The sequence below is a fragment of the Lucilia sericata genome, unplaced genomic scaffold (assembly GCF_015586225.1).
Source record: "Lucilia sericata isolate MDLA Ls3-8-SP2 unplaced genomic scaffold, ASM1558622v1 Contig001913F_arrow, whole genome shotgun sequence".
In the NCBI taxonomy this organism is placed as follows: Eukaryota; Metazoa; Arthropoda; class Insecta; order Diptera; family Calliphoridae; genus Lucilia; species Lucilia sericata.
The window spans coordinates 1-65,000 of NW_023995793.1; the positions used below are offsets into that span (position 1 = coordinate 1).

The 65,000-nt window shown below is 29.0% G+C and overlaps 1 protein-coding gene across 1 annotated transcript; it reads left to right on the plus strand.

Moving 5' to 3' along the window:
- Positions 1-7,449: 7,449 nt before the first annotated feature.
- Positions 7,450-54,244, plus strand: LOC119613005. Its single transcript, XM_037968928.1, has 3 exons — positions 7,450-7,760; positions 8,110-8,271; positions 54,200-54,244. The coding sequence occupies exons 1-3, from the start codon at positions 7,497-7,499 to the stop codon at positions 54,227-54,229; spliced, it is 456 nt and encodes a 151-aa protein (XP_037824856.1). The 5' UTR covers positions 7,450-7,496; the 3' UTR covers positions 54,230-54,244.
- Positions 54,245-65,000: the final 10,756 nt, after the last annotated feature.

Here is a 65,000-nt window from a genome sequence, read left to right on the forward strand (position 1 = left end):
TCTAGTCTATAGTCTAGTCTATAGTCTAGTCTATAGTCTAGTCTATAGTCTAGTCTATAGTCTAGTCTATAGTCTAGTCTATAGTCTAGTCTATAGTCTAGTCTATAGTCTATAGTCTAGTCTATAGTCTAGTCTATAGTCTAGTCTATAGTCTAGTCTATAGTCTAGTCTATAGTCTAGTCTATAGTCTAGTCTATAGTCTAGTCTATAGTCTAGTCTATAGTCTAGTCTATAGTCTAGTCTATAGTCTAGTCTATAGTCTAGTCTATAGTCTAGTCTATAGTCTAGTCTATAGTCTAGTCTATAGTCTAGTCTATAGTCTAGTCTATAGTCTAGTCTATAGTCTAGTCTATAGTCTAGTCTATAGTCTAGTCTATAGTCTAGTCTATAGTCTAGTCTATAGTCTAGTCTATAGTCTAGTCTATAGTCTAGTCTATAGTCTAGTCTATAGTCTAGTCAATAGTCTCGTCAATAGTCTAGTCTATAGTCTATTCTAGTCTATAGTCTATTCTAGTCTATAATCTAGTCTAGTAGTCTAGTCTAGTCTATAGTCTAGTCTATAGTCTAGTCTATAGTCTAGTCTATAGTCTAGTCTATAGTCTAGTCTATAGTCTAGTCTATAGTCTAGTCTATAGTCTAGTCTATAGTCTAGTCTATAGTCTAGTCTATAGTCTAGTCTATAGTCTAGTCTATAGTCTAGTCTATAGTCTAGTCTATAGTCTAGTCTATAGTCTAGTCTATAGTCTAGTCTATAGTCTAGTCTATAGTCTAGTCTATAGTCTAGTCTATAGTCTAGTCTATAGTCTAGTCTATAGTCTAGTCTATAGTCTAGTCTATAGTCTAGTCTAGTCTATAGTCTAGTCTATAGTCTATAGTCTAGTCTATAGTCTAGTCTATAGTCTAGTCTATAGTCTAGTCTATAGTCTAGTCTATAGTCTAGTCTAGTCTATAGTCTAGTCTATAGTCTAGTCTATAGTCTAGTCTATAGTCTAGTCTATAGTCTAGTCTATAGTCTAGTCTATAGTTTAGTCTATAGTCTAGTCTATAGTCTAGTCTATAGTCTAGTCTATATTCTAGTCTATAGTCTAGTCTATAGTCTAGTCTATAGTCTAGTCTATAGTCTAGTCTATAGTCTAGTCTATAGTCTAGTCTATAGTCTAGTCTATAGTCTAGTCTACAGACTAGTCTATAATCTAGTCTATAGTCTAGTCTATAGTCTAGTCAATAGTCTAGTCAGTAGTCTAGTCTATAGTCTAGTCAGTAGTCTAGTCTTTAGTCTGGTCTTTATTCTTGCCTATAGTATAGTTTATAGTCTTGTCTAAAATCTAGTCTATAGTCTAGTGTGTAGGCTAGTCTATAGTATAGTCAGTCTATAGATTTTTATTTAAATAGCTTTTACTTACACAAAGCTCATCTAAATTTTAATTTAAAATTCTTTAATTAAACAACATTAGATCGATCCTCCAACAGGGATCATAAAAACATGGCCATTAAAATTCCAACAAATAGCGGTAAAACCAAACACATTAGCGAAAACAGCAACAAAATCTTAACAAAAACAGTATCGATTACAAATTGTATACAAAAAAACAAAATTAAATTAAAAAACATTGTTGGCACTCTGTACCTGATCTACACTTGATCTTCACTTTTTCTGTTGATCTTCTTACCACCCTCTTGTCTACTCCCGTTCTCGATAATTTTGTTTGTCATACATGTTAAAATAACATGAACGAACATTCTCTTTGGTTCTTGTTTAATATAAAAATTCTTTAGCCCAGCATGACGATGCGGCTGTCCAAGTTTATTTGGCGCAATGAAAAACACAAAAAAAAAAACTACAAAATCAAGCATGTGTAAAAAATCGAATAGATAAGATTTTAGTTATTGACAAGTTGTTTTATTTTTTCTGCTGTTGTTTACGCTGTTAGTGTTGCATGCGGAAAAGGGTGTAACAGAAAGTTGTGAGAGATCAAATTTTCAAGAGCAAATGCAGCATCAATTCTGAGCGATTATGGATTCATTGGCAATTCTGAGTGTGTTTCTTTACTTTGAGGGTGTTTGAATAGTTTTGAAGTGATAAGTATTTCGATCAATAGTAACGATTATAAACTTACATTCTTATCAGTTTCTCCTTGGTCTTTTTTGAAATATTGTTGGGGATATTTGGGAGAGTTTGGATCTGTAGCTACTTTCGGTACTTTTGTTGGATTTGGTACGCTTTTAGGATCTCCAGAATAGTTCTGAAGACCTTGTATATGATTTCAATGAGGACTTCAATATCTTTGTTATGATCTATAGAAGTAGATCAATCGAATGATTTCGAAACTTCGTTGATCTAATTGAAACTACTCGAATCTGGTACCTGAAGCTAAGATAGCTTTTATGATCTCATCAAGTATTATTGAAGTATTTTTCGAGAATTTAAAATACCACATATTTTCCAAACTCCCTGTCTTAACTGCCATCTTTTTAAAAGAGCGCCTACCACCAACACCATCTCGCCTAACTACACAACGTTATTTAAATGACCGATTCTATCTACTAGTTTTTTGTTGTTGTTGTTGCTTTATTTCCAATTCCACGAACAGTTGTTTGTTGTTATATAGCAAATGGTCCTTCAAAATTACGATTTAATGTTGTCATTGTAGCTCTGATCGACAACGACAACAAATTTCAAAACAGTAGTTTTTCTCTATGCATCATAGTATTCACTTTAGTTAAACGCAAATGTAGTGGTAAATTCTGTAATTTTTCAAACAACTAGTTTGGAATTTGATTCTCAATTTAGTTTCTAATTTAACTTTACACAACCAACAGCGCCGAAGTCAACGTCGTTATGTTAAGTGTTTTTTAGCAAAAATATTTTTATTACAAAAACAAGTGCAATTATTACAATTTATGATGCGCATGCGCAATTGAGGTGCATTCAGATGATGATGCGCTTGGGCTCACTGTACCACACATGCCTCCAAAGACGTTGAAGAAGAGGAAGAAGAAGAGTCAGTTGATAAACATGATGATTACTATATACCATAAACTGGTGTTTGTATCTCTATGATTGTGTGAGCTTGTAATATGAGGCGTTAAATGGAAAGAAAAACGTGTTTTTGTTGCAGTTCATTTGGACGCTTAATAAACAAATAATTGTGTTCGCTTAACAAGCGTTTTTTTAATTGTTCTCTCATAAAAATTGACCGTTAAAATATTGTACGTGTATTTGATTTTGAATTCTATTGGTTACAACAATTTTAAGTTGTTTTGTTGTTGTTATCTTTATTTATTCTTGTTATAGAAAAATTAATTTTTTTTTGTTATTATCAAATTTCTAATTTTCTATACTTTTGGCTAATTTTTTCTATCGAAGTTAATAAAATGTTTATATGAGGTTTGTTTGATTTTTTGTAAGAAAACTTTGACTCTGACATTTTATAGAAAATCTTGCTTAGACAAATTTTCTTCTCGAAATTTTATCAGAATCTGATATCTATTCTATAGCAAAACTCGACCATATCTGACTATATGATCAGGAGAATTTTTCCATAAGTTATCTTTGCCGATTCTGATAACTTTTCTATGGGAAACTTGATCATATTCCGAAAGGAAAACCTGATCACATATTGACAACTTTTCTGCAGAAAAACTTGATCAGATCACTACTTTGTTAAAGAAAAATTCGATCAGATACTGATCAGTTTTCTTTGGAAAACTCGATCAGATACTGATCACTTTTCCCTAGAAAACTCGATCAGATCAGTTTGCTGTAAGAAAACTTGATCAGATACTGATCAGTTTTCTATATAAAAACTCGATCAGCTACCAATCAGTTTTCTATAGGAAAACTTGATCAGTAACTGATCAATTTTCTATAGTAAAACTTGATCAGTAACTGATCAATTTTCTATAGGAAAACTTGATCAGTAACTGATCAATTTTCTATAGGAAAACTTGATCAGTAACTGATCAATTTTCTATAGGAAAACTTGATCAGTAACTGATCAATTTTCTATAGGAAAACTTGATCAGTAACTGATCAATTTTCTATAGGAAAACTTGATCAGTAACTGATCAATTTTCTATAGGAAAACTTGATCAGTAACTGATCAATTTTCTATAGGAAAACTTGATCAGTAACTGATCAATTTTCTATAGGAAAACTTGATCAGTAACTGATCAATTTTCTATAGGAAAACTTGATCAGTAACTGATCAATTTTCTATAGGAAAACTTGATCAGTAACTGATTAATTTTCTATAGGAAAACTTGATCAGTAACTGATCAATTTTCTATAGGAAAACTTGATCAGTAACTGATCAATTTTCTATAGGAAAACTTGATCAGTAACTGATCAATTTTCTATAGGAAAACTTGATCAGTAACTGATCAATTTTCTATAGGAAAACTTGATCAGTAACTGATCACTTTTCTATAGAAAAACTTGATCAGTAACTGATCAATTTTCTATAGAAAAACTTGATTAGTAACTGATCAATTTTCCATAGGAAAACTTGATCAGTAATTGATCAATTTTCTTTAGGAAAACTTGATCAGTAATTGATCAATTTTCTATAGGAAAACTTGATCAGTAATTGATCAATTTTCTATAGGAAAACTTGATCAGTAACTGATCAATTTTCTATAGGGAAACTTGATCAGTAATTGATCAGTTTTCTATAGGGAAACTTGATCAGTAATTGATCAGTTTTCTATAGGAAAACTTGATCAGTAACTGATCAATTTTCTATAGGAAAACTTGATCAGTAACTGATCAATTTTCTATAGGAAAACTTGATCAGTAACTGATCAATTTTCTATAGGAAAACTTGATCAGTAACTGATCAAATTTTCTATAGGAAAACTTGATCAGTAACTGATCAATTTTCTATAGGAAAACTTGATCAGTAACTGATCAATTTTCTATAGGAAAACTTGATCAGTAACTGATCAATTTTCTATAGGAAAACTTGATCAGTAACTGATCAATTTTCTATAGGAAAACTTGATCAGTAACTGATCAATTTTCTATAGGAAAACTTGATCAGTAACTGATCAATTTTCTATAGGAAAACTTGATCAGTAACTGATCAATTTTCTATAGGAAAACTTGATCAGTAACTGATCAATTTTCTATAGGAAAACTTGATCAGTAACTGATCAATTTTCTATAGGAAAACTTGATCAGTAACTGATCAATTTTCTATAGGAAAACTTGATCAGTAACTGATCAATTTTCTATAGGAAAACTTGATCAGTAACTGATCAATTTTCTATAAGAAAACTTGATCAGTAACTGATCAATTTTCTATAGGAAAACTTGATCAGTAACTGATTAATTTTCTATAGGAAAACTTGATCAGTAACTGATCAATTTTCTATAGGAAAACTTGATCAGTAACTGATCAATTTTCTATAGGAAAACTTGATCAGTAACTGATCAATTTTCTATAGGAAAACTTGATCAGTAACTGATCACTTTTCTATAGAAAAACTTGATCAGTAACTGATCAATTTTCTATAGAAAAACTTGATTAGTAACTGATCAATTTTCCATAGGAAAACTTGATCAGTAATTGATCAATTTTCTTTAGGAAAACTTGATCAGTAATTGATCAATTTTCTATAGGAAAACTTGATCAGTAATTGATCAATTTTCTATAGGAAAACTTGATCAGTAACTGATCAATTTTCTATAGGGAAACTTGATCAGTAATTGATCAGTTTTCTATAGGGAAACTTGATCAGTAATTGATCAGTTTTCTATAGGAAAACTTGATCAGTAACTGATCAATTTTCTATAGGAAAACTTGATCAGTAACTGATCAATTTTCTATAGGAAAACTTGATCAGTAACTGATCAATTTTCTATAGGAAAACTTGATCAGTAACTGATCAATTTTCTATAGGAAAACTTGATCAGTAACTGATCAATTTTCTATAGGAAAACTTGATCAGTAACTGATCAATTTTCTATAGGAAAACTTGATCAGTAACTGATCAATTTTCTATAGGAAAACTTGATCAGTAACTGATCAATTTTCTATAGGAAAACTTGATCAGTAACTGATCAATTTTCTATAGGAAAACTTGATCAGTAACTGATCAATTTTCTTTAGGAAAACTTGATCAGTAATTGATCAATTTTCTATAGGAAAACTTGATCAGTAATTGATCAATTTTCTATAGGAAAACTTGATCAGTAACTGATTAATTTTCTATAGGAAAACTTGATCAGTAACTGATCAATTTTCTATAGGAAAACTTGATCAGTAACTGATCAATTTTCTATAGGAAAACTTGATCAGTAACTGATCAATTTTCTATAGGAAAACTTGATCAGTAACTGATCAATTTTCTATAGGAAAACTTGATCAGTAACTGATCAATTTTCTATAGGAAAACTTGATCAGTAACTGATCAATTTTCTATAGAAAAACTTGATCAGTAACTGATCAATTTTCTATAGAAAAACTTGATTAGTAACTGATCAATTTTCCATAGGAAAACTTGATCAGTAATTGATCAATTTTCTTTAGGAAAACTTGATCAGTAATTGATCAATTTTCTATAGGAAAACTTGATCAGTAATTGATCAATTTTCTATAGGAAAACTTGATCAGTAACTGATCAATTTTCTATAGGGAAACTTGATCAGTAATTGATCAGTTTTCTATAGGAAAACTTGATCAGTAACTAATCAATTTTCTATAGGAAAACTTTATTAGTATAGGAAAACTTGATCAGTTTTCTATAGGAAAACTTGATCAGCTTTCTATAGGAAAACTTGATCAGTTTTCAATAGGAAAACTTGATCAGATACTGATAAGTTTTCTATAGGCAATCATGATCAATTACTGATCAGTTTTCTATAGGCAATCTTGATCAAGAACTAAACAGTTTTCTATAGGAAAATTCAATCAGATTGATTACATTCTGGCAACTTTACTATAGAAAATCTTGATAAAATTCTGGCGAAGTTTCAATAGACAATCATGATCTCCTAAAGGTCTTTGAAGTCCCCTAGTCATCGTTCCTATTGCTCTTCCGTTATCTTTATATTAATTTTGCAATTATTTATTTAATGAAAAGATAAATAAAAATGCACTTATAAAACACTCTTATTTTTTGTACTTATTAAAGTTATCATTACACAAACTAAGTTAAATAACTAACATAACTTCAGAAAGTGTATATTAGGGGTAAAACAAAATTTCGAACCAAGTTTTCCTATAGTAAAGTCAAGATCAGATCAAGCTATATTGTAGAAAAGTTGTCAAAGTATAATACAAATTTGTTATGCAAAGTTAATCAGTTATAGAAAGGTTGTCAAGAATTTGATCGAGACATTTGATACAAAAGTCTGATTTGTAAAAAAAAACTTTGATCAAATTATAGAATTTAAAAATAATTTTTAACCAAATTTCTAATAATTTTATTTTTTATCTTTTTTAATTTTTTAGAAAAACACGGATCGCAATTTAACCAATCAATTGGCGCAAATGCACTCATCATCTAAGAATCATGCCTCTAGTAATAACAAATATAACCGCTACTCTTGGGGTAGTGGTCATAGTTCGTCATCCCTGCACAGTAGTGCTGCCACTTTGGGCATTGGTTCGGGTAAAGATGATTTATGGGCTGCCATACAAACGAATTACAATTATATTATGGACACCAACCTCTTGGACACGTGCAAAGAGGCTAGATGTGAGATAGAGGGCGCTGTTAGTGTATTGGAAGATACGATGGATAAAAGTTTTAAGGTGAGTTAAGAAACGGATAAATGTGGGGAATATAATTTTGAGTGGTGGGGTTATAAAGTATTTTGTTAAAAGGTTGATGGCTGGACTCATATAATGTTAGGGTATGTGGCTTACTTAATGATGTTGAATTTTGGCCTGTGGGGAGATTGCTTATGTTTTGTGGTAGTTAGTGTCTGTATTAAATGTGAGGGGAATTTTTGTTTGGTTTGTGTCTTTGCTAATATGGTCTTTACAAAGTGCCTAGTGTAATTATTGTGTTGGGTTTTTTAAGGGGTGTATTTATATAATGGGATTTATTTTGGATTCTAAGTTAATTTTTTTTTCAATTTTTTCCATTGCCTACTTTTAGTTGCTGGACGATAATAATCGTAACGTGGGCTCTTGTGAAGATCCCAAAGAATTACGTAAATGGTTACGTGATATGGAAAACAAATTAGAAAATGCACCCTCCTTATCGGAAGCCACCATGTTGACATGTGCTGAATTAGAATCACATCTTAATGAACATACGGTAAGTACAATGTTTTCCTTTTTAAAATTAAAAAGTAAGGAAATTATAAAAAATGAAAGGGATTTAATAACTCATGATCAAATTTTGACAAGATCAGATTCTGACGACTTTTCTATAGGAAAACTTGATCAGATTCTAACAACTTTTCTATAGGAAAACTTGATCAGATTCTGACAACTTTTCTGTAGCAAAACTTGATCAGATTCAGACAACTATTCTATGGGAAGACATGATCCAATTCTGACAACTTTTCTATAGGAAAACTTTATCATATTCTAACAACTTTTCTATAGGAAAACTTGATGAGATTCTGACAACCTTTCTGTACGAAGACTTTTCCATAGGAAAACTTGATCTGATTCTGAACACTTTTCTATAGGAAAACTTTATCAGATTCTGACAACTTTTCTATAGAAAAACTTGATCAGATTCTGACAACTTTTCTATAGGAAAACTTTATCAGATTCAGATATTTCTATTGGATAAATCGGTCAGATTTTGACAACTTTTCTATAGGAAAACTTGATCAGATTCTGGCAAATTTTTATATAGGACAACTTGATTAGATTCAGAGAACTTTTCTATAGAAAAACTTAATCCGATTCTGATGTTTGTTCTATGAATCAGATTCTGAAAACTTTTCTATACAAAACTTGATCAGATTCTGACAACTTTTCTATGGGAAGACATGATCCAATTCTGACAACTTTTCTATAGGAAAACTTGATCATATTCTAACAACTTTTCTATAGGAAAACTTGATCAGATTACGTCAACTTTTCCTTAGGAAAACTTGGATCCGATTCTGACAACTTTTCTATAGGAAAACTTGTTCACATTCTAACAACTTTTCTACAGAAAAAAATTATCAGATTCTGACAACGTTTCTGTAAAAAAAACTTGATCAGATTATGACAACTTCTTTATAGGAAATCTACATAGACATCATTTCATTTTTATCTCTGTGATTCATTGCAAATTAAATTTAATGTGGAATTTTGAAGGTTAAACCACAATAATTCAAACAGCAAAACATCTAAAAGCTTCTTTTCAATATAAATTTTATTAATTGAATTTAGCTTCTAGTAATGTGAGAAAAATATATTTTTTTTTTACGAAAAGAAACTAAAAGCAAAAATTCTTGTATAGAAAATAAAATTTTTTCTCATTTTTTCATATATTAATAAATGAAAAATAATACTCAGCATTAATCAAATTATTAAGATTATAAATTTTTTTTATAAAGAGTTTCTTTATTTGTGGTATTTAGATTAAAAAAATCCGTTGCTGCTGTTTTCTTTCTTTTTCATTTAGTTTTTATTACAAATTTCTAATCTCGTGCGGCAAAAGGAAAAAAAAAAACAAACACAAAAGAACATAAAAGTTGCATTAACATTTCTGCCGCATATGTGCTGCTAAAGAGTTTTCATAGAAGTTTAGTAGCACAGTTAAGGTGAAAATGAAATTAAATAAAAGGCATTTGTTTGAGAAGAGAAAAAAAAATACCAAATCTAAAAGCTTTAATACAAAATATCTAGTACAATTTTTGCAATTCTTTTCATATTGTGAAAGAAAGAATGAAAATAACAACTGTTGCTCTTTATGGGAGGTAAAAGTTTAAAGTAAAATTTTGCAAAAACAAAAATTAACTTAAACAAAAGCTTTAGAAATTGTTTGCATGACTTTTAATTGGGTCGTATTAAAAATGTTATAAGAGAAAAGCTATATATATGGATATTATTCTTTTTCATAGAAATTTTGTGGGATTCTGAACAAGATCAGAAACTGATCAAGTTTTCCTAAAGAAAACTGATCAGAAACTGATCGAATTTTCCTAAAGAAAATTGATCAGAAACTGATCAAGTTATCTTATAGAACATTTATCAGAAACTGATCAAATTTTCATAAAGAAAAGTGATCAGAAACTGATCAAGTTATCCTATAGAAAAATGCTCAGAAAATGACCAAGTTATCCTATAGAAAACTGCGCATAAACTGATCAAGCTTTCCTATAGAAAACTGATCAGAAACTGATAAAGTTTCCTAAAGAAAAGTGATCAGAAACTGATGAAGTTTTCCTAAAGAAAAGTGATCTAAAACTGATCAAGTTTTCCTAAAGAACAGTAATCAGAAACTGATCAAGATATCCGATAGGAAACACATCAGAAACTGATCAAGTTTTCCTATAGAAAACTGATCAGAAACAAATCAAGTTTTCTTAAAGAAAACTGATTAGAAACAGATGAAGTTTTTCTAAAGAAAAGTGATCAAGTATTCCTATAGAAAACTGATTAAGTTTTCCCATAGAAAACTGATCTAGTTTTCCTATGGAAAACTGATCAAGTTTTCCTATAGAAAACTGATCAAGTTTTCCTATAGAAAACTGATCAAGTTTTCATATAGAGAACTGATCAAGTTTTCCTATAGAAAACTGATCAAGTTTTCCTATAGAAAACTGATTAAGTTTTCTTATTAAAAACTGATCAAGTTTTTTATAGAAAACTGATCAGAAACGGATAAAAATTTCTTATAGAAAAGTTGATTAGAAACTGATCAAGCTTTTTTTATAGAAAAGTTGATCAAGTTTTTCTTAGAGAAAAGTTGATCAGAAACTGATCATGTTTTTATTTTAGAAAAATTTCTTATGGAAATGTTGATCCGCAACTGATCAAGTTTTTCTTATAGGGAAGTGATGAAGTTTTTAATCAGATTTTGATCCGAAACTGATGAAGTTTTTGATCAAATTCTGATCAAGTTTTTCTTGTAGATTTTCTTCTAGAAAGTGATCAATATTCTGATCAATACTTTTCTATAGAAAATTTAATAAGAATCTGATAAGGTTTTCTTTTGAAAGTGATCAGTATCTGATCATGTTATCTTATAGAAATATTTCATCAAGTTTTGTTATAGAATTTGATCAGTATCTTATTCATTACAATCTGTTGAAGTTCTCTTATGGAAAACTAATTGGAATCTGCTTAAGTTTTCCTATAACATAATTGTCCGACTGTGATCATGCCGAACCTGTTGATTCAATTTACGAAAATTTTACGTTTTTTTTTTTTGCAAATTTCCTTAAACAAAATTTTGGTGTTTCGATAAGATCAACATGTAGTTTTTTTTTTGCTGTTTGTCTCCCGATCTTCTAATCCAGATATTGTCAATTTCCACTTGATTTCTTTTTTGTCCACCACCAACCAACCACCATCATCAGTAAGTGAAAGGTCTTTAACACAATAAAACAGGCAGCCTGGATGGCTGCTAAAGAAAAACACATTTTATCAGTACCGTTATAGTTTAATATAATACTTTTTTCCCCCCATTTGTTGACTTTTTTCAAATTGTTTACAGTGTCATATTTAAACATTACAAAATATATTTATCTATTTTTGAGCTGGTGACCATTTTTGGTTAAACAAGGATGTATAATAAAAAGGCTGGAAAAAAAAAGCCAATAGTAGAAGAAAAATACTATCAAAAAACAACAAAGAAGACCAAGTTAGCGTACGATGACAAAAAAAAAAAACTAAAACACAAATACATTTTAGCAAGTGTTTCTGTTTTAGTTTAAGTAGTTGGGGGTATTGTCTTTTTATGAAAATCAAAACAACATAAAATATTCAATATTAGAAATCCATAAAAAACAGAATTTAAAAAGTGAAGGTGGATTTTGTTTTTCAATACACTTTTTGGCAGTTACAATTTAGTGATCATTTCATTTTTCTTCACTCTGCTCTGTTTATTTGTTACCAAGAAAATCTACTAAAATTTAAAGAAACAAAAAACCGTTACTTTAGCAAAGTAAATGACAAAAAAGTTTTGGGGGAAAAAAATCTATAACAATATTACAAGCTTATTGAAACTATTGTAGAGCAATTTTAAAAGCTTTTTTTTATTTGTTTTGTTGGATTACAACGTTTTTACTGTTTTCATTCATTTATTGTTGCATTTGTTGTTTCTATGAACGTTTTTTTTGAGTGTGTTTTTTGTAACCATTGTTGTAAAATTTTGAACTAAAGCACGAGCCAAATTATAATAAAAAATTTAAACTGAACTGCCACTTGACTTTGTTAAGGTTTTTTCTTTTCATTTTAAGTTGGTTTTTGAGTAACCACCACCACCACCACCACCATCAACCAACTAACCACCTCGACCATTAAGCCATTATTACATGATGTTATGTCTTTTACATTGTTGTTGTTATTATTGCTGTTGGTTTTCTTGTTAGATCGTAGACTTCTTTTGTTATGTTGTTCCTCTATAAGCCATAATTTAACTGCTCTGCATAAATACATTAGGGAAGTTTTTAAACTTAAACTGTTTATAGTTTTTCTTTTGCCCAGTAAAAAAAAATATGCAGCTTTTTAGTCTCGTTAATAGAAAATTGTATTTTTAAGTGGGTGGTTTGGTAAGTGATTTAAAGCTCTTACCTTAGCAGCTTCCAATTAAGTTTTCTTAAAGAAAAGTTTTCAAACCTGAATAAATTCGCCACACTCTAGACAAGCTTTCTCATATAAAGCTTTCGCTGTGTGATCATATTTTCTTATAGAAAAGCTCTCCAATTCGATCAAGCTTTCTTACAGAAAATTTTGATCACAATCTGATGAAGTTTTCTCATGTTTTCTTATAGAAAAATTGATTACAATGTGATCAAGTTTTTTATATAGAGAAAGTTGATCAGAATCTGATCAAGTTTTCTTATAGAAAAAAGTTGATGAGAATCTGATCACGGTTTCTTATAGAAAACAGTTGATCAGAATCTAATCAAGTTTTCTTATAGAACACTTTGATCAGAATCTGATCAAGTTTTCTTATAGAACACTTTGATCAAAATCTGAACACGTTTTCTTTGATCAAAATCTGATCACGTTTTCATACTTCATCAAATACTAAACAGTTGATCACAATCTGATTAAGTTTTCTTATAGAAAAAAGTTGATCACAATCTGATCAAGTTTTCTTATAGAACACATTGATCAGAATCTGATCAAGTTTTCTGATAGAACACTTTGATTAGAAACTGATCAAGTTTTCTTATAGAGAAAGTTGATCAGAATCTGCTCAAGTTTTCTTATAGAAAACAGTTGATGAGAATCAGATCACGGTTTCTTATAGAAATCAGAATCTATTCAAGTTTTCGTAAAGATAACAGTTGATCTTTCTTATATAGAAAACAGTTGATGAGAATCTGATCAAGTTTTCTTATAGAAAAAGTTGATCAGAATCTGATCAAGTTTTCTTATTGCAAAAGTTGACCAGCAGCTGATCAAGTTTTCTTATGGAAAAAGTTGACTAGCAGCTGATTAAGTTTTCTTATAGAAAAAGTTGATCAACAGCTGATCAAGTTTTCTTATAGAGCACTTTGATCAGTATCTGACCAAGGTTTCTTATAGAGCTCTTTGATCAGTATCAGATCACGTTTTCTTATAGAACACTTTGATCAGAACCTGATCAAGTTTTCTTATGGTCACTTTGATCAGAACCTGATCAAGTTTTCTTATGGTCACTTTGATCAGAACCTGATCAAGTTTTCTTATGGTCACTTTGATCAGAACCTGATCAAGTTTTCTTATCGAGAAAGTTGATCAGAATCTGATCAATTTCTCTTATAGAGCACTTTGATCAATATCTGATCAAGTTTTCTTATAGAGCTCTTTGATCAGAATCTCATCACGTTTTCTTATAGAACAATTTGATCAGAACCTGATCACGTTTTCTTTTGATCAAGTTTTCTTATAGAACACTTTGATTAGAATCTGATCAATTTTTCATATAGAATTCTTTGATCAGTATCTGATCAAGTTTTCTTATAGAGCACTTTGATCACAATCTAATCAGAATCAGATCAAATTTTCTTATAGAACACTTTGATCAGAATCTGATCAATTTTTCTTATAGAACACTTTGATCAGAATCTGATCAAGTTATATTATAGAACACTGTGATCAGAATCTGTTCAAGTTTTATTATAGAACACTTTGATCAGAATCAGATCACGTTTTCTTATAGAAAACTTTGATCAGAATCTGATCAAGTTTTCTTATAGAAAACAGTTGATAAGAATTTGATCAAATTTTCTTATAGAAAACAGTTGATCAGAATCTGATCAAGTTTTCTTATAGGAAAAGTTGATCACACTCTGATCAAATTTTCTGATCAAGTTTTTCGAAAAATTCGATCAGAATCCGATCAAGTTTTCTTATAGAAAAAGAGGAACAGAATCTGATCAAGTTTTCTTATATGAAAACTCGGAGCAAGTTTGAGAAACTTTTACTTTTACCCTCGTAACTGCATATGCTTTAATATAGCATTCATAGACATATTTAACTCTGCCTTTTTAAAGATCTTTATTTAAACAAAAAAAAAAATAAATTTCTTTATGATTTTTTGGTTTTCTTCAAAAATCTTTCTTTTCTTACGATTATTTTTAAAAAATATATAATAAATATTTTTTTCTTATGGAAAACAATTGTTAAATGCATTCAAGCATAAATAATTAGCTTGTTTTTACTAAACCTCAAAAAAACCACATAATTTCCCTAAAACTAACGAAATATTTTAACAACTGTCGCAAATCGTTTAAAAGGTTGTAAAAATTAAAACGTTTAGAGAAATACAAAAATAATTTGAAATTTATTTATTATTTATATTAAAAAAAACTCACTTAATTTTAAATTCATCAAGTGTGAAATAGAGTTAAAGAAAAGGGAAAGAAAATTTGTTTTACTTTTTGATTTTTAATTTTGAGAAACTTTTTCTTTTTTTGAATTATTTTCTTTAAAACAGCAGAATTATTTCTACTTCCCACTAATTCGTTTGACATGAATTACAATGTTGAATTTCTTTTGTTATTTAGTTTTCAAAAGTTAAATTTTCTTTTGTTAAATTATTAAAACGTGTGACTAGTAGTAGTGACATGAAGATGTAGAATATGACTACTTTATGTACATATAGTTATTATTAATACAGTTTTTGACCTAAAAAATCAGCAAGTAAGAAAGTTAGTTTTCAGCAAAAAAAAAGTGTATGCTAAGTTTTATGAACCATGTAGAAACAAATACTGGGGACTTTTGGTACGTGAGGTCTTGAAAAAGTTCATTTTCAACTTTTAAAATTCCAATACAAATTTTAATTCGTAGATAATATAAAAGAAACTTGGCAGCTTTATTTATAAAAAATGTTATGAAAACTTTTTTAAAAAAGCTTTTTATGAACACTTTTATAAAAAGCTTTTTATGATCTTTATATGAAATCCTTTCTAAAGCTTTTTCTGAAAGCTTTTTATTAAATGTTTTTTTTTTTTTTTTTAATTTTTGTTTAAGAATTCTTTTTGAGAAGAATCTGATCAAGTTTTCTTATAGAAAAAGTTTATCAGAATCTAATAAAGTTTTCTTATGGAAAATGTAGATCACAATCTGATCAAGTTTTCTTAGAGAAAAAGTTGATCAGACTCTGATCAAGAAAACTTGAACTTGAACTTAGAAAAAAGTTTTATCAGAATCTGATCAAGTTTTCTTATAGAAAATGTTGATCAGAATCTGATCAAGTTTTCTTATAGAAAATGTTGATCAGAATCTGATCAAGTTTTCTTGTAGAAAATGTTGATCAGAATCTGATCAAGTTTTCTTGTAGAAAATGTTGATCAGAATCTGATCAAGTTTTCTTTTAGAAAATGTTGATCAGAATCTGATCAAGTTTTCTTTTAGAAAATGTTGATCAGAATCTGATCAAGTTTGCTTTTAGAAAATGTTGATCAGAATCTGATCAAGTTTTCTTTTAGAAAATGTTGATCAGAATCTGATCAAGTGTTCTTTTAGAAAATGTTGATCAGAATCTGATCAAGTTTTCTTTTAGAAAATGTTGATCAGAATCTGATCAAGTTTTCTTTTAGAAAAAAGTTTTATCAGAATCTTATCAAGTTTTCTTTTAGAAAAAAGTTTTATCAGAATCTGATCAAGTTTTCTTATAGAAAATGTAGATCACAATCTGTTCAAGTTTTCCTATAGAAAATGTTGATCTGTTATAGTTCTGTTCTAGTTCAGTTCTAGTTCTGTTCTAGTTCTGTTCTAGTTCTGTTCTAGTCCTGTTCTAGTTCTGTTCTAGTTCTGTTCTAGTTCTGTTCTAGTTCTGTTCTAGTTCTGTTCTAGTTCTGTTCTAGTTCTGTTCTAGTTCTTTTCTAGTTCTGTTCTAGTTCTGTTCCAGTTCTGTTCTAGTTCTGTTCTAGTTCTGTTCTAGTTCTGTTCTAGTTCTGTTCTAGTTCTGTTCTAGTTCTGTTCTGTTCTGTTCTAGTTCTGTTCTGTTCTGTTCTGTTCTGTTCTGTTCTGTTCTGTTCTGTTCTGTTCTAGTTCTGTTCTAGTTCTGTTCTAGTTCTGTTCTAGTTCTGTTCTAGTTCTGTTCTAGTTCTGTTCTAGTTCTGTTCTAGTTCTGTTCTAGTTCTGTTCTAGTTCTGTTCTAGTTCTGTTCTAGTTCTGTTCTAGTTCTGTTCTAGTTCTGTTCTAGTTCTGTTCTAGTTCTGTTCTGTTCTGCTCTGTTCTAGTTCTGTTCTTTTTCAGATCAAGTTTTCTTATAGAAAATGTTGATCACATTCTGATCAAGTTTTCTTTTAGAAAACTTGTCTCTTAGAAAATCTTACATCCTCTGAAAAAGCTTTCTTATAAAAAAAGCTTTTAATTCCTTTTGTAATATCAATTCCATAGTGGGTGCACAAAGTGAACTTTATTAACTAAATGTAAATAATAAAAATCTTCACGTTTACTATATAAATTATCGCTTTAATAGCAGCCAATGATTAAGAACCCATCATCGCATAAAAAAAGCCTTAAGGAATAATTTATTCCAAATAAAACCTACTTTTTTATAGCGCTTTCCTCACAAACAAAATTTATAATAAAAATAAAGGAGAAATTCTATACTAAAGTAAAGAAATCTCTATAAAAACGTTAAAAAGTCATAAACACCTTTTTGTAATAAGTTGAAAGAAAATTCACATTTAGCCTAAACATAAACCACATGACAACAAAATTAAGGTTGATATTTTTTTTTTTGGGATTTTTATATTTTTTATATTAACATGTGTTTATATGTTTAAATTATTCCTTAAAGAAAACTTTTACTTGATGCCTTTGCGGGATTATGATGATGATGATGAGGAGGTTTGTTATGTTGTGCTTGCCAAAGAATAAATGTTTATCACCATCTATCTCTAATAAGGAATATGTGAATGTGAGAATGAGCCTCTGTGTGGAGGAGGACACTTTTCATAATGTATGATAGTTTAAATGCTTACTAAACTTTTATAATTGTTCTTTTGATAAAAAGCACGTATGGAAAAAAGTACTGAACAAAAAAAAAAAAAAAATAGAAATTGAAGTGCAGTCTAAGAAACTGTTTTTATGCTATCTTTTTTTCTACATATTCATTCATATAAGTTGCAACAAAAGCCCGCCACATTTGCCACAAACAATAACCATATTATGTAGAGAGTAACTACTCAACCACACAGCGATTTATTAACCAAATTGTGTGGGTGGTTCTTCTTTTTTTTCTTCTTCTTCTGTTGTTCATTCATTCTTTTGTACAGTGTTAATGCCTTCTGATTTTCATATAATAAATTTACAGATTTTTATTCATGAATTTAGCACAATTTAGAAAAGATAGAGAAAAAAAGTATCCGTAAAGAAAAGTAAAGACTTAAAGAAAACAGAAAACCTTATGAATTAAGTTTTAAATTTATACAATAAAGTATTTTAAAGGCTTTTTTCTTTAAAAGCACTAAAAGAAAAACATTTTTTTTTTTTTTGCGAAAAATATATTTTTATAGCAAAATCGAATTTTTTATGAAAAATCGGTTTTATTAGTGAAAAATCGTAATTTTAAGTGAAAAATTAGATTTTTAGTGAAAAATCGGATTTTTAATAAAAATTCGTATTTTTAGTAAAAATTCGTATTTTTAGTGAAAAATCGGATTTTTAATAAAAATTCGTATTTTTAGTAAAAATTCGTATTTTTAGTAAAAATTCATATTTTTTTAAAAATTCGTATTTTTAGTAAAAATTCATATTTTTAGTAAAAATTCGTATTCTAATCAACTTTTTCTAAAAGAAAACTTGATCAGATTCTGATCAATTTTTTCTATAAGAAAACTTGACCAAGATTCTGATCAACTTTTTATATAAGAAACTTGATCAGTTCTGATCAACTTTTTTTCTATAACAATACTTGATCAGATTATGATCAACTTTTTCTGTAAGAAAACTTAATCAGATTCTGATCAAACTTTTCTATAAGAAAACATGATCAGATTATTATAAAATTTTTCTATAAGAAAACTTGATCAGATTTGGATTAACTTTTCTATTAGAAAACTTGATCAGCTTTTTATCAACTTTTTTCTATAAGAAAACTATATCAGATTTCGATAATCTCTTTTCTATAAGGAAACATGATTAGATCCTGATAAACTCTTTTCTGTAAGAAAACACGATCAGATCCTGATTAACATTTTCTATCAGAAAACTTGATCAGATTCTGATCAGCTTATCTACAAGAAACCTTGATTATGTTCTGAACAGCTTTTCTTCTTCTATAAGAAAACATAATTAGATTCTCATCAACTTTTTCTATAAGAAAACATGATTAGATTCTGATCAACTCTTTTCTATAAGAAAACATGATCAGATTTGGATCAACTTTTTGTATAAACTTGATCAGATCTGATCAACTATTTTCTATAAGAAAACTTGATCAGATTCTGATCTACTGTTTTCTCTAAGAAAACTTGATTAGATTCTGATCAAATTCTTTCTATAAGAAAACTTGATCAGATTCTGATCAATTGTTTTCTATAAGAAATCTTGATCAGATTCTGATCAGTTGTTTTCTATAAGGAAACTTGATCAGATTCTGATCAATTGTTTTCTATAAGAAAACTTGATCAGATTCTGATCAATTGTTTTCTATAAGAAAACTTAATCAGATTTGGATCAACTTTTTGTATAAGAAAACTTGATCAAATCTGATCAACTTTTTTATAAGAAAACTTGATCAGATCTGATCAACTTTTTGTATAAGAGAACTTGATCAGATCTGATCAACCTTTTCTATAAGAAGAACACTTGATCAGATTCATTCATTTAATTCGACTTTTCTCTCCGATAATTTCTTCAAGTGTGTCCAATTTTATGAAAGTGGAAATATATCATTCAGCTCATTTTCACCTACAGTTTTTTTTTGTTATAACAATAATAATTGTCTTCTATTTCTCATGTACAGAGTGTGTAGTGAGTTCTTTTAGGAGATTTTCTACTAAATAGAAAACCAAATGATTTTGGCAATGATTTGTTACTTTTTATACTGAACTTGGCAAATCGCTTTTATTATAAACCACCATTAAAAAGGCGTACATATAAGAAAACGATTATTCTAAAGTGATATGAAATAAAATATATAAATATATTAAAAAACTCATATTAACGAGGAATAGATTAAATATGGCATAAATCAAGAAAAGCTTTAAAGTTTCAGAAGATGAAATTATAAAGATAAAATAGAAAAGAATAAACCGTTAGGTGATTAAAAATTATATTTATAAAAGGAAATTGACAAATATACCAAATACCTAAAATGATTTTTTTTAATTATTAATTAAATTGTTAACAATTTTTAAGGTATTTTTGCTAATAAACAGCTTTGGTCATAAAATTTTTTAAAAAAATGCACTTAATCTTTTTAGCAAATAATTGCATATCGAAACGTAACATTTATTATTAAGGATTTTGATTATCCACACTCTCCTTTATGGAAATGCCATTAATAACAAAACCGAAAAAAAACTTTACTTTCTTTAAAAAAAAAAAAAAAACTTTCATGATTTATCGCTTAATATTTTCTTTACTATTAACTCTCTGCTATTAAATATTAACAATAAATTATTATGATTTTGTTAATAAAAACATTTGTGTAACAACTTATTAAGCAAATTTACATGCGCTGTCTTAAAAAATCACAATCTTTACAAAATATTTCAACACTTTTGCAGTTTATAAACTATAATTTTCTCTAAAAGTTTTTATTACCTATTTTTTATGTTTTCTGAAATTAATCTTAAATATAAATATTTCATTTCAACACATTATGACGAGAAATAAAGCGCAAAAAAATGCTTAAATATTTTATAAAACAATAAATTGATGTATCAATAGAGGAACGCCTCTTGAAAAAATGTTGTGAATGTTGGAATTTTTCCCCTTTTCCAAATATTACAATGAATAAAAAAGGAAACAACAAGTGAACAATTGTAATATAGTGTTTTTTTTTTTTGATTTGTGGGAAATTTTAAACAGTAAAAACTTGGAAAAGGGATCACTGATATTATTGAGATTAATCGAGAGAATAACATTTTCTATACGAAAACTTGATCTAAACTTTTTATAAGAATACTTGATCAGATTCTCATTAACTTTTTCTATAAGAATACTTGATCAGATTCTGAAAAAATTTTTCTCTATGAAAGCTTGATCACCTTCTTATCTACATTTTCTGTAAGAAATCTTGATCGGATTCTGATCAACCATTTTCTCTAAAAAAAAACTTGATCGGATTCTGATTAACATTTTCTATAAGAAAACTTGATCAGATTCTGATCAACTGTTTTCCATAAGAAAACTTAATCATAATCTGATTAACTATTTACTATAAGAAAACATGATCAGATTCAGATCAACTGTTATCTTTAAGAAAACTTGAAAACTTACTATAAGAAAACATGATCAGATTCAGATCAACTGTTATCTTTAAGAAAACTTGATCAGATTCTGATCAACTGTTTTGTATTAGAAACTTGGATCAGATTAAGTTTTCTATAAGAAAACTTGATCAGATTCTGATCAACTGTTTTTTATAAGAAAACTTGATCATATTCTGATCAACTATTTTCTATTATAAATCTTGATCAAATTCTGATCAACTGTTTTCTATAAGAAAACTTGATCAGATTCTGATCAACTATTTTCCATGAGAAATCTTGATCATTTTCTGATTAACTATTTTCTATACGAAAACTTGATCAGATTCTGATCAACTATTTTCTATAAAAAAACTTGATCAGATTCTGATCAACTTATTCTATAACAAAACTAGATCAGATTCTGATCAACTGTTTTCTATAAGAAAACTTGATCAGATTTGGATCAACTGTTATCTAAAGGAAAACTTTTTAATCAACTGTTTATCATAAGAAAACTTGATCAGATTCTGATCAACTGTTTTCTATGAGAAAACTTGATCAGATTCTGATCAACTGTTTTCTATAAGAAAACTTGATCAGATTCTGATCAACTGTTTTCTATGAGAAAACTTGATCAGATTCTGATCAACTGTTTTCTATAAGAAAACTTGATCAGATTCTGATCAACTGTTTTCTATAAGAAAACTTGATCAGATTCTGATCAACTGTTTTCTATAAGAAAACTTGATCAGATTCTGATCAACGGTTCTATAAGAAAACTAGATTCAGATCAACTGTTTTCTATAAGAAAACTGTTTCTATAGGAAAACTGTTTCTATAGGAAAACTATTTCTATAAGATAACTTAATCAGATTCTGATCAACGGTTCTATAAGAAAACTTGATTAGATTCAGATCAACTGCTTTCTATAAGAAAACTGTTTCTATAGGAAAACTGTTTCTATTATAAAACTTGATCAGATTCTGATCAACTGTTTTCTATAAAAAAACTTGATCAGATTTGGATTAACTGTTTTCTATAAGAAAACTTGATCAGATTCTACTCAACTTTTTCTATAAGAAAATTTGATCAGATTCTGATCAAACTTTTTTTCAAAACAAAGTTGATCACATTCTGATCAACTATTTCTATAAGAGAACTTAATGAGATTCTAATCAACTTTAATTATAGGAAGACATGATCGGATTCTAATCATATACTGATCAACTTTTTCTTTAAGAGCAGAAGATACATTTCCCGTTTTTTCGTTAAAGCTTTCACTGTACTGAAATGAAAATAATTCCGATAAATCTACATAACATAACTTATGACAAAACTATGAATTTTATGGCTAAACATTTTTTAAGCGGAATTATGGGTGTTGGTGGTAGTGAAGGAGTAAAGTGGGGGAGGGAGTATGTATGTATCTTTTGCTTAGCAATTGTGTTTCACTGTATGCAACAATTAACCATTATTACAAAATATTATTGCTATAGCTTTTAATATTGCTGCTGCTGCTGATCTACTGTTGATCGATCTATTGCAAAACATATAGCAAAAGAAAACAACAAATATAATGTAAAAGATGTTGAGTTTTGGTTTGTGTTATGTTGTTGTTGAAGGTGGTGCAGGAGGACAATGTAACAAACACAACAAATTGATCAATACTCAATATAATTTTTATGATATGAATGTTTATTATACCGAGATGTGGTACGAGTAGTCTACACTCTTTTGTTTTCTTTTTCTTACACAAGTTTAACATTTGTGTTTTATTACCACCAGCATCAAAAAAAAAAAAAAAAAAAAAAACTTATTGAGGTTTCCTGTATTTTTCTTCAAATGCTAAAAACCATTGCTGCGCAAGTTTGATAGTAGAGCTGTTGTTGTATTTGTTGTTGGTGGCTGTGTCTTGTCAGATCGAATATGATGCGTTTTCACTTTCAAATCATATAAATTTAATTTTTAAATTTTTATATATATTTATATATCTTAGCAATAAAACAAATTCATACAAAAGAAATGAAAACATGCATCTCGATAACATTTGTAGCATCTTGTAATGTTACAAATGGACAATTGCTGGAGAAACAGTACTACCACTGAGTACCAGGGACAGACATTTGTTTGGACAATGTTTATTACAAAATCTTTAGAAATATGAAAATAATAACAAAATTTTAAAGTTAATGCGGTTTCACAAACAAAAACAAAGAAAAAAAGATCTAACTGTCGAACGCAAATGCGAGTCATGTTTATAAACATTAATATTGTTATTATTCAAAACACTGAGGACACAATTATCGAGCTTAGAGACAGTGATCATGCTTTAGTCTGGTTTATAGAATAGACTATAGTCTGGACTATAAAATAGACTATAATCTGGACTATAAAATAATAGACTTTAGTCTGGACTAGAATAGACTATAGTCTGGACTATAGAATAGACTATAGTCTGGACTATTGAAGAATAGTCTGGACTATAGTCTGGACTAATATAGAATAGACTATAGTCTGGACTATAGAATAGACTATAGTCTGGACTATAGAATAGACTATAGTCTGGACTATAGAATAGACTATAGTCTGGACTATAGAATAGACTATAGTCTGGACTATAGAATAGACTATAGTCTGGACTATAGAATAGACTATAGTCTGGACTATAGAATAGACTATAGTCTGGACTATAGAATAGACTATAGTCTGGACTATAGAATAGACAATAGTCTGGACTATAGAATAGACAATAGTCTGGACTATAGAATAGACTATAGTATGGACTATAGAATAGACTATAGTCTGTACTATAGAATATACTATAATCTGGAATATAGAAAAGACCATAGTCTGGACTATAGAATATACTATAGTCTGGACTATAGAATAGACTATAGTCTGGACTATAGAATAGACTATAGTCTGGACTATAGAATAGACTATAGTCTGGACTATAGAATAGACTATAGTCTGGACTATAGAATAGTCTGGACTATAGAATAGATTATAGTCTGGACTATAGAACAGACTATAGTCTGGACTATAGAATAGTCTATAGTCTGGACTATAGAATATACTATAGAATAGATTGTAGTCTGGACTATAGAATATACTATAGTTTGGACTATAAATTAAACTATAGTCGGGATTATAAAATAAAGTATAGTCTGGATTATGGAATATACTATAGTCTAGATTATAGAAGAGACTATAGTCTGGACTATGGAATAGGCTATAGTCTGGACTATAGAATAGACTATGCTCTGGACTATTGAATAGACTATAGTCTGGACTATAGAATAGACTATAGAATGGACTATACTCTGGACTATGGATTATACTATAGTCTGGACTATAGAATAGACTATAGTCTGGACTATAGAATAGACTATAGTCTGGACTATAGAATAGACTATAGTCTGGACTATAGAATGGACTATAGTCTGGACTATAGAATAGACCATAGTCTGGACTATAGAATAGATTATAGTTTGGACTGTAGAATAGACTATAGTCTGGACTATAGAGTAGACTATAGTCTGGACTATAGAGTAGACTATAGTCTGGACTATAGAGTAGACTGCAGTCTGGACTATAGAGTAGACTGTAGTCTTGACTATAGAATAGTCTATAGTCTTGACTATAGAATAGTCTATAGTCTGGACTATAGAATAGTCTATAGTCTGGACTATAGAATAGTCTATAGTCTGGACTATAGAATAGTCTATAGTCTGGACTATAGAATAGTCTATAGTCTGGGCTATAGAATAGTCTATAGTCTGGGCTATAGAATAGTCTATAGTCCATACTATAATATAGACTTTAGTCTCGACTATAGAATATACTATAGTCTGCACTATAGAATAGACTACAGTCTGGACTATAGAGTGGACTATAAAATAGACTATAGTCTGGACTGTAGAATCGACTATAGTCTGAACTATAGAATAGACTATAGTCTGGACTATAGATTAGACAATAGTTTGGGCTATATATTAGACTATAGTTTGGGATATAGATTAGACTATAGTCTGGACTATAGATTAGACTATAGAACAGACTATAGAATAGACTATAGTCTGGACTATAAAATAGATTATAGTCTGGACTATAGAATAGACTATAGTCTGGACTATAGAATAGACTATAGTCTGGACTATAAAATAGACTATAGTCTGGACTATGAAATAGGTTACAGTCTGGACTATAAAATAGAATATAGTCTGGACTGTAGAATAGACTATAGTCTGGATTATAATATAGGCTTTTGGACTGCAGTTTAGACTGTAGAATAAACTATAGTCTGGAATACAGTATAGGCTATAAAATAGACTATGCAATAGACTATAGGCTTGATTATAGAATAGGAAGTTTATAGTCAGTTTAGAGGAAAACTGTCGGTTTTCAAGGCCTCAGTGTCTACTCTTAACTTTATTGCCCATTTAACTGCCAACATTAGCACAGGGGTACGTGAAGAAAAAAAAAACTAACAAAATATATATTTATTTCATATTCACTAAAAAAATAATAATATTACACAACAAACACATCATCGTCATCTCTCCCTCACGTTCAAACGCCACTCGTAAACCACTAAATGACTGACCATTTCATGGCATTGTCGAAGTCGATCATTATGAATCTGATGCATGCAGCATAAAATGAACAGATCACAGCAGCGGATGCTGTCGCGCTGACATTATGAAAAATATGAATACGTTTTATTAACGTTTTCATATGATTCCCTCTATATGGGTGGACTTTAAAGAAAATATGACTTTCAGCTGTGGTTTTTTCTTAGAGTGAAAACTTTTCTTTATTAATGCTGTAAAATAACTTTTAGTTAATCCGTTAAATTATAAAAAAAATGTTTAGAAACAATGTTACAATGTTACCAAATAGCTCGCTCTCATTACATGTGTTTTCTTTTCTTGTAAAGATTATTACAAGACAGCATTAGTTTTGTTTTCTTTGTTTCAAATATGTACATACATCTGTATTTGAAAAATTTTACATTAAATGTAATTTTTCTTAATAACAACAATAACAATGAAAGTAAGAAAGAAAAAAATTCCCCAAAAAAAGTTTCACTTTCTTTAATGATGTTTGGTTAAAAATTTTTTTCTAAACTATTGTCCGAAATTAAAAAAAAAAATTATGATTATACATTTTTTATGATTATTTTACTTGTATTTTCATTTGTTGGATTTTTCTATATTTTTTTGGTATTTTGTTTTTTTTTTTTTTTTTATTAACGACTTATGACTTGAAATTTAAGATTTGTTGCTTTAATTTGAATAGATTTTTATGCATTTAGGAAATAATTTTTTTCTTTTGGTTATTTTCCATATAATTGGTAATAATTTAAAGCAATTGTTATAAACTGTTTTTTAAAGTTTTTTTTTTTGAAGGCTTGATTAGTGAAATTGTATTTAATGAAATGAAAAGTTTTGTTTGTTTGTTGATGATTAAGCATTATTTTTGTGGTGGTAAATTAAAGGATACATTTTTATTATTAGTATTTTTAAGTGTCAATTTAGTTTTGTTAATAGGTGTGTTGAAAACGTTAATTTTATATATATTTTTTATGATTTTTTTAAAAACTTAAGATTATTGCCATGTTTAGTTAAATTGTTATTGAGATTGTTTTTATTTGTTATTGTTGTTAAATACGAATATCATAATTAACCAAAGTTTAGACTAAACAGTGGACTAGTCTATGCTATAGAATAGTCTATAGTCGAGACTACAAAGTAGACAGTGGTTCAGACTAGAGTCCAGATTATAGAATTTTCTATGGACTATAGTCCAGACTATGGAATATGCTATAGTCAATACTGTAGAATAGACTACAGTGTAGGATATAGAATGAACAATGGTTCAGACTATAAAATAGACTATAGTCCAGACAATAGAATGTACTATAGTTCAGACAGTGTAATATACTATTGAATTGACTTTAGTGTATACTATCAAATAGACTACAATCCAGACTATATAATAGACTACAGTCCAGACTATCTAGTAGACTATCTAAAAGACTATATAATAGACTATAGTCAAGACTATAGAATAGGCTTTAGTCTAGAATTGACTACAGTCCAGACTAAAGAGTAGACTATAGTCCAGACTATAGTTCTAAATATATTCCAGACTATAGTCCAGAATATTGTTTAGACTATAGTCCAGACTATAGTTCAGACTATAGTCCAGACTATAGTCCAGACTATAGTTCAGACTATAGACCAGACTATAGTTCAGACTACACAGAGGGAAAAAGAAATATACACGCTTGGTACCAAATTGGCACCAAAGAGTTTGTAATTTTTCAATAACAACCGTTGTCAAAGTATATACATACGTACGACAACACTATGTCGCAACGTTGTCAACATTGCAACAATTCGTTGTCGAAATCTAAATTTTTTACACATACGTTGTCTAAATGTTAACAAACGTGGTAAGTTCACTATTGCAAACAATCCGTTGCCAATAGTGAGCTTACCACGTTTGTTAACATTTAGACAACGTATGTGTAAAAAATTTAGATTTCGACAACGAATTGTTGCAATGTTGACAACGTTGCGACATAGTGTTGTCGTACGTATGTATATACTTTGACAACGGTTGTTATTGAAAAATTACAAACTCTTTGGTGCCAATTTGGTACCAAGCGTGTATATTTCTTTTTCCCTCTGTGTATAGTTCAGACTATAGACCAAACTATTGTTCTAACTTTATTTCAGATTATAGTTCAGACTATAGTCCAGACTATAGTTCAGACTATAGTCCAGACTATAGTTCAGACTATAGTCCAGGCTATAGTTCAGACTATAGTCCAGACTATAGTTCAGACTATAGTCCAGACTATAGTTCAGACTATAGTCCAGGCTATAGTTCAGACTATAGTTCAGACTATAGAGACTATAGTCCAGACAATAGTTCAGACTACAGTTCAGACTATAGTTCAGACTATAGTTCAGACTATAGTTCAGACTATAGTTCAGACTATAGTTCAGACTATAGTTCAGACTATAGTCCATACTATAGTTCAGACTATAGTCCAGACTATAGTTCAGACTATAGTTCAGACTATAGTTCAGACTATAGTCCAGACTATAGTCCAGACTATAGTCCAAACTATAGTTCAGACTATAGTCCAAACTATAGTTCAGACTATAGTCCAAACTATTGTTCTGACTATATTCCGGACTATAGTTCAGACTATGGTACAAACTATAGTTTATACTATATTTCAGACTATATATCAGATGATAGTCCAGACTATAGTCCATTTATACATCTGTCTTAAGTACAGACTATAGTCCATATATTCATATAGAATTGGACTTATTTTGAAATTGAGAAATATTAGTGAAACAAATTAAATCTTCAATAAATTAAATGTAAAAAAATAACTATTAATAAAATCAAGTTGTAGGAAGCAACTCAACACAAAACAATTGCAACAATTACTTCCACGAGTGATAAACTAAAACATTTATCACTTACAGTCACCTGAACGAATCACGTTGTGAAACAAACTAAGACATTAACAAGTAAGAGTGTTATATTCGGCTATGCCGAATCTTATATACCCACCATCAAACCTCGTTTGACTCGAATGAAACTTACTTATGTCGAATTTCATCTATATACACGTATATTTAGGCCAGTTATAAGCGTTAAAGTAATTTTCTGAAGGGGACCATGTTAGGGGGGTAGGGTCAATTATGGGTCGATCCTCGTAAAATTTGGTAGATAGAATTTGGTTCGTATTAAATTTATTTGTGTCGAATTTCATCGCTACACTCGTATTTTTAAACTATTAATGAGTGTTGCAGTCATTTTCTGAAGGGGACCTTATATGGGGGGTAGGGTCAATCATGGACCGATCCTCATAAAATTTTTTATATAGATTTTGACTCGTATGAAACTTACTTATGTCGAATTTCATCTATATACTAGTATTTTTAAGCCAGTAATGAACGTTAAAGTCATTTTCTGAAGGGGACCTTATATGGAGAGTAGTGTCAATTATGGACCGATCCTCATAAAATTTCGCATATTGATTTTGGATCATAAGAAACTTACTTATATCGAATTTCATCGCTATATTCGTATTTTTAAACAAGTTATGGCTGTTAAAGCTGCTTTTCGAGGGGCCACTTGTATGGGGGCTATCCGAAAACGTGGACCGATATTGCCCATTTTCAATACCAAACAAACCTTACCTATAAGAAATATTTATGTGAAATTTCAACCCTCTAGCTCTTTCCATTCGGACTCTATCGTGCTTTCAACAGACAGACAGACAGACAGACGGACGGACGGACAGACGGACAGACATGGCTAGATCGTCTTAGAATTTAATGAGGACCCAGAATATATATACTTTTATGGGTCTATGACCAATATTTCTATGTGTTACAAACGGAATGACAAAATCAATATACCCCCCATCTTTTTTGATGGTGGGTATAAAAAGAGAAAAAGAAATGCAATAAATAAATTTGAGAAAAATGAACAAATGCGTTAAAAAGGAAGCTTTGTTGTTGTTGTTGTTGTTGGTAGTGATTGTAATTTGGGAATTTGGAATTTCAAAGCCAGAAACAAATCTATTTATTTATTCATTTATTCAAACAATATTGAATATCGGCCGGGCAAATGTACATACAATACTTATACATTATGTGAATGTATAACTTTATTTGTAACACTAAAACACCAAAAACGGAAGATTTCAAACGAAGTATTTAGTAGTAAAGACGTCAAAAAAACAGAAAAATACACACAGCTGCTTTACATTACCGAAAGTAACAAACATAAATTGTTTTATTATTTTGGTTTATTTTTTCAAAAATGTAAAAAAAAAAGTTTAAAATCCTCTAGACTAGATACAAGAGAAGCTGACCGCGGTCGGCCACCAAAAAGAAAAGAAGGCAGTCAACGATGGGCATATAAAACAACGCCTCCTACCATTACTACAGTTATAGAGTCAAATTGTAACCATTTTTGGTTAAAAAGTGTTTATGCGTTATTTAGTCTCGAGTTTTTTGTGGTTATTTTTATTTATGTATATTATTTTGTAGTTTTGTTAATTTTTTTTTTTTGACTCGTAAAGTTGTTTGAATCCAATTGTTATTTAGAGTGGTAAAACAGTTGTTACATGCACTTAAAATTTGTGGTATTACATATAATATTTAAACTAAAAACTATAGCAAAAAAAAAATTAAAAAAAAAGTAAATTTTTGCAAAAACATTGTTATGACCATTTAAGGTGATAAAAAAGCTAAAAATAGTTGAAAAACAAATGAATTCACCAAAAGACCAACAATAAAAGTGGTTAAAATAATCACATTAAAACAAAATTATGCAATTGTTGTGCAGAAAAACTTAAATCTAAATTTAATTTGTATTTCAAAATACCTTAAATTTTTTTATTAGTGTTAAATATAAAAATTGTTATAAAATTGTTCATGTTATTTGCAAACTTAACTTTTTATGACTTTCTTTACTACTCAAGGGAATTTTAAAGGCGTTAACTTTTACATAGTCAAAAGCCAAATGTTTTCAGATGTCTAGGCTCTATCATAGACTTTAGTGTGGACTATAGACTAGATTATAGTCTTGACTATAAAATAAACTCTAGGTTGGACTACAGAATAGCCTCTAGTCTGGACAATAGACTAGACTGAAGATCACACTTTAGTTTGGACTAGAATCTGGTCTGGACTATAGACTAGACTCTAGGTGGAGTAAGCCTGAATCTAGTCTGGAGTATAGCATACACTCTATTCTACACTATAGACTTGACTCTTCTCTTGTATATATACTAGACAGTAGACATGTCAATAGACTAGACTCTAGTCTTGTCAATAGACTAGACTCTAGTCCTGTCTATAGACTAGACATTAGATTTGTCTTTCTATAGACTCGACACTAGTCTCGTCTATAGACTAAACTCTAGTCTTGTTTATATATTAGACTCTAGACTTGTCCATAGACTAAACTTTAGTCTTGTTTATATACAAGACTCTAGACTTATCTTTAGGCTAGACTCTAGTCTTGTCTTTAGGCTAGACTCTAGTCTTCTCTTTAGGCTAGACTCTAGTCTTGTCATTAGACCAGACTCTACTCTTGTCTTTAGACTAGACTCTAGTCTTGTCTATAGACTAGACTATAGTCTTGTCTATAGACTAGACTATAGTCTTGTCTATAGACTAGACTATAGTCTTGTCTATAGACTAGACTATAGTCTTGTCTATAGACTAGACTCTAGTCTTGTCTAAAGACTAGACTCTAGTCTTGTCTATAGACTAGACTCTGGTCTTGTCTATAGACTAGACTCTAGTCTTGTCTATAGACTAGACTCTAGTCTTGTCTATAGACTAGACTATAGTCTTGCCTTGTCTATAGACTAGACTCTAGTCTTGCCTTGTCTATAGACTAGACTCTAGTCTTGTCTTGTCTATGGACTCTAGTCTCGTGTATAGACTAAACTCTAGTCTTGTCTATAGACTAGACTCTAGTTTTGTCTATAGACTAGACTCTAGTCTTGTCTATAGACTAGACTCTGGTCTTGTCTATAGACTAGACTCTAGTCTTGTCTATAGACTAGACTCTAGTCTTGTCTATAGACTAGACTCTAGTCTTGTCTAAAGACTAGACTCTAGTCTTGTCTATAGACTAGACTCTGGTCTTGTCTATAGACTAGACTCTAGTCTTGTCTATAGACTAGACTATAGTCTTGCCTTGTCTATAGACTAGACTCTAGTCTTGCCTTGTCTATAGACTAGACTCTAGTCTTGTCTTGTCTATGGACTCTAGTCTCGTGTATAGACTAAACTCTAGTCTTGTCTATAGACTAGACTCTAGTCTTGTCTATAGACTAGACTCTAGTCTTGTCTATAGACTAGACTCTAGTCTTGTCTATAGACTAGACTCTAGTCTTGTCTATAGACTAGACTCTAGTCTTGTCTATAGACTAGACTCTAGTCTTGTCTATAGACTAGACTCTAGTCTTGTCTATAGACTAGACTCTAGTCTTGTCTATAGACTAGACTCTAGTATTGTCTATAGACTAGACTCTAGTCTTGTCTATAGACTAGACTCTAGTCTTGTCTATAGACTAGACTCTAGTATTGTCTATAGACTAGACTCTAGTATTGTCTATAGACTAGACTCTAGTCTTGTCTATAGACTAGACTCTAGTCTTATCTATAGATTAGACTCTAGTCTCATCTATAGACTAGACTCTAGTCTTGTCTATGGACTTGTCTAAGGCCTAGACTCTATAGACTATACTCTAGTCTTGTCTATAGACTAGACCCTAGTCTTGTCTATAGACTAGACCCTAGTCTTGTCTATAGACTAGACCCTAGTCTTCTCTATAGACTAGACTCTAGAGTCTAGTCTAATCTATAGACTAGACTCCAGTCTTGTCTGGACTTGTCTAAAGCCTAGAATATAGTCTTGTCTATAGAATAGACTCTAGTCTTGTCTACAGAATAGGCTCTAGTCTCGTCTATAGAATATATTATAGTCTCGCCTATAGACTAGGCTCTAGTCTTGTCTATAGACTAGACTCTAGTCTAGTCTTATCTACACACTAGACTCTAGTCTTGTCTTGTCTACAGACTAGACTCTAGTCTCGTCTTGTCTATAGATTAGACTCTAGTCTCATCTATAGACTGGACTCTAGTCTTGTCTATAGACTTATAGTCAAGTCTAGTCTTGTCTATAGAATAGACACTAGTCTATAGACGAGACTAGAGTCTAGTCTATAGACTAGACTTTAGTCTTGTCTATAGACTAGACTTTAGTCTTGTCTATAGACTAGACTCTAGTCTTGTCTATAGACTTGACTCTAGCCTTGTCTATAGACTTGACTCTAGCCTTGTCTATAGAATAGACTCTAGTCTATATATAGATGTAGTCTATATATAGATTATATACTAGACTCTAGTCTAGACTGTAGACTACACCCTATAGAATAGAATGTATAGATTATAGACTAGACTCTACTCTGGAATATAGACTAGCCTCTAGTCTAGATTATAGGCTTGACTCTAGTCTAGACTATAAACATGATTCAAGTTTTGACTATAAACTGATCCCTTGTCTTGACTATAGACTTGACTCCATCCTGGACTATAGACTAGTCTCTGGTCTGGACTATAGACTTTACTCTAGTCTAGATAATAGACTAGACTCTAGCCTGGAATTTATACTATACTCTAGCATGGACTTTAGACTGGACTCTAGTCTGTACTAGATTATAGTCTGGATTATAGACTTTGCTCTTCTCTAGACTAGACTTTAACCTGAACTATAGACTAGACTCTAACCTGGGCTATAGACTAGACTCTAGCCTGGACTATAGACCAGAATAATGTTGTGGACTGAACTATAGATTATCTTCTAGTTTGAGTATATATTTGAGATTAGCCTTGATTGTAGAGAAGTCGTTTGCCCAAACTTTTATATAGGCTCTAGTATAGCTTATAGGCTAAATTTCAAGATTTTTTTTCGAATTAAAACAAAAATATAAAAAAATCAAAAATCTGTCATTAGTTCAAGTTTTACCACACTGTATTCAAAAAAATATATAAAATTTATTACAATGTAATCTCAATCATAATGAATCTTACATTACAAAATTATTTTTTTTTATTTATAATTTGATTATAGTGTTTTTTCCATCATTAACTTCATCAATTTAAATACAATTTTAACGATTTGTTTTACTATTTGCAATATTATTTTATTTACATATAAAATTAATTTATTTTTCTACTAAACAAAAATCATTAAAATGAGATCAATTTAGATGTGGCTTCAAAAAGCCAATAAAAATGATCAATACAAAATATATGCATCCGCTATACAGAAATTGAATTATGTTTTGTTTGTCAGCTACGTATTGATCTGCATCAACTAAAGATCATTAATTTCTTATGGTCGAACAAACAAATTTCAAAATATGTATATTGAAAAGAAAGAAAAGAAAATCTAGTAAAATAGAATTAAAAACAACTTCAAGCGTATAATGGTAGTAGTTAGATGTATAGTAACCACAAGATTTGTAGATTTAAACTGTAAAGATACTCATTCAATAAACTCCAAAGTTATTAGTTAAACTAAATGAATAAATGACTGACTGACTGTTGTCCAGCTAACTAACTCTAAATATTTAATAGTAAGTGAGTGAGTGAGTGCTCGCGCTTTTTTATACTGTGAAAATGTTCAAATTGAAAATAAAACTCTTGAATTTGTTTATCTGATAAAGAAAATTGTATAAAAAAAAAAAATAATATCGATAGATTTTTCTAGGTCAAATTTTAGTTTGTGTATATGTGTGTGTGTGTGTCTGTGAAAAGCGTTTGAGATCTTCTATAAAAAATATTTTGTGGGTTAGTTTGATTACTTATCAAGAGTATAAGGGGGGACTTATTACGTTTTAATGTTTAAATAAATGCATTTTGGGAAAAATGTGGTTGGTTGATTGGTTGTGGTGGAGTAAATTTTAGAAAAGTTATTATCTAATAAAGTTAAATGAAGTTTTAACATTGATTTATTGCATTTTCGTTTTGATTTTAATAGATTTGGGTTAGACAAACAAATAACTAAATAAATAAATATTTAAATCTTTAGAAATAAACAAAAAATTAGTAGAGATTTTTGGCCTCAGATAGATTAATTACATATAATTTAAGAGTAGAACATAAAGACGGCCAGGTAAAGATCTAGATTTGTTATAGTTCAAGACTAGAGTCGAATATATAGTTTAGAAAAGAGTTTAGCCAGTCTATAATTGCGACAAGAGTCTAGCCTGTAGTACAGTCCATAATTTCGACAAGAGTCTAGACTGTAGTACAGAGTAGAGTCTAGTCTATAGTACAGAGTAGAGTCTAGTCTATAGTTCAGACTAGAGTCCAGTCTATAGTGCAGACTAGAGTCCAGTCTATAGTTCAGACTATAGTTCAGAATAGAGTATAGTATATAGTTCAGACTAGACTTTAGATCGAACTAGAGTCAATTCTATAGGCCAGAATTGGGTCTAGTATATATCGTAGTCTAGTGAAATCTATAGTTCAGTATATAGTCTGGTTTATAATCCAGAAACGATTCTATAATCCAGAATAGAGTCTATTCTATAATTCATACCAGAGACTAGGCTATAGTCCATATTAGTCTAGTGTTCAGATAGATTAATTACATATAATTTAAGAGTAGAACATAAAGACTACCAGGTATAGATCTAGATTTGTTACAGTTTAAGACTGGAGTCGTATATATAGTTTAGAAAAGAGTTTACTTTGTTGCTATTCTATGATTCCGACAGGATTCTATCCTGTAGTACAGAGTAGAGTCTAGTATATAGTTCAGAATAGTCTATAGATCGATCTAGAGTCTATTCTTTAGTCCACAATTGGATCTAGTATATAGCGCAGAGAAGTGTGAAGTCTATAGTCCAGATTACATTGAAGTCTATAGTTCAGTGTATAATCTGGTTTATAATCCAGAAACGATTCTGTAATCCGGAATAAAGTCTATTCCAAACTAGAGTCTATTCTATAGTCCATACCAGAGACTAGACTATAGTCCATACTAGACTCTAGTCTATAGTTCAGAACTAGAATCTATTCTATAGTCCAGAATTAGATCTAGTATATAGCGCAGCGAAGTTTGAAGTATATAGTCCAGACTCCAGTCCGGTGAAGTCTATAGTTCAGTCTATAGTCTGGTTTATAATCCAGAAACGATTCTGTAATCCAGAATTTAGTCTATTCCATAATCCAGACTAGAGTGTATTCTATAATCCATATCAGAGACTAGGCTAAAGTCTATACCAGTCAAGTCTTCAGATAGATTAATTACATATAATTTAAGAGTAGAACTTAAAGACGACCAGGTAAAGATGTAGATTTGTTACAATTTAAGACGAGTCGAATATATAGTTTTGAAAAGTGTTCAGTTTGTTGTCAGTCTATAATTCCGACAAGATTCTAGCCTGTAGTACAGAGTAGAGTCTAGTATATAGTTCAGACTAGTCTATTGATCGAACTAGAGTCTATTCTATAGTCCAGAATTGGATCTAGTATATAGTGCAGCGAAGTTTGAAGTATATAGTTCTATAGTCCATACCAGAGACTAGACTATAATCCATACTAGAGTCTAGCCTATAGTTTAGATTGGAATCTAATATGTCAATCAGATTATAGTCTAGTACAATTCATACTAGAATCTATATGCCAGACTGGTGTCTATTCTATAGCTAACACTTGAGTCTAATCTGTAGTCCAGACTAAAGTCTAGTCTATAGTACATACTAGCGCCTAGCTAATAGTACTTACTAGAGGCAAGTCTATAAAACTTAACACTTTTATGGAATAATATTAAATCTACAAAGATAAACTGGGTCATGAACAATATGAATAAAAATCTTCGTTATAAATAAATTTATTTTAAAATTTTTAATTTCCTTTCAAAACAACACAAACACTATGCAAAATCTAGGTTAATTCTGTCATCAAACATCCTTGCCAAAGAGACTAACACTAACGGTGTCAAGACGAAAAGGAAATTCACTGATAATAAAAAAAATCTATTTGACTCAACATAAGCACAGAAACCCCATACAAAACACTAAGATCAAAAATAGTACCACCAATAACTTAAAAAAAAAAACTAAAGTAATTTTTTAGCACATAAACTTTGTATACAACGTTAGACTGGACGGCGATAAAGTTACAATAATTTAAGTTAAATGCATAAAAAAAGTTTTATTAAAAAAAATAAAGAGCCTACAGCTAGCAGGGAGCTCTAGACTAAAAAAACGAAGTCAAGCAGCAGGCATCAGTAGTTGCAACAATAGATCTAGCAGCATGCTAGTGAGTACCTCATACTCAAAAGCTCGTAACAATAACCACAGAAAACAACCTACATTTTTTTTTTTGCAAATGTTGCAAATGTAGTACATATGCATGTGTGTTAAAGCATCTATTATTATATTTCTTCTTCTTGTCTATTTTTATTTTCTATTGCCACAGAAAAAAAGGAAGAATCTATTGAACTATGGACGTTTTGTTTTCTTCTTCATCTTCTTCTAATATCACAAGATCTAATAAATGTTGCAAGCGTTTTTTTGTTCGTTTGTTTTGTTTTGTGGTTTAATATTTATTTTGTTGTATCTGTAAGTTTGTTGTATGCAACTAACTATTTTTTATTAAAAAAATCTTAAAAAGGTGACAGGGATGGAAAGTCGTAAAGTTAAAAATTTATGAGGAAATAAAGTTATAAAGCTATTATGTTATAAAGTTATAAAGTTATAAAGTTATAATGTTATAAAGTTATAAAGTTATAAAGTTATAACGTTATAAATTATAAAATTATAAAGTTATAATGTTATAATGTTATAATGTTATAAAGTTATAAAGTTATAAAGTTATAAAGTTATAAAGTTATAAAGTTATAAAGGTATAAAGTTATAAAGTTATAAAGTTATAAAGTTATAAAGTTATAAAGTTATAAAGTTATAAAGTTATAAAGTTATAAAGTTATAAAGTTATAAAGTTATAAAGTTATAAAGTTATAAAGTTATAAAGTTATAAAGTTATAAAGTTATACAGTTATAAAGTTATAAAGTTATAAGGTTATAATGTTATAAAGTTATAAAGTTATAAAGTTATAAAGTTTTAAAGTTATAAAGTTATAAAGTTATAAAGTTATACAGTTATAAAGTTATAAAGTTATAAAGTTATAAAGTTATAAAGTTATAATGTTATAAAGTTATAAAGTTATAAAGTTATAAAGTTATACAGTTATAAAGTTATAAAGTTATAAAGTTATAAGTTTTAAAGTTATAAAGTTATAAAGTTATAAAGTTATACAGTTATAAAGTTATAAAGTTATAAAGTTATTAAAGTTATAAAGTTATAATGTTATAAAGTTATAAAGTTATAAAGTTATAAAGTTATAAGTTATAAAGTTATAAAGTTTTAAAGTTATAAAGTTATAAAGTTATAAAGTTATAAAGTTATAAAGTTATAAAGTTATAATGTTATAAAGTTATAAAGTTATAAAGTTATAAGTTATAAAGTTATAAAGTTTTAAAGTTTTAAAGTTATAAAGTTATAAAGTTATAAAGTTATAAAGTTATAAAGTTATAAAGTTATAAAGTTATAAAGTTATAAAGTTATAAAGTTATAAAGTTATAAAGTTATAAAGTTATAAAGTTATAAGGTTATAAGGTTATACAGTCATAAAGCTGTAAAAAGCTATAAAAATTATATGGACGATCTCTTGTCCCAATGAAGACTCAAGTCTTCTGGAGATCTTTCCTATCATGCTGTGTAATATTGGTTAACTGATTATTTATCGATCTAGTCTGCTTAGAATCTAGTAATTCATATCATCAATTTTTAACCTCAATCTAACTGATCGATCTCATTAAATAAGGCGATCTTGACAAACAAAGTCACCATTTCCATCTCTGTTATTTATGTTTTGAAGGAGGAAGTCATAAGCATCGTTGTTTTGTCGTCCTCATCAGCGTCGTCATCTGCAACAGCAGCGTCATTATTTAAAACGAATGAGATTTTTACGCTTTCTTTTTCAATAAATAAATTCTAAAAGAGCAAACAGTCAAATACACCAAAACTATAGATTTTATTTTTTTTTTGCCATTTAATTTGACACCCTATAATGGGTTGACAGGATTTAAGATATAACATGTATTTTCTTAGAAGAAATTACAAGATTCAGTATGGCGCGATCGTTTTAAAAGTTCTCAAAAGAAACCTTTAACGAAAGGCTTTCGTTGGATTTCGGAGACGAACGATCTTTCATGGACAAGATTTTGAGCTTTTTTCTTTAAATATATCGTTCTTTTGTTAAGTGTGAAGTGTTATTGATATTGTTAGTGAATGCTTAGGTCTATAAACGATCATATTCTAAAGGATTTATCTGAGAGATCTTCAAAATCTCTAAATGATCCTCTTCTGAAGGATATACATATATGAGCAACACTGATGAGTTTTCTTTATTCTAAAAGAATTTTCAAATCTTCTCTTCTCTAGATGTGAATGAGCTATGAGTAAAATGTATAGATCGTAAGGATCTTTTAGTAGTTTATAATAAGGTTTCCAAAGTGATTGTATAAAGTTTGGTGAAAAACTGACGAGGAGACGAACGATCTCTTTGAGGATCATGGACAAGTTTTTCAGTGTTATTGATCTTCTTTGTGATCGCGCTAATCTCTAAGCGATCCTTTTGTGAACCATTTATATAGGCAACACTGAAGAGTTTTCTTTATTCTTAAATAATACTCTCTTCTCTAGATGTGAATGATCTATGAGTAAAGTGTATATATCGTGAGGATCTTGCAGTAGTTTTTAATAAGATTTCCAAAGTCATTCTATAAAGTTTGGTGAAAAACTGATGAGGAGACAAATGATCTTTTTGAGGATCATACACTTCTTTTTCGATCATTGTGTTATGCTGAGAAAGGTATTTAAAATTCTTCTTCAACTTGACCAATAACACACGATCTTTGGTTGTGTTGAGTATTTCTAAGATCGATGCATTTGATTCCTTTTTAAATAACAACAACAAAATGAATCTCAGTTAATGTTGCTGTTATTTTGTTGTTATTATTATATTTTGCTGTTGTCTCACTAAATGATGATCAATGTATTGGATGTGGTGCTTGTTGGAGATGCTGATGGTGGTGGCTATAAGCTTTGGGACTTTAAATGATGTTGTGGCAGTTGCTGTTTAAGCAAAAAAAGCCTCCTTGGAAAGAAACTTAACGCAAAAAACTCATTGTTTATAATTTATGAAATGGAAAACTTAAAATAAATTTGCCACAGTCTGTTTTTCTGCCAGGCAGGAACAACAGTGAATATTATTAGATTTTATTTAATGTTAGATGTTGCTGTAGCTCTTTACTCCAAGTCAAAAGAAAAGATCATCTACAGCAACATGTAGCAGCAGCAGTAGTAGAAGGAAAAAACTGTTGCAAAATCAGCAAACAAAAAGAAGAAGTCAACCAGCCAAGCCAGGCAACCGGCCACTGTTTTGATTTAGAATCTGAAAGTTGTTAAAGCAACAACTTTTACTTAAAAATCTTAAACAAAAAAAAACTCAACAACAACCAAATGCATAAATAAACCAAAAAGATGATAAAAAACTATAAACAAGCGGTTCGTTCAAGAATACAAAATCATAAATTTTCAACAATTTTCATAAAATATTCTTCTTTCTAAAGGAAATTTTTTAGTCAAAATAAAATACTAATAATTTTTTTAAAGAAATCTCATAAATTTTTATTTATATACAATTTCAATTTATGAAAATCAAATCAAATCATCAAATACAATCAATAATTATTTGTCAATTGCATTTCAAATAAAATATAAAAAAAATCAAAAAGAAATCTTCTTGTGGTGGGTGGTGAAAGTTTTGACAAGAGACAAGACATCAACCAAACATCATAAGCAGCAGCAGCAGCAAATGTTGCTGGTTGCTTGTTTATAATTCATTTCATTGATTTTGTTGTTATTATTATTGTTGCTGACTTTTATAACAACCACTCGATCAATAGCTTTTTAAGTCTCTAAACAAAATAACTGATGTGTGGCATGTAACATATGTATGAAAAAAGTACTTCCCCAAACCCCAACAACATCTTTTTTTGACATGAAACTCACACATTAATTAATGATTTTTATTATTTGTAGTTGTTGTTGCTGTTGTAGTTCCATTCCTTTTTATTTAATTTGATTTTCAATTGGTTTTAACGATATTTAACTCTCATTTACTTTAAAATCAATATTTTTCAATCTTGAAAATAAAAAATTATGTGAATGTGAGTGAGTTAGCGAACATTAACGTAAATGTGAATTTAATAGCCGTCACTCACTAAACACTTCACTTTAATAAATATTAATTGTTTATAAAACTAAAGTTTAAAAAGTTAATTTTTAATTACAAAAATATATAAAATGGGAACTTTTTTTTCAGAAATTTTATACAGTTTTTACTGTCGATCAGCCTTCACTTCAGCATAATTAATTCCCTTGGGTTTTTTAGTTATGAGTCGAGCTAGCAAGATCAAAACCAGAATTTTTACAAGATCAAAAATTAAAAAGTTATAAAGTTATAAACATATAAAGTTATCACGTTATAAACATAAAATTATAAACATAAAATTATAAACATAAAATTATAAAGGTATAAAGTTATAAAATTATAAAGTTATAAATTTATAAAGTTATAAAGTTATATAGTTATAAAATTATAAACATAAAGTTATAAAATTATTAAGTTATAAAGTTATAAACATATAAAATAATAAACATATAAATTTATAAGGACACAAAGTTATAAACATATAAAGTTATAAACTTATAAAGTAATAAAGTTATAAATTTATATAGTTTTATAATTATATAGTTATACAGTTATAAAGCTATAAAGTTATAAAGTTATAAAGTTATATAGTTATAAAGTTATAAAGTCATAAATTTATCGAGTTAAGCTATCATGTTATAAAGTTATAAACTTATAAAATTATAAAGTTATAGTTATAAAGTTATTAACATAAAGTTATAAAGTCATAAATTTATCAAGTTATCTAGTTATCAAGCTATCATGTTATAAAGTTATAAAATTATAAAGTTATAAATTTATAAAGTTATAAAGTTATAAAGTTATAAAGTTATCTAGTTATCTAGATATCAAGTTATGTCTTTATAAAGTTAGAACTTTCGAACTCTTAATTTGCAATAATAGTGCACAGTTCAGTTCGCTTGCGCGGCTTTAAATTTATTTAAAATTTACAAATTTGAGTTTCATTCAAAATTTATTACAAATTCTTTAAAAATTAATTCAAAATTTCTTTTTTGAAATTTCATACTAATCCTTGAGCAAAGTTCGCTTTAATTCTCTTGACCCACATAATGTTGTGTTCTGTATGACATCATTTAAAAAAATCTGCATTTTCAAAATGTGTTATTAAGCCAAGAGATGCATTCATCACTTTTGCCCCAACATCATTCAGACCAATTGTTAAATCAGGAGAATTTAAAAAATCTTAAAAACAAACTAAAAGCCCTTTTTTCGGCGTTGGCTGCTGATTATACTGTCTATTTATTATGTTTTAAATATATTTTGACATTTTGACAGATTTAAATGCACACAACTTTCTTCTCAAAAACAAAATCAAAATAATATTCAAAAATTTTAAACTTCACTAAGCCCAAGGTGTGGAATATTTACAATGTTGCATTTGTTACATTTTCTTGTAAGCTTGTTAAAAGAAGATTAAAAACCCCATTTCTGTTACACGAAATAAACATGATGGTTTGTTTGTGATAAAAAAGAAATTTTTTAAAAATTTATAATATAAATTATTAATAAAATATATAATAAAAGAAAATTTACATAATTTGAATGAGCACGATAACGATCATGTTTATGATCGTCAAAGAAATGAAGAATGATGAGGAACCCCCGCTTTAAAATTAATTCATTTTAAATTTAAAGACCAGCATAAACCATGAATAACAATAAACTTATTTTAAAATTAAATTGAGAGTTTTAAATAAACATATTTACATAAAAACAACATTCATATTTTAGTGTTTAAAATTTTTAACAAATTATCATGATATTAAATATTTAAGAACAACTAAATTTACTTCCTAGAATCAATAAAACTCTTTGTTATAACAATATTGCTTTAAAATTATTTACCTAATGCTAATTTGTTGCATTTAACATATTGAATGCATAAAAGAACATTCTGAAAATTCTAAGACTGCTCTTTGTTGCTGTGTTCACTGAACTTTTAACTTTTTGCCATATGTGTGAAATGTTTAGCACTTGATTTTAATTATTCATAATAATTTAACTGCCAGCTTGTTACCTGTTGGAATCATAAATTTACTATACATATTTATGATTGAAAATGTTGCATTTAGCAGAGTGTTAATAAACAATATTTCAATGTTAAGGTTTTTAACAGTGTTAAACATGTTGCTGCAACATGCTGATAATGTTAGCCTCAGCAACATGTTGTTTTTTTAAACGAACTGTTTTTTATTGGGAAGTTGAAAAATGTTAAGAAAAAATTATATCTCTTTTGGTTTTAGTTGGTTGAAATATCAACATAAATTTGCAACATTTTGTAGATTAAATATGTTGCAATGAATGACGCCGGTCTACGTACAAACACTACTCAAGTCCCTCAGCCATCTCATCACTGACCATTGCAATTCTGTTACTAAATGGCCGGAAACCTTAAGACCGAATCAGAAACCATATCAGCAACAAACTCTGTGGTTTCGGCAACTGCACCTAGAGACGAAGGATCTTCATCAATAAGCCAAAGTAACCGCTCCATACGAACAGTGGACACACTGAGGTTCACTGAGCAATCCTCAACTTATCACACATACCTTCAATACGACTCATTTATGAGTACGTTCCCATATAACTCTGACTCCTTTTTTATACTATTCATGTGATATCAACTGAATTCCCAACATATACATAGTTCTCACAGTCACTCCTCTGTGGGCTCCTGTGGAGTCGTCATCAGCACTGAAAATCAATCTTGTCAAATAATTTTTCCCGTTTCTAGAATCGGCGGACTATAGGTATTAGTAGCAATAACACCCAAGTGCATAATAGTAGTAGCGGATAATTCAAGATTGATATTTTGTATGATCTCTAATGGGATTTTAGAACTTTATGATTAAGTTCTTTGTCTTTGTCTTGACTATAGATCAATATATAAGCATGACTATCGTTCAATCTATAGTATTGTCTAAGCCTGACTACAGATCAATCTTGACTATAGATCATTCTATAGTCTTGACTAAAGATCAACCTATACTCTTGACTATAGATCAACCTATACTCTTGACTATAGATCAGCCTATACTCATGACTAAAGATACATATGTATATAGTCTTATCTATAGATCAATCTGTAGTCTTACTATAGATCAATCTATAATCTTGTCTATAGATCAATCTATAGTCCGGTCTATAGATCAATTTTAGTTTTTGACAGTAGATCAATTTATAGTCTTGACTAAAGATCAACTATAGTCATGCTTAAAGATCAATGTAAAGTTTTGTCTATGGGTAAATATATAGTCTTAACTGTACATCAATCTATAGTCATAACTGTATATATAGTTTTGACTATAGATCAATCTATATTATTGACTGTAGATCAATCTATAGTCTTGACTACAGAACAATATATAGTCTTGGCTATAGATCAACCTACAGTCTTGACTAAAAATCTATCTATAATCTTGACTATTGATCAATCTACAGTCTTGACTATAGATCAAACTATAATCTTAACTATAAATCAATCTGATGTCTTAACTATAGATCAATCTAAAGTCTTGACTATAGATTAATCTATAGTATTGACTATAGATCAATCTATAGTTTTGACTATAGATCAATCTATAGTATTGACTATAGATCAATCTATACTATTGACTATAGATCAATCTATACTATTGACTATAGATCAAGCTAAAGTCTTGACTATAGATCAATCTATAGCATACATCGGCAGAGAGTAAAAAATAAGTTCTCTTACATGTTTTTATCGTTTTTTATACATGTGTAAGCATACAAGCGTGTGAAATTAAGAGTGCAAGACTCTTGACTAAAGATCAAACTACAGTCACGGCTTTGTATGTTCCCTTAATAACTCTATAACTTTATCACTTTATAACTTTATAACTTTATAACTTTATAACTTTATAACTTTATAACTTTATTACTTTATAACTTTATAACTGTATAACTGTATAACTTTATAACTTTATAACTTTATAACTTTATAACTTTATAAATTTATAACTTTATAACTTTATAACTTAATAACTTTTTAACTTTCTAACTTTATAACTTTATAACTTTATATGTTTGGAACTTTCTAAGTTTATAACTTTAGAACTTTATATGTTTATAACTTTGAAACTTTAGGCAAACAATTATTTAATAAAAATTTCGAAATTATAGAAAATAAATTATTTATTATAAATAAAATTACTTAAAAATTTTTAACAAAAAAAATATTTTAAATATCTTTGAACCCTTAATATTGGAGTTATTTGCATTTAGTACTCTTTTTCGTCTTTGACTAAAGTCCTCTGGAGTTTTTTCTGTCGTAAACTTTTTATAAATCTTTTTCAGAAACTTTGTTTATTTAATTTAACTTTTGTTTATGGTAAAATTGCCATTTATTATTAAGTTCCAAAGATTTTTATCACAAAACTGGTTTATTAAATATTAATCTTTTAATCTATTATTTGATATAAAATTAAAAATAGCTTTAATAAGTCATAAATATTATTTTAATTAATCAAGTGTAGTGCTAAAGATAACAAAAATTGAAATTTAACAAATATACTTTTTATATTTTAAAACATATGTGTATGTTTAAATAAATATTTATATATTTATAACAAAAATATTTTAAAATTTCTTAAACATTGCGAAATTTTTTCAATTTTCCAATGTCAACAAAAAAATGTTTTAAAATTTCCCACAATTTTATTTTAATTCTATTTATTACAACATTATTGCTGTGAATTTCAATTTATCTGCAACATTTTTAACACTAACAAAGTAGCTCTACAATGTTTATATGTTTAGAAACACTCTATGGCTCTCAATGTCTCTCGCTCTCTCTTCATTATTGTTGCTTTCACAAAGTTGCTAAACAAATTTAGATTATAATCGAAAATGCACACACTAATGAAAAAATGCTAACAAATTGCTGTACTAAAGGAAAAAAAGAGCTTGTTTAAAAATGTTGCCGTTTTTGTAGAGAAAATACAACAAAAATGTATCTGCTGCTGGTGTAGATACTTTAGTAACACGCGAACACTTCACATGAAACGTTTACAATAAAAAACAAATTATTAAAGCGGCGGGCAACGCGTACGTTACACTGATACAATAAAAAAATTTTGAAAAAAAATTTTTTTGTTAAAAAATAAAGTTTTTCTTTAAAGAAAAAAATAAATAATTTTTTAAATTTTATAAAATGAAAAAAAGTTTAAATAAATAGAAATATTTTTTTATAAAAAAGAGTTTGTAAAGAAAAATAAAGTTTTTAAAGAAAACAAATGAAATTTTAAAACAAAAAAGTGATTTTTTTTATTAAAAAAACCTTAACAAAAGTGCCTTATTTTAAGAAAGAAAAATAAGGAAATTATATTTTCATAAAAACGACCACCACTATTACAACAACAACTACAAAAATATTACGGATTTAAAAACTTAAACAAAAACAACTGCAAGAATAAATATGCAAATGTCATAAAATCTTAAGAAACTACAATTTTTGCTTGAATTTAGTCTGTCTTTCCTTCTTTGAAAACTGCGTATTGCATATGAAATATTTTCAACAACAACAACAACAACAAAACTTTTAAGTGTATGAGAATTTTTTTTCGGATTACTCCTTGTTTATTCAATTTTACTCTGTTTTGTGGATTCTTTATTATTCCTTAATTTTGAAAAAACAACAAAACAACAACACCACCACCAGCATTTTTATTTTGAATATAAAAAAAAGGAACAAAAATCGCATGATCAACAACAAGAACATACCGAACGACCGACATTAATAAATAAAAAAACACAACAAGCAACCACACTACAGCACATGTTGGGTATACTAAATAAGAAAAACAACAACAACAACAACGACACAAACAAAACTACACTTTACCAATTACAAGTTAAATGTATATTTGTTTGTTGTAGTTGTTTTTATTTGTTTGATTTTATTCCACATCTTTTGCTCTTTAACTTCTAAAAAAATCCGAAAAAAAAAGTTATAGAGTATTTGTGTATGTGTGTTTTTATAAGCATCCGCTTTTATTGCAGGATTTATGATTTCTATAGAAAAATAAAACCATCAAGAGTAAATTTTTTTTAGCCGATTGTGCAAAAAAAACTATTAAATAAAACTAGTGTTTGTGCCAGTGTGCGAAGTCTATTGATGACAACAGTAGTTTGTTTGTTTACAATTCGCCTTAAATGTTTTTTTTATCGCATTAATTAAAATAAAATAATAAAAACAACAACAAATATCACAGCAGTTCCATGTTTATAACATAATAACGGTTTTTTAACACTAGACTTTATAATCGGTGAGCAAATCCAAAAAAAAAGAGGAAAAGAAAAAGGATTATAATTTAATTGAATTTTTAATGATTTGTTGATAAAAAAAGGTGAGTTTTTGAAAAGTGTTTAATTTTAAATATATTTGCCGAATCTTATATATTAAAGAATTTATCAAAAACTTAAAGGATTAATAATTTTTTTTATCGATTTTCTTTTAAAGAGTGAGAGGAGTTGTATTAAGTTCAATAAAACTTACTGCCTGTTTTACAATATCGAAACAAAATTTTCTTTCTTATAAATATATTGAAAACAAAAACAAAATTTTAAATTTATTTGTTGTTTTCAATATATTTGTAAGAACGAAAATGTTCTTTCGCATTTAGAGAAACCGGCAGTTAAACTTTTAATCTAATGATTATAGATCAGTCTATAGTCTAACTAAAGATTAATCTGTGATCTTGGCTGTAGATCAGTCTATAGTCTTGACTATAGATCAGTCTATAGTTTTGACTATAGATCAGTCTATAGTCTTGACTATAGATCAGTATATAGTCTTGACTATAGGTCAGTCTATAGTCTTGACTATAGATCAGTCTATAGTCTTGACTATAGATCAGTCTATAGTCTTGACTATAGATCAGTCTATAGTCTTCATTATAGATCAATCTATAGTCTCGACTATAGGTCAATCTATAGTCTTGACTATAGATCAATCTATAGTCTTGACTATAGATCAATCTATAGTCTTGACTATAGATCAATCTATAGTCTTGACTATAGATCAGTCTATAGTCTTGACTATAGATCAGTCTATAGTCTTGACTATAGATCAGTCAATAGTCTTGACTATAGATCTGTCTGTGGTCTTGACTATGGATTAGTCTATAGTCTTGACTATATATCAGTCTATAGTCTTGACTATAGATCAGTCAATAATCTTGACTATAGATCAGTCTATAGTCTTGACTACAGATCAGTCTATAGTCTTGACTATAGATCAGTTTATAGTCTTGACTATAGATCAGTCTATAGTCTTGACTATAGATCAGTCTATAGTCTTGACTGTAGATCAATCTATAGTCTTGACTATAGATCAGTCTATAGTCTTGACTTAAGATCAATATATAGTCTTGGCAATATATCAAACTGTATTCTTGGGTATAGATCAATCTAAAGTCTTGACATTAGATCAATCAATAGTCTTGACTATAGATCAATATATAGTAATGACTAAAGATCAAACTATAGTATTGACTATAGATCAATCTATAGTATTTACTATGGATCAATCTAAAGTATTGACTACGGATCAATTTATAGTCTTGACTATATATCAATTTATAGTCCTAACTATAGATCAATCTATATATGGTCTTGATTTTATATCAATCTATAGTCATGGCTATAGATAAATCTATGGTCCTGGCTATGGATCAATCTATAGTCATGGCTATAGATAAATCTCTGGTCATGGCTATAGAATAATCTATAGTCAAGACTATAGATAGATCCATCTGTAATCTTCACCAAAGATCAGGTTATAGTCTTGACTATAGACAAGACTTTAGATTGATCTTTAGTCATGACCACAGGCCCATAGAATTTAACTTAAATGTTCTTTATATGGAATTGATTTTCAATGATTTTAGACTTGGGTTTTAACATATTTATGATTTTTTTTTTGAACACTTAAGTAATTTTAGTTTTGGTCCCTTCAACAATGGAACCGGTTCTTATAATCCATAAACTAAACTATTAATTATTATGTTTACAAATATTTTTTTTTTTGGTTTTATTTCTTTAAAATATCTGTTAATAAACTGTATTATTTAATACAAATAATTTATTATTGTTTCTCTTCATACACATTAAAGCATGTTTTCATAATTAGTTGCTGTAACTAAAATGTTTTCTTTAATTTGTTATTATTAAAATTAACTAACCATAGTTTTTCACAAGAATGGTTGTTTTTTTCTTTTAATTTTAGTTAATTTATATTTAAGTGTAACTAATTTTAATGGTGTTGTTCTTTTTGTCTGAAAACAGTTTCTAAGGGGATGGAATTTTATTGGTTGGTGTTACAAAATAATAAAATAATTCGTTACGTTTACGTATAAACTTTTATAATTAAATGGTGTTAGATGTTGGAAAAAAACCTTTCAATAAAAAGAATAAATTTTTAAAATATTTATGAGTCAAATATAAAGGTATACAGTAGACATTACAGGGTAATGCCTTCTTAAAATTCTAATGTATGAGTTAAATTTGTGTTGTTCTTTCAATTATATTATTTTTAGCAAATTTTTTTAGTTTTTAACTTAATTTGTTTGACCCATATTTCTCAAAATTTTACAAAATCACTTTTTTTGTTTAATTCGTCTGATTATAAATTTTTATTATTTGTTTCTTGTTACAAAAAAAAAACTGCAACTTGTCTGTCATACAGCTGCTTTTGTTTGTTGCCACACTCAAGAAAATATCTACCATAAATAATTTATTTATTTTTTTTGTATTTCTTACAACATCCTGTTAAATGCACAGTGTCATCTTTTGTACACACAAACAAACTATATTATACATTGTGCGGTTTCTTTAGAGATATTTTTTGAAAAAATTTCGCAGCTTTTTATTTATTTTATACCCTTTCTTTTTAAAACTGATTTTCAAACAAGAAATCACTCGGTTATTTAGCGAGTTAGCGTCCAGTTAGCGAAAGCAGATGTTTTTTTATTCTCAAGTGGGGGTTTAATAAAAATTTTATGTTTTTACTCGTCTTTGTTGTTTTTAGTTTAAAATGTGCACATTTTTCTTGCAATAAAATGTTTTATATTAAATGTTTTGTGGTGGTAGGAATGGTTTAATCGTTGATTTTGTTGCGTCTAGAATTTAACACATTTTTGCTGTTTATGAAAGCTGAATGGATGGACAGACATTTTGTTTTAAATTTTTTCTTTTATTAAAGAATATTTTAAGAAAATTGCATATTGTGTTCTTTTGTCTGGACCCTATCGTTCTTTCGGGCTACTGATAAGGCGACTTGATCCTTGAATCGAAATATCAATAGATCTTATGTTTCCTCAAATTAACGATCCCACTGATCCACCGATATCTCAATGATCCATTGATTGAACATTTCCTAATGATTTGTCAATATAAAGGTCAGCTTATTCAATAATCCTTGGATCGAAATATCAATAGATCTTATGATTCATCAAATAATGCATTGATCCATCGATCTCTCAATGATCAATCTAACGATCGATTTGAATAAACTTTTTATGAATCTAACGATTTATCGATCGAATGCTTTAACGATTCAACATATAGACGGACGACGATCAATCTAATGATCCAACAATGTGACAATCTATTGACCCAACTATTTATCAATCTAAGGAGACATTGATCAAACTATTTATCAATCTAACGAGACAACGTTCTAACAAACTTTTTATGAATCTAACGATTCATCGTTCGAAGGCTTTAAATATTCTACATACAGACGAACAGCGATCGATCTAATGATCCAACAATGTGACGATCTGTTGACCCAACTATTTATCAATCTAACGAGATAATGATCTAACAATCTAGCAATTTAACGTTTAAATGATCTGACGACCTACTGATCAATTGTTTTAGGAATCTAACGATCTCCTTTGGTTGGTTATGTTTCAGTCTGAGGTCGTGGGTTTGATTCCCACTATATACTCCTTTCAAACTCAATAACTAATGATCTAACGGTCTAATGTTCGTTTTAACGATCCAAATATATGACAATCCTTAAATCTAACCAATTATATCTGATCATCAGAAAATATTTTGAGAAAATTGACAAACGAGAGCCTCTCTTTTGATCTTTTATAAGTTTTTATCAATATAGCTCGATGTATTGCTTTAAGGATCCAAGGATTTAAATATCGTGCTAACGACCCATTAATCTAAGAATCTATTGATCTCTGATTCATTGGTCTAATAATTCACTCATCTACCAATCTATATATACCATGATCTAGGAATGTATTGATCTTTTGATCTAACGAACGATGAATATAACGATCTTTATATCTAATGATTCTACTATCAATATAATAATAGTTCGATCTAATGATCCAACATTAATACTTTTTATTTATCGATTCGTTAATACAATGATTTAAGAATTCATTAATCAAACGATCTATCAATCTAACAATCCATTAATCCAACGATCTATCGATCTAACGATCAATTAATCCAACGATCTATCAATCTAACAGTCAACCTATCCATCAGACTAACAAACAATCTAATAGTCATCGAAAAATCTAACGATCTATTTACTCAAAGATTAATCAATCTAGCAATCGGAGTATTCAACGATCAATCTATATATCTAACGATCCATTATTTACTCAAAGATTTAACAATCTAGCAATCAGTCAATCAGATTGCTGACTATCTAAAATGGTCAACGATCTAATTATCTCAACAATCATTTGATCCAAGGATCTATAAATATAACGATCCATTGATCCAAAGATTTAATAATCTAGCAATTCATTAAGCTAACGATCAATCCAACGAGCAACTGATCCACCGATCAATTGATCAACATTTTTCTAATGATCAAATCTAGTTCATTGATCGAATATCCATTGTTTTAATGATTCATCAATCTAATGATCAACTTCTCCAACAATCTAACACTAATTCGATAAAATTTTTTCTGAATCCATCAGTCGAATGACAGACGGACAGACAGACGGACAAACATACGGACAGACAGACAGATATGCAAAATGGGACTTAGAATATCCATAAATGGGACTTAGAATATCCATAAATATATAGACAGACAGACATACAAATGGGGAATCTAACACTAATTTGATAAAAAATGTTTATGAATTCATCGGTCGAGTGACAGACAGACAGACACACATACAGACAGACGGACAGACAGACACACATACAGACAGACATACTGGCAGGCAGACAGACATGAGACTTAGAATATCCATAAATATATAGACAGACAGACAGACAGACAGACAGACATGCAAATGGGGAATTCGAATATCCATCGGTTGTGTCGATCTAACTTCTCTCTAAGAAAAGCGTGACTAAAGCTTTTAAATACTTAAAAATTGATGAAATTTTTTTTTTATCTTGATCTTAAAATTTTATTAAGATTATTACAATCTCTTAAAATTTTCTTTAAAAAAACACAAAATTATTATTTATTTTTATCTTTTACCACCAAACAAAAGTTCAAAGCCACTTGTGGCACATGCCCTTTTACGTACTACTCTGACTCGTATGACTTCCTCAACATGTTGTTGTCGTTGTCGTCAATTCAAACAACTTGTATTTGTTTTTTTCCCCCTTCTTATTGTTATAGTTTTATTTGTTTATAAACAAAATACAAACAAAAAATAAGAAAATAAACATTTTTTAAACAAACTTCTTAAGACCAGAAAAAAAAAGAATTCTAGTTTATTACTTGGGTTTCTTCACAAACGCCTCTTCATAATTTTGTTGTTTTTTTTGTGTAACAAACTTTGCTGTAGTTGTCTTTTGTTTAAAAACCCTTGCCCACCTCCTCAAAATACTTGAAACAATTCATATGCCGAAAATAAAAACAATGACTTTTTATCAACTTTTTATACCCACATTTTTAGTTCTCTTTGACTTTCCAAGTTTGTTAAGTTTTTGTTGGCTTTTTACGTTGCTATTCTGTTTATCACCAGAACTTTATCTCGTTTATTGCTTAAAGTCAGCCTTAAAAAACAGGAGAAGCAAAAGGACTAGTATTGCTGTAGTAGTTTGTGTTTTGTCGTTTTAGTTGTGTTTTTGGTAACAAAAAAAGTAAAGAAGGTCTTCACCTTATGCTTGACTGCATTCACTAACTAGCGTTTGCCTCATTTTACTGTGTCTGTGACTGTTGTTCCTTTTGGTCTGTTTTGTGTCATGCAATGCCTGCCCAGCCATATACAACATTTACCACAACAATTTACCATGTGTTGTCGTTCTCAAATGAAATTTTCAAAATGTTCTGCTTGTTTTTTTTGGGATTTCAACCAAATAAAACTCGTGCTAAAATATTCTGCTAGATTGCCTCCAAAAAAACCTCTAAATATGTATTTTATTCCTTACCAAAACAAACTTGTTTTTAACCAAAAAAAAGTAAGTTTTTTTGTTTCAAACAAACAAGTTCTTACGTAAAAAAAGAAAGAGTTTAATAAACTTTCTTATGGCAAATAAAAAGAAAAAAAATAAAAAAAACTGCATTATAAAACCTGTAGTTATATACACGACTTTGAGTAAAAGAATGATTTATTAAGATTCATTATGAAAAAAAGTTGTTTCTGCTTAACCAAGTAAAACACACTTTTTTATTATTTCAATCACTTTGCCAGTGAAAACCCTTCATTTCCTTAGCGAAAAAAACTCCGTTATAAAAGTTACATAAACTTGGTAAAAAACTTTTAAGAAAAACGTAATAACATTAACGTAAGCAATATTACATGTCTTTTTTTTTGCTGATTTACGGCTCATGTCACTTTAATGATGTTTAACCTGATAATTTAGCTGTTTTATACCCCCCGATACTCTTTGTCGATCTGTTCCCCGTCAGCTAAAGAAACATTTCCTTTGGGTTGATAGTGTTTGTATAAAGAATGTCAGAATATATAGAATATGATTTGAAAATGAAAGAGACCACAGGCAAATCTCAGAGAAAAGGACTAGGGAGAAAATTAGGAAGAGGTGAGAGAGTTATCTTTACTTGATCATGTTCAAACAAGTTTTAAAGAAGAAACACCATATATAAATATCAAAGGGAAGGACTTGAGAGCATTTTGTAGAGAAATTTAGAAGAACTTAGGAAAAGGTAAAAGCTTGATCTTTACTTGATCATATTTGAAAAATTTCTTAAAACGATCAAACTTTGTTCTCAAATTTTCATAATTTTCAATATCTTTATACATTAATACATGTTTGTATTCTTTACTAATTAATTTTGCTTTCTTTTCTTTACAGGTAAATATCCAAAATTTTATTCAAATGTAAATAAATTAAAATTTGGTAAGTTTGATCGTTAGAAAAAGATCAATAAATATATCTAAGACGCTCTGTTACGATCCATCGAGCTAATGATCTAGTAATCTAACAATCCCAGATGCAGAATCAATTATCAAATTATTTAACTATCGAGCTAACTATCTTTTGATCTTAGAATCCATAGATCTCCGATTCATTGGTTTAATATTCTACAGGTTTAAACATAGACTAATCTAAAGAACTTATCTTAAACGATAAAGATCTTTCGACTTAATGATACAATAACTTAACGATACATAGAGCTAACGATCCACTGATCTAAGTGTTCTCCGATCCATTAATTCAAATAGCTATCAATTCTAAAATATATTGATTCCACGATCTAACAATCTAACGATATTTTGATGTAACAATCAAATCGTTCTTATGCACCAATGTTCTATGAATTTGAATCCGAACATCTAAGGACCTATTGATGATAGATCCATCGATCTAATGATCCAACGAACTAACGATAAATCTATTTAATTACTGATCGATCTAACGATTTATCAATCATACGATCCAATGATCTAACAATTCATCGATCCAATGATCGAACGATTCTTTCACCAACCTAACGAACCAATGATCTAATGATCTAAAGATAAATCTATATAAACACTGATCGATCTAACGATTCATCAATCGAAGGATCCAATGATAAATCTATCTAATGACTGATCGATCTAATGATCCAATGATCTAACAATTCATTGATCCAATGATTGAACGATTCTTTTACCAACCTAACGATACAATGATCTTATGATCTAAAGATAAATTTATTTAAATAATGATCGATCTAACGATTCATCAATCGAAGGATCCAATGATAAATCTATCTAAATACTGATCGATCTAACGATTCATCCATCGAAAGAGCCAATGATCTATCAATTCATCGATGCAATGATCGAACGATTCTTTGATCAATTTAACGAGCCAATGTTCTAATGATCCAGTGATCTAAAGATAAATCAATCTAAATACTAATCGATCTAACGATTCATCAATCGAAGTATCCAATAATCTAAGAATTCATCAGTCAAATGAACGAACGAATTCTTGGATCAATCTAACGAACCAACGGTTTAAATAGCTATCGATCTAATGATCCAATGATCATTCAAAGCTAACGAGACGGCGATCTTAATAGCCAAAGACTAATGACTGGTCGATCTAAGGATTCATCAATCGATGGATCCAATGATCGAACGATTCTGTGATCAATCTAACGAGCCAATGACCTAATGATCCAACGATCTAAAGATAAATCAATCTAAAAACTAATTGATCTAACGATTCATCAATCGAAGTATCCAATGATCTAAGAATTCATCAGTCAAATGAACGAACGAATTCTTGGATCAATCTAACGAACTAGACGAGAGATCTTAATAGCCAAAGAGACGACGATCTTAATAGCCAAAGATGTGTCAATCTAACGGTACATTTAACGATCTAATGATTCAAAGAAACCTAACGATTCAATGATCATTCATACTAACAATTCAACGATCTAAATAGCATTCGATTTATTGATCCGACGATCTTTCAAAGCTAACAAACAATCGATCTCTTAATAGCCATCGATTAAATAAACCATTTAAACATTTTAACTAGAAATACATCGATTGAAATATTTATTAAACTATCGAACCAGAGTTATAAATTGAAAGATCATCGATCATTATTCAAATCAACAATTAATCCATCGATCTAATGCTACAATTACCTAACAATCCTTTGATCGAACATTCTAATGATCCATTAACCCAGAGATTTATCACTCTTATAATTCATTAAGCTAACTATTTAAATATCTATAGATCTAATGATTCAACGATCATTCAAAGCTAAAAATCCAAGGATCTAAATTACAATCGGTCTAATGATTTAACGGTCATTCAAACTATGTAATGACCCATCTTTCAAACGATCCTTTGAACTAATAATATAATGCTAGCTTCATTCAAAAGACTTCTCAATCTAACAGTTCATAAAGTTCACGATATTTCAATCTAACGATCTATCAATTTAAAGATTTCTTGACCCAAAGATCTATCTATCGATGTAATGATCTAGCTTTTAAACGATACTTTGATCCAACAATGACTACTTTATCTAAAGACTTCTCAAGCTAACGATCTAAATAACCACCCAATGATCTTTCAATCAAACGTTCTAGCAATTTAAAGATTTCTTGACCCAAAGATCAATCTAACGATCTTAGTTGCTTACATCCTTCTTATCTAAGAACAAGTCTCAATTTCTCAACTCAACTTTTCAACAAGTTTTCTACTGATCAAGGGGTTCACTAGGGTTTTACTGATCAAGCTGTCTATCTATATTCTAGGTAATCCACGATCTTTGCATAAAATGAAATTCATTAAATGTCTCGACATCTGTCTATTTAGATATCGAAAAATCTCTCTATTAAGATCATTGTAGTACTCAAATATCTTTGGCCTTAAACACAGTCCTCTTTCAAAACCTTCCACTGTACCTTGCTTAGAACTCATTGCGTGTGCGTGTTTTTTTCGCCATCAAGCAATCAGCCTTTATTTCATCTTCATGACATTTGAGTTGGCTGATTCATTTACTTCTTCATCTTACTTATTTCTTATAAATTCTTCTTGATTTCTGTAGTTTTCATTTCCAATGTAATATGAAAAAAATCTGTTTAGTGTTTTTTATTTGCACGTCTGTTTATCCATATCTGTCTGTCCATCCATCCATCCGTCCGTCCTTCCATTCAGATAACTGACTGGCCTGGGCCGTTTCCCTGAACTGGTACTTGTTTGCCTTGGTTTGGTCATAAAGTTATTTTTTTTTTGTTCTTTGCTTTGTTGATTGTGGCTTTTTAATTCTTGTCTTTTTGTATTTGCCCATCATGTCTTGGGTTACTTCTACTACCACTACTTCTCCATATTTCTTCATGTCATTTACGCTTCATTTGTATTTCTAAAGCAAATGAAGGAAAAAAACGAAGAAGAAATGTATCTCGTTTATCTTTCAACTTGGTTAGGTTCTTTTTTTTTGCCACATATTTTTATAGTTTGTTGTTTTCTTCTTCTTCTTTTCTCCCTGTGCCAGAAGACGAGAATCTTCTTCTTTTTCTTTATTATGCTAGAGTTAGATTCTTTTTATTTTGTTTTGTATTTTTGCATGACTTTGAACTTTTATAATGCTTCATTTGATGAGCAGATTACAATCTTTAGAGAGTTGAGTCTGGAAATGATCTATGTTTGTAGTTAGTTTTGTCTTTGGTTCTTGGGGTCTTGTCTTGTTGTTGGTGATATTTGTTGGTTGTTTAAAAACTGTTAATTTTAAGAGTATTGCCTGGTTAACATGGAAAGAGGAATTTATGAGTTGTTTTAGTTATTTAGAATTTTCAAAATCTATAGATCAGGCAACTGATCTAACGATCTAACGATAACTTAAACTATTGACATATTATTATAACGATCTAGCTATACGTCGATCTAAAAGTCACGGTAAAATATACGATCTAATAATACATCAATCTATTAACCTATTATCATTATAAAGAACTGGTAATATGTCGATCCAAAAGTCCACCGATCTATCAATCTTTGAAATTATGATCTATCAATGCAACGCTTCATCCATCGATCATATGATACAATGATCTAATAATCTATCGATTTATTAACGTTTTTATCCATCGTTATAATAGATCTAGCGAACCCTCGATCTAATAATCCATAGATTAAACAATATGAAAATCTTTCAATTCCCCGATCTGTGAAACCATCGATAATACAACGATGTATTGAATCTTGGATCGATAATCTATTGATCAAACGATACTTTTATCTATTGCAACGATCATTGGACTCATCAACAAAAATTATTAAGTTGTCGATCTAACAACATGTTGAACTATCGATCATTTCTATTTATATGGCGATCCATGATTTAACGATCGATTGGTTAATCGAACTATTCATTAATTTATATAACTAGCTATTGATCCACAAATTTGTTGATCTATTAACAAAAATAATCAAGTGTTTTATACTCTCGATTTTCACTCTTTCGAGGAAACGATTTATTAATCATCCACTTATATATCTATCGATCTTGTGTTTCATTCATACCAGCGATGTAACGATTAAACGATACATCGTTGATCCAGTAATCTATCGATTCATAGTTCCATCGATACAACGACCTATTTTGATCTAATAATTTATCGCTAACTCAATCTTGCTTTCCAATCGTTCAGTGATCTAACGATCTTCGATTGATTTCTCGATCGTCTTTTAAATATTAATAGAATATACGTTATCGATCTTGTGTTCCATTCATCTTGCGATCTGTCGTTTTAATGATATAAACGTTGATTAATTTGTCTATCGATTTAAATATCCATTGATAAAACCCTATAGATCTTGTAATCTAACGATTAGTAGATCTATAGTATTTATAGTATTGATCTCTCGATCTGTAAATATATTAATTAATGTCTTCATCGATCTTGCTTTCCATTCGTTTAGGGATCTAACGATCATCAATCGATTCCTATACTACAGATATATCAGTCTACAGATAGATCTTTTAATCGCTACGTCGTTGTATCGTACATATCAACAGATATACCGATATACTACAGATCTATCAGTCTACAGATAGATATTTGGATCACTACGTCGTTGTATCGACAGATCGATCTGTAGTATATCGGTATATCTGTTGATATGTACGATACAACGACGTAGTGATCCAAAGATCTATCTGTAGACTGATAGATCTGTAATATATCGGTATATCTGTTCATATGTAGTTTTGTCGATCTACAGACTTATCAAGCTATTTTAGTGATCGAACGGTATAAGATTCTTCTTTGATTAACAATCTTTTGAGCGAACAATCCTAATGACAAATCGATCTAAATATCTACGATCCACCAATGGCCAGATCTTCCAAATCTACTTATCGATCAATTAAGTTTGTTTTTATCTATATGAGAATTTTCCACCAATGCTCACCATTTCCACTAACAAAACGTTGTAACACTTAATTAGTGGGATAAATTAAGCCTAAAACTATTAAAATCATTTAAAAATTTACAATTTATAATAAAAATTTAAATTGTTATCATAAAAAAAAAAATCTGAAAGTATTTTATTTGATAGTAAAGCGATTTATAACAAGTCTCTTTAAAACTAATTTAACTGACAATCATTTACAACTATTTATAATTTCAAATATCAATTAACATTTTTGTTAATTGATATTTCTTGTACTTGATCAGTTAGCAGAGCATCTTTATAGCATATTTCCTTTCAAACATAAAAGTCTTATAAGATAGTTTATGATTTTAATGGAATATTTATGTAGAAAATTGGAAATTTTTTTTTCAATTAAACATTTAAATGAAAGTATTTTAATAAGAGGAAAATTTGAAATGTTTAAACAATATCAATAATAGAATTTCTTTATTTCTTTGTTTGCTCTTACCAAAGTTTGTAAGAGCAACTAAATATTTGCTTAGTAGGAGAAAAGCTTGTGTTTAAGGCAACAAACCGTGACAATTTTGTTTTTCTTTATAAGTGAAATTTTTTTTAAATTATTGTTTATTAATTTCATTTCTTGAAACTTGTTGTTTGTTTTCATTTTAATTATAATTTACATAAACAAATGAAATTTTTAGTTTTTTTTTTGCGAATATTCACAAAACAATACGGAAGTCTTATAAAAGTAATAAAATCGAATCAAATGTTCATGTTTGGTTTATTGCAGATTTTCTTTTTTTTTTTCATCACTCTTCATCTTCTGCTGTTATTGTGGTTTTTTTAGCTGCCACCAGATATATCATTTTCATCCTAAAACCACAAATTTATGAAATTATTTGTGTGTTTTTTGCTTTTATGAAAATATGTAAGACAAACATAACTTTACACTCAGAAAAGTGTTAAAGAAATCATTAAGTAAATCTAAACTTAATTTGTAAAATTATAATTTGAAAACATTTTCATTATTTCTGTAAAAAAAAAAATAGATTTACTATAATGAAGGAAATAATAACCACTCATTACTGAGTAATGTTAAAGGTAATGATTCAGCATTAAGTAAAATAAAACGATGACTGTTTCTCTACAAGAGGGGTAATCTAATTATAACAAACATTACTTTTCATGAGTGTAATCCAGACACGGAAAAATGAAATTTAATTTAGACTAGATTACAGACTAGACTAGACTAGACTATAGACTAGACTATAGACTAGACTATAGACTAGACTATAGACTAGACTATAGACCAGACTATAGACTAGACTATAGACTAGACTATAGACTAGACTATAGACTAGACTATAGACTAGACTATAGACCAGACTATAGACTAGACTATAGACTAGACTATAGACTAGACTATAGACCAGACTATAGACTAGACTATAGACTAGACTATAGACCAGACTATAGACTAGACTATGACTAGACTATAGACTAGACTATAGACTAGACTATAGACTAGACTATAGACTAGACTATAAACTAGACTATAGACTAGACTATAGACTAGACTATAGACTAGACTATAGACTAGACTATAGACTAGACTATAGACTAGACTATAGACTAACCTATAGACTAGACTATAGACTAGACTATAGACTAGACTATAGACTAGACTATAGACTAGACTATAGACTAGACTATAGACTAGACTATAGACTAGACTATAGACTAGACTATAGACTAGACTATAGACTAGACTATAGACTAGACTATAGACTAGACTATAGACTAGACTATAGACTAGACTATAGACTAGACTATAGACTAGACTATAGACTAGACTATAGACTAGACTATAGACTAGACTATAGACTAGACTATAGACTAGACTATAGACTAGACTATAGACTAGACTATAGACTAGACTATAGACTAGACTATAGACTAGACTATAGACTAGACTATAGACTAGACTATAGACTAGACTATAGACTAGACTATAGACTAGACTATAGACTAGACTATAGACTAGACTATAGACTAGACTATAGACTAGACTATAGACTAGACTATAGACTAGACTATAGACTAGACTATAGACTAGACTATAGACTAGACTATAGACTAGACTATAGACTAGACTATAGACTAGACTATAGACTAGACTATAGACTAGACTATAGACTAGACTATAGACTAGACTATAGACTAGACTATAGAATAGAGTAGACTAAAGTTAGAAAAAATACCGAAAGTCTTGTCGGCTTAAAAAAAGTACTAAACTGCTAAATTGTCCATGCCTGGTGTAATCTCCAGAATCATAGAAGATATTTTAACTAGAATTAAATAACTTTGTTGCAAACCATTAAGAGTCAATGATCTTTTCTACTTAATATACCCGTCATCTTCGCTTACTTCATCATTGTCCACTACAAAATCATCATTAACGCCGCAAAGAAATTTTTATTATCAGTTTTTTTTCCTACAAAGTTTCGTTTTTTATTTATTAAACGAAAAAATAGCAACTAAAGCTATTTCTTTTAACTAAAACGTATGTACATATATAAATAAATAAAACGTTATATATACAACACAATTACTTTAATTGTGGCATATAAATGGTTTAAATTGTGAACTCAATTCACATAAACCCCAACCAATGACCGACCGACCGTTGGTTGGTTGGGTTGACCAAACCCCATGGAGTTTAAATAAAAAAAAAGCTGGAGTCATATAAAAAGACTAAACTCTGACGCGTCATTTTTTTAGTTTATAATTTAATATTCTTTTATTATACCACAAAAAGTTGGATGTGTTGATTAAGGTTGTTTTTTTTATATTTCTTTTTAGTTTTTTCCTCTTTTCATTATGTCTATTTTTTATTATTTTAGAGTCAGTCGTTTATGAGTTCATTTCATTTTAGTTTTTTTTTTTTTTTATTTTGTAGAAACTCTTTTTGTTATTTATTATTGTGGCTTTTAATCACAATTCCAACAATTTCGTAATCAACTAATTAAAGTGGAAAATTGTAGTGTAGTATGGTATGGTTTGATCAGTGGTTTGTTTGTGTATGATCAGCAGAGTGTACGCGTGCGTTGTATGCAAAATTAATTTTGTGTTGGAAAACAAAAAACATACAGTTTTCTAAATGAAGATATAGAAGCTTGCTGATTTGTGATTCCCAAAATGAGGTTGAATACACTGAGAAAAAAAGGTTAAAAGATCGTCAACATTAGTTTTCTAAAGCATATTTCTTGTTGAGATAACAGTTAGAAATCAAGATATCAGTTTGCGATCGGCTAACGAACAGAACTAACGATCAAACGAATTATCGATTGGTCCATCGATCTGTTTATCGATTCCTCGATCTATTGATCCATTGACATATCAATCCATATTCCATATCATTGAAGCACTAAATAATACGATCATGGCAAAATCAGAATAGTTCAACGATCACTAATTTTTTTTAAGTATGATCAGTATAAAGATAAAAATTATAATCATTACACATTAATTAGGTATAGATTTGCTAATTATACCGATTAAGTGGCAATCAGCCTCCATATCTTTATATTAATCTCGGTCATAAATTACAGATCTATTAATATATTGATCCACTAGCAGCTCCAAATTGATATTTTAATTTACAGATCTTCTATCAATAGTTTCATCTAGGAATTTCATAATCTGTTGATCTTGCTACTTTTCCATCGTTTGATGTAGTGTTCATCTAATCATTTGATCAGTAGATCTTCTGATTTTTGATCTTTGAAGCTTCGAAATATCGATCTTGGGATATTACATTATGTTATCTATGGATATTTCGCTTTTAAGATTTACTGACAGTCTGATCCATTGATTTTCTCATCTACTTATCTTCTAATCTATCGATCTGCTGATCTATCGATCTTCTGATCTGTCAATCTTCTAATCTATTGATCTTCTGATCTATCGATCTTCTGATCTATCAATCTCCTGGTCTATCGATCTTCTGATCTATCGATCTTCTGAACTATCGGTCTTCTGATCTATCGATCTTCTGATCTATCGATCTTCTGATATATCGATCTTTTGATCTATCGATATTCTGATCTATCGATTATCTGATCTATCGATCTTCTGAACTTTCGATCTTCTGATCTATCGATCTTCTGAACTATCGGTCTTTTGATCTATCGATCTTCTGATCTATCGATTTTCTGATCTATCGATCTTCTGATCTATCGATCTTCTGATCTATGGATCTTCTGATCTATGGATGTTCTGATCTATCGATCTTCTGATCTATCGATCATCTGATCTATCGATCTTCTGATCTATCGATCTTCTGATATATCGATCATCTGATCTATCGATCTTATATTGATTTTCTGATTTTTCGATATTATGATCTATCGATCTTCTAATCTGTCTTATAGTATTTCTTTCGGTCTATCGATCATCTGATTTATCTTTTAATCCATAAGTCTTTTGATCTTACAATATTATACATTTCTAATTTATAGATCTTTTGATCAATCGATTTTCTAAACAATTGATCTTTCGATTTATCGATCTTATGATCAATCGATTTTCTGATTTACAGATATTTTAAAACCCCGATCTTTTGATTTGATCTTTTAAGTTATTGAAATGCCAATATATGTATGTATGTATGTATTTATCAATTTATGAATTACTTCTTTGATCTATCATTTCATCTATGTACTGATCTAGTGATCTATAGAAATCTCTCAATATTCATACCTTATCCATATAAAATTTGTAATATAATGACTTTTAATACAAAACAAAGTACTTTGTGTTTTTAAGTTTTCTTCAAATATAAAATAAATTTTATATTACCATTATAAAATAGTTTATTAATTTGTTATTTTTTATTGTCTCTGTGTGTGTGCGATATTTTCATTCAAAGTTTAATAAACTTTCTTTTTGTTTTAAACTCCAGTAGCTGTAGTTGTTGTTTTCTTTTCAGTTTTCAAAACATTTCATTATTTAATACATATTTACCTGGCTTTGTAAGTATGTAATATCAAAAGTATATATTACATATTTATTTAATATTTATACTACCATTATTAGTTTCATTAAATTTTTATATATTTTTTCTCTTTCATTTAAAGCGCTCTGGCTTTATTAAGTTTTAATATGAAATTAAAATGGCAAAAATAGAAGAAAATAAAAAAAGAAAAGAAAAAATACTATAAAAATATTTTAAAATATAATTTTCAACATTTTTTCTCCAACTTTATAATGAAATTCATTTGGATGTGTCGTGTCATGTAGTATTAGTTGTATTTTTATATCTTAAAAATAAAAAATAAAATAGAAAATTTATCGATTGATTGTGTTTTGAAGTTTAATGACTTGTTAAACATTTTTAGTCTTATAAATGTAAGATTATAAATATTAATGCGATTATAATTTGGTTTGGTGAAAAACTAATGCTCATTTGATTATTTAAATGGAAAAGTGAGAAATCAAAGAGGCGACAAATTTTATAACTTGAGAACGTCGAATAAGGCACCAGGTTTATTAATCTTGTGATCTACTGATCTTGTAATACATTTATCTATCTATCGATTGCCAGATCTATCAATGTTCTAATCTATCTATCTTCCCATCTTCTGATCTATTTATCTTCTGCTCCAACAATCTTCAGATTTGTCTATCTTATGAAATATCCTGTCTATCTTCAGAACTATCTGTCTATCTTCGGAACTATCTGTTTATCTTCTGAACTA

Excerpts from the sequence above, each read along its gene's own strand:
- LOC119613005 (XM_037968928.1), top strand. The coding sequence starts at position 7,497 with ATGCACTCATCATCTAAGAATCATGCCTCTAGTAATAACAAATATAAC. Across the intron at positions 7,761-8,109 it reads CGATGGATAAAAGTTTTAAG|TTGCTGGACGATAATAATCG; the intron begins GTGAGTTAAGAA and ends GCCTACTTTTAG. Across the intron at positions 8,272-54,199 it reads CACATCTTAATGAACATACG|GTAAATATCCAAAATTTTAT; the intron begins GTAAGTACAATG and ends TTTTCTTTACAG.